Consider the following 71584-nt stretch of genomic DNA (forward strand, 5'->3'; position numbering starts at 1 on the left):
CGCGACGCGGCCTCCAGAAACATCCCTTCATCGAGGCAGCCCCAAATGTTCTCGGGCGTGTCGGCGAGGTACTTCACACGGCACGCCGCGCCATATGTCCAGGCTCGGGACTGGGAATGGAGCTTGGCTTGGGACTGGGATTGGGAGAGGGAGAGAGAGCGGATGCGACCGTGCACGGCGGCGATGTTGCCGGAGATGCCGTTGCACGAGGCTTTCATGCGGACGATGGAGTCGGCGGAGTCGATCAGGTCGCGGTACCTATTGCCGACCAGTTGCCGGAGCTCCTCCTTCTTGTCCTCGATCTGCCCCCGCATCGCCGCCTCTGTCTTCCGGATCTCAGCAATAGGCTTGGTGCGGAAGAGGGACTCGGCGTCGCGGCTGCCGAGGTTGGAGATGCGGTGGTCATCGGCATGAGGCGACGGCGCTGCCGCGGCGGGGGACGAGACTCGCATTGCTCTGGCGGTGGGTTTGGGGTTTTAGTGGCTTGGCATTGATCTCTCCGGCGGACGGAGGAGCAAGGAGAGTTGAAATTTTGGAAAACGGTCACTTGGAAACGGGAAAAGGGAGAAACTCAACGCGAGTTTCGTAAAGGAAAATTTTGTCTGAAACAAAGGTGAACGACGTCGTTTCCCTTGAAGAGGAATAGTAAGTAATAGTATTTTTGCCTGAATTGATTTTTTTAATACTAAGCTTTATATTTAGAACTTGCTAAAACAAATCACAGGTTCATTTTCAAGCTTATAATTCATTATACACTGTGTTTTCTATAAATATTAAATTTTTATACATATTTAATATAGTTGTATTATCTATATGAAAATTATAAAATAAATTAAATAATCAAATAGACTATAATGTATGCTTAATTATTATTAAATTAATTTTAAATGAATAATATCTATATTTAAATTATTTTATTTATTAAATTAAGTACACAAAGTTAATGTCATTTTTTATCGAATATAAAGTTTATTTATCTAAAATCATTTTAACTCAAAACCTACTTTAGATTCGAGTTTAATTCATCATAAAAAGTTACTTAATTTTAGATAATTTGTGCTTTAAATTCTAGGAATAAATTTTTGTGATTATGTCATTGGAAAGAGGAAATATATTTAACGTGCAATTTATAAATTTATGTAACTTTCCGACGAATTTGTTGCAAAACTAGACCATATAAAAATCAGACATTGTTTGTATCATGGTGTACAATACTATCAAAGATTGTCTCAAACACATGACTCCTTATGGTATTTGCTTAGAAAAATATTTCTTCAGGAAGAAGAAAAAAAATTATAAGAGAGATCAAATTAAAAGACATAAATGTTTTCATAAAATATAGAATTTATAAAATTTAAATCATGCAATTTTAATTAAATAAATGTTTTCCTAAAATATAAAATTTAAATTTCTTCATAAATATTATATCCAAAATAACATATTTCACTATATATATTTTTATTTATCTTAACAAACACTAGTCTCTTAAAAATTTACATTCTGATAAAAATATTAAGATAATTATTACAAAATCAACAATTTATTATGTAGTATGTGATTATATCATACTCTTAAATCAATTTTACTTAGCTCGTTGTTCTACAACAATTTATTCCTATTATTTCTAGTTTTACTCTAGAGTATTTGTAGTAGGTTAGCTTAGTGAATCTTGAAAGAAAATATTTCAAGAAGGATTAACATAATGAGAAGAGGTGTTATCCTCTCTTCCAAAACTTACTTTCTATGTAGTGAGTTTGATAAAACTGTCCACCATTTTTTTTTTTGAAACATAGAGTATTTTATTACATATTGTTCTTGTTGTGGGCGCCAAATGTTCTTACCGGTTGACTCCCTCGTCGATTGAATCTAACGACTATCACACACCCTTTTATCTTTGTCTTGGTTCGTGCTTTCCTTGGATCGAAATACTCTGTACCTGCAAAGACAAAGGGGCGCCCTAAAGGCCGTTTGCACTCCGACGCTCAAGTCAATACTAGGGCCAAGAAACAGAATGTGTGTAATAGTTCTAATCTCAGAAACTGCGTACCTTGTGGCTTTTCTTACTACCCTTTATATAGTCTAGGGTTTCTTCTATTTTCATTACCCGCACTTAGGGTTTTTGGAGGAATGTCTTCGAGCCGCTATTACCTAATCTTAGGGCAATCTAGCACGTAAGGCTCCCCCACTGGAGTGCAACCTCTAATGGAATGGCCACCCAGGTACTAACTTGTGCACCTAATCTCTGGGACAATCCGTCTTGGGGGTGCCCTAACTATTCACGTGTCATGCATGCAACCTGCCCCTGGGAAACGTAACCCTAACAGGCCGTAGCGCCTCCAGTGGTTCTTTACTTGTGTTGTGCCTGAATGCGCTATTCACACCACACACATGGACTCTTCGTGACCTAGGCTTCCCCCTACTTCTGGGCGTTTACTGATAACTGGTGTGCTTTCTGGGATCCACCTTTCGTGGTCCAATCCAGTTGTTTAAGTCGCCGATGCCCGATGTCATATCGGCCTCACTCTGTTGCCAAGGACACGTCAGCACATCCTGGTGATCGACATCCGACCACTAATCGGCACCCTGGCTCGTGCCGCTGGTGAGACACTGGCTCATGCCATTTGTGGGACCCAGCTTATGTGGCCCACCATTACTAGTAGTCAATGATGTCCGAGGACTGGTCGGTACACAAGCCCCCCAGTCTCGAGCTGTTAACTTGTTCAACGAAGAGACTAAGTCATCGCCCTTGGCGACCTACATGGCACTGTGTGAAAGGACGTGAACAATGCACCGAAGTGACGTTTCTCCATACTTGTTTTAATTTGCGCACACGTGGCTAGATCAACGAATAGGACTTATTGTCGCTTATGCTCCCTTGTTTACGTTAACTCTTTCAAAAACACGCGTTTCTTCACTGTTCCATCACTTCACTGAAAACTCTCTTCGAACGCTCTTGCTTCACCTTCCTCAATCACTACCTTCAACCCTCAACCGCTTAAAGGTATGATTTTTATCTCATGCCCTGCTCTTGTTTCGTGATTCCGCTGCTCATAACATGTTACAACTGCTCTGGGTTTGTTTAAGATTTCCGCACTTTAGGTTTTTCTGCATTTTACACTGTTGTGTTCTTCGCTTCTATTTCTCTGCTTCATTGAGCCACACTCGCTTCTTCTGAACCCTCTTCTTTCTTCCTTTTTCCTCTCCCTTTTTAGCTTTCTTCAAGATTGTCAGAACAAAAACCACCTCCAACCCTCCTCCCAACATTGACCACAACGTCCTGTACCCTTGGGCTTTTGATGACCTTCTCGCCAAGACCTCCACACTCACCTCCAACAAGGACGTGAGGAAACATCGAGATGAAGAACCTGATCCCAAGGGCCGCGTATTTAGGAGAGAAAGCGACGCTTACGTATCAGTTCGACCTTGTGCGAAGGGCGAACCGATATGTGTTGATGATCGCGCCAGCGGTGGAGAACCCTTTTTCTTCTTATACTCCACCATCTTCAAGCGGATCAAACTCCGCTTGCCGCTCACGGGGTTCGAGCGGGCGCTTTAGACTGAAATAAACATGGCCCCTGCCCAGCTGCACCCCAATAGATGGGCCTTCGTGAGGGCTTTTGCCATTTTGTGCAACCATCTATGGCACACTCCTTCGGTGGACGTCTTCCTCCACTTCTTTGAGGCCAAGAACCCAGGAAAAAAACTTTGGGTAAGCTTCAACAGGGTGGCGGGAAGAGTCCTCCTAACCCTCTTCCAGCAATCTTATAAGGGCTTCAAAGGGAAGTTCTTTAAGGTGTGCTGCAACACCCACGACCCCACCTTGTTAGATGGGTTCCCACTCTACTGGATGGGGAAGCTAAAGTTCAAGAAGCCCAGGGGTCTCAAGGAACTGACTCCCCCTGATCGCGAACTGTGTCAGGTCCTCGCAAGCTTAGGAACAGTGTTTAACACCGCCCAACTGATAAAGTACGAGTATAGCTCATCAAACCTCAATGGCTACATTGGTATTTGTTTATACTTTTCCCCCGCTTCGCTTTGCATATCTGTTGTTAGCTTACACATCACGTACTTTGTATTTTCATGCTTGTGCATCCACTGGTTTACCCTTTGCATATTGTGGCTTTTGTGCTTCTTGTTGTTGGTTGTATACTATGTAGCATTATTTTCTCATGTTTCATTGTCTTGGTGCAGGTATGGTGCTGAACGAAGAGAAGAGGAACAGGTTGGTTGAGCTGATCGCTCGCTGCCAAGCGACACTTACTGGTGCAGGCGGCTCAACCCCCGCTGGTCCTCTAGCCGTTGCACAAGATTCGCCCAGTCCCGCTGATGGCATTTCGTGAAGGTCTTCTTGAATCATGTAAGGAAAAGGGGTGCGGAAGCTATGAAGGTGTGTGAGCAAGATCCTCCTAAGAGTGGTGTTGATCTTGAAGGTGCATGATGTGTATGAAGCTAGGGAGGTTCGACCAACCCAAGGAGAGGTGAAGGAGATGAAGTTTAGAGCCTAGAATTCTAGGGAGAAGCAAAGCTTGGCACAAAATGGCAGCATAACTTTACTCACAATAAACTTGAAAATACAAGGTGTAGGATCCTCCTTTTATAGGTTAAGGAGGACCATAATGCAACCCTAATGCTAGCCAAATGAAATGTAAATGTGAAGCACATGGGTGCACATGGCACATAGGTGCACAAATGAGCACATGGGGAGGGGTATGTCTAGTTTTTATGCTCACCCCTTCCATGGGCTTTCTAGACCGGCCTTGGTAAATTTAGAGGTTTTTTTAGAAACTCTAAGTTTACCTAGGTTGGTGTTTTAAGTGCCAAAATTAATTCTAAGAAAATTACAAATAAAGTTCCTATGCTAATTTTGACAAGAAATTAAAGTCTACTCTACACTAGAGTTTATGGCATTTGAACATGTAAAAGAACGTCTTCTTGGATCCTCTTGGCCATAACTCTATGGTTGGCCCAAATCTACCCTTTGGTGGGCTTGCATGTGGGCTTGTGCTTGGGCCTCTTCCATCATCCCCTCCCTCTTGAAAAGGATTTGTCCTCAAATCCATTGCTTCTTCTTCTTCATGGCTAGGGGAATGGATGTGGCTGGATGGTGTCCATCATCTCCTTCTCCTTGAGAAGATCTATCCTCAGATCTAGAGATTTGATCTCGGATAGCAGCCTCTTGCTTCTTCAACTATGCTTGCCCTCCCGGATCAAACGTCCACCTAGGGGAATTATCAAATGAGTTAGTTGAAGCAGTTATATACAAATCAATTTTATGAAGTTGCCATTTTTGTTTTTCTTTTGTTTTTGGCAACTTTGGACAATGTTTCTCTTTTGATTGTTGTATGTGTTCTCTAATCATCTTATGCATTTTGAAATGTGCATTTGTGGTTACTTTCTCTTTAGGCATAAATCCTATAAGAGATGGTAACAACTTAAAAGGAGAAAGATGATTTAGCCCACATATAACCTCAAAAGTAGAAATACAAGTAGTTTTGTGAACTACTTTATGGTATGTATGCTCATCTCTAGACTTGTGTTTGTCCTTTATGATTATTCTAGGCATAATAGAAAGAGCTAGATTTTCAATTGTATTTTGACCATGCGTTTGAGGATGATAAGAATTTAAAGTGTGCAACTTAGTTGCAAGTTTTCCAAAGGAAATCCTCAAATCATGGTTTGCAAAATTTGAAGCTCTATTCAACACTATGCTTGAGGATAAACCATGAAGATGTATCACTTCTCTAAAGAAGAGTTTATCCATAACCATGAAAATTGAATCAAAACCTTTTGTTGTCCTAGGGAGTTTTAATATGAAATTTGTATCTTCCCAAGGATCATTTGCAAAAGGTGAAGGAGTATAGAGTTCATGAGACATTGCCTTGGGTGTAGTTTGAAAACAAGAATTGTACCTAAGGTAATGTCTTTGAACTTCTTTTCTCATGGGGGACAAAAGTTTTCCTTTTAAAAGCTCTAGAGTTTTATCAACTCTAATTTGTCCCATGATTTCTCCTTCATGAAGACTTTTTCTCTTATGTGTAAGGATAGTCTCGTTGTGACAACCATTGTTTCTAAGGATTTGTACACTTTGCAATGGTTGTCTCAATAAGACATGACAAGTTTCTTTAGGCCCTACTTCACATAAAAATTTGTTTTTGTAGATGCTTATAAAAAACTTGACATTCACTTCATGAAGACTTTTTCTCTTATGTGTAAGGATAGTCTCGTTGTGACAACCATTGTTTCTAAGGATTTGTACACTTTGCAATGGTTGTCTCAATAAGACATGACAAGTTTCTTTAGGCCCTACTTCACATAAAAATTTGTTTTTGTAGATGCTTATAAAAAACTTGACATTCACTTGGTGATATCCTAGCACATATGAGAAATAATCTATTTCATTTTTATCTATGCAAGCTTCTTTTAAAGACTCTTCTTTTTCACTTAGGCTTGCAAGTGTTCCTTTACAAAAGGTAAGGCTTTGAGGTTGTTCAACAAGACACATATTTTCAAAGGTATTTTTAAATCTTTGGTCTTGTTGAATGACCTTGTGGGAAGGAACACTCTTCTCCCACGCCTTTTGTTCTTCAAGGGTCTTCTCATGCTTTTCTTTTTCTTCTTTTTCTTTAGCTTCCCTTTCGACTTCCCCTCTCTTCTTTTGTATTTTTCTTTCCTTTCTTTCTTTATGGGAAACAAACAATTTTTCTACCCTCATTTCCCAATCTAGGCAAGCTTCTATATTTTCTTTTCCATGGAAATGGGGTTGTTCTACCCTAACCTCTCTTGGGTTTTCTTGTTCTTTTCTATCTCTTCTATGTCTTCTAGGGGGTGCTTGATAATAATCATTTACTCTAATGCTTCCCTCCCCAAAAGAATCATGATCTTTAGAGATATATGCATGAGAAGGTAATTTTTTTAGAATGTGAGACTTCTCATCCTTTGCTTTAGTCAAAACATTAAGTTTAGTCTCACTCTCCAATTGTCTATATGCAATTGATTGCACAGTTTGTGAAACTTCTTTCAAAAGAGTTTTTAAAGATTTTAATTCACTTCCAATAGACTTTGTAGAATGAGAAGAAGAAGACATGGCTAAAGCTTTGTGTATACAAGTATTTTACCTTGAGAAAACTTAGGAAAGTCAAAGAAGGTAGTTTTCTAGGTAAGGGAGGTGAGTCACAAAGGACTACTTAAGTATCAAGCCTTTGCCTTAGCCAAAAACTATCCCTCAATGTCTTCACACAAAACTTTCTCTTAGTAAACTACTTAGAACACAATTAAGTTGAGAAATCAAAAAAAATTTCAATGCAAGAAAACAATGTATGCTAACTAATTAACAAAGCTAGACGGTTTTAACAAAGCTTAACAAAACAATCACACATACAAAGCGTTACTAATTAATCAATAGAAAAGCAACTAAAAACAATTAACAATTGCTAATTAAAGAGTTCTACACTAGTCGGTCCTAGGTGAGGCTTCTTGGACACTTGAAGCCCTTGAAGACACACTCACCGTCTAATAACGTAATTAAGAGGTAATTAACACAAACTAAGTTGCAAGGAAATTAAGAAAACTCCCTTTGTTGATCCTCTTTTTGCTAATGGCACTTCCTTGTTATCTTTGCTTGTTGGCCCTCCAAGTGTTTGTGGTGTTTTCAAGAAAGCTTGATTCTGCCTTGGCTTTGTTTCCCCTTAGAATGAAGGTCTTAATTCTCCAATTCCAGCACCTATCAAAAGACTAGACCTTACCCAAGTCAAGTTTCCATTCAATTAAGCACCAAGGGAGAATAAATTCGAGCACCAAATTAGAGGTCAAAGAACAAAAGCAAGAAACAATTTAATTGAATAAAACAGTACCACCAAAAGGAGTTAGATTATGACAACTAGAAAGAGGTCCAAGAAATATTAAGCAAGCAAATAAAAGGTACCAAAATAAAGGTAGGCACACAAAAGAATCCTAAGAATGACATTAGATTTAGATGACCAAATAAAAAAAACAGCACCACTGGAAAATGTTGTGGGCCAGAAACGTGTTTTTCCCCAATTTATGCTGAGCTGTGTTTTTAAGATATGATTATGAAATTTGATATGCAAGATATTCAAGATCTTAGCTAAAATCTGGCTTTGGAATCACTCAAAACGCATGCACTAATATTTTTTAATAAATTTTACAATTTTGGTGTTCAGTTACGCCAGCTGTAGCGCCTCAGATTTGCACACTCATTTTAAAAGATTTATCATTTTTTTTCTGTTGCTTCTTTTGGACTAATTATTTTTTTGTCCTTTCTATAACACTTCAAACTTGCAAATTCCAGAGAATCAAAATTTTTCTATGAGTGGAAATATTTTTCTGGATCAAAACAGTCAGCACAGAAAATCTGAAACAGGGTTATTCTGAAAACTGGAAACAAAAACAGCAAGATACCAAAGTTTAGACACAATGGAAATTTGTGAAATAGAATTGTGTAGGATCTAAACACAATATGAACTCAAACTAAAATTAAAAAGGCACCAAAAGATCAAAGAACAGCAGATTCAAAGCAATTAAAGATACCCAAAATCAAGAAACAATCAAGCCAAATAAAGGACTACTAAGAATTGTTGACAATGTGGATGAACATGACTTGACAAAACATATAAGATTCAGAAATTAAAGACTCAAAAGCATAATATGAACCAAATAATGAAAGCAATAAAGACTCAAAAGCCTAAAAGAAAATAGCAACTCAAAGGTGTATGGAATCCTATCACAATTTGCACAAGAACTTGTTCAAGATCAATTGAACAAGAGTGCTTCGGTTGGATCTTCCACAAAGCACACCAAACAAATTAAAATGTAAAAAACAGCAAGACAATTATGGAAAATAAGATGAACAACATGAAAGTAAAGAAGAACTAAAAATGAAAGACCAAAAGCAACTCATCTTGAAGAACCATAGCTCATGATACCAAATGATGGCATTTCATGAAGGTCTTCTTGAATCATGTAAGGAAAAGGGGTGCGGAAGCTATGAAGGTGTGTGAGCAAGATCCTCCTAAGAGTGGTGTTGATCTTGAAGGTGCATGATGTGTATGAAGCTAGGGAGGTTCGGCCAACCCAAGGAGAGGTGAAGGAGATGAAGTTTAGAGCCTAGAATTCTAGGGAGAAGCAAAGCTTGGCACAAAATGGCAGCATAACTTTACTCACAATAAACTTGAAAATACAAGGTGTAGGATCCTCCTTTTATAGGCTAAGGAGGACCATAATGCAACCCTAATGCTAGCCAAATGAAATGTAAATGTGAAGCACATGGGTGCACATGGCACATGGGTGCACAAATGAGCACATGGGGAGGGGTGTGTCTAGTTTTTATGCTCACCCCCTCCATGGGCTTTCTAGACCGGCCTTGGTAAATTTAGAGGTTTTTTTAGAAACTCTAAGTTTACCTAGGTTGGTGTTTTAAGTGCCAAAATTAATTCTAAGAAAATTACAAATAAAGTTCCTATGCTAATTTTGACAAGAAATTAAAGTCTACTCTACACTAGAGTTTATGGCATTTGAACATGTAAAAGAACGTCTTCTTGGATCCTCTTGGCCATAACTCTATGGTTGGCCCAAATCTACCCTTTGGTGGGCTTGCATGTGGGCTTGTGCTTGGGCCTCTTCCATCACCCGCCCCCACTGATAAGAATAAAGGGGTGGTGGTGATTGATTCCGAGGACGAGGACACCGAAGAGGGTCTCGTCTTCAAGAGGCCAAGGGTGGACGTCGCAGCAACCTCACTCTTTGCTATCAACGACCACCCCCTTTCATTCAGGGACAATCTCTCCTCGCAAACTCCTCGTGCTTGAAGGCGGTGGGGAGAGCACTCTTAGGGTGACCAAGTGCCCCCTACCCCTGAGCTCCTCGCCATACTCCAACATGCCCTCAAATGTTTCCAAGAGAAGGAGGCGGTAGAGGCTTTGAATGGAAACTTGTTGAGGGACCGCATGGGCCAAAGCCTTGGGGAGTTCCTTGTCAATTCCCTCGCCTTCGTGAGCCAGGCCGAGGCAAGGATGAAGGGGGAACTTTCCCTCCAAGCCCAAATCTTCGCCAACCGTGAAATGGCCCTGAACCAAGAGTTGAGCAGCCTCCGTCAATCGGAGAAAGATACCAAGAAGCTGCTGTTTGACAAGGGTTGGGAGGCCCTTCAGCTGGAGGCGAAGATTCTGCCTCTGCAAAATAAAGTGATCGACCTGGAAGAGCAAGCAAAGGGGGCAAAGGAAAATATGGCCAAACTGAAGGAAAGGGCCACCTAACAACTAGAGGGTGAGCTTGCCTAACAGGCCGAGCTCTTCAAAAAGACTGAGGCAGAGCTCATCCAGGATGCCATTGATGCATATGGGCCAGGGTTCGAGGATGCCCTTGCTCAGGTTGCTTGCGTGCACCATGATATGGACATCTCACCCTTCGCAGCGTTGAAACGGGTCGTTGATGGGCAGCTTGCGCCCAGAATCTAACTTGCTCAATTTGTAGGACTTTGGCCTTCTAATGAACAATATATAATATGTACATATACCTTGTCTTATTTATAAATTTGTCTGCCTTTAATTGCTTCCTTTGTCTTGGTTGTTGTTGCCGTGTCTCGCACTAACATTGCTAACAACGCATTTGACGAACATTCATAGTCTAGGTAGCATGTTTGTCCACCACCTGCTCGACCTTACCTTCTTCGATTCTTTAGTGGCTTAAGGTAGCGGTAATGTGCACACAAACCCTTAACTAGCCTTACCTTGGTTAAACAAAGATAAGGGAATTCTTCATTGCCACTCTTCAACCCTGCCTTACAAGACAAGGGAAAGATTCACTAACTGACTTCGCTCTTACTTTACTGAGTAAGGAGATGTCTTCCCGATGCCGCTGGTGAACCATGTTGTCGTCGCCTTGGCATTTTCACTCAAGAGGGAGGCGTTCTCTACGTATCATCCTATCCCTACTTTGAGTCTTCTAACCTAAGGAGAAGTTTGTAACTAACCTCGATCTAACCACACAGGGGTAGAAGAGGGTTTAACTTTCAGACCATACCGTCTCGACCTCGACGCTCTCACTCAAGAGGGAGGCGTTCTCTACGAACCATCCTACCCAGTCTTAAGACTTCTAGCCCAAGGAGAAACTCGTAACTGACCTCACCCTTACCCTACCGGGGCAGATGAGGATTTTAACTGGCAAACCGTACTTCTCAACCCTGGCGTTCTCACTCAAGAGGGAGGCGTTCTCTGCGAACCGTCTTGCCCAATCTTGAGACTTCTAAACAATAGGAAAGGTTCGTATCTGACCTCGTCCTTGTTGTATGAAGTCAAGGGAGGGTTTAATAATTGACCTCATCCTTGCTGTATGAAGTCCTTGGAGGAATTAACTGGTGAACCCTATTATTCAACCTTGATGTTTTCACTCAAGGGGGGAGGTGTTCTCTGCGAATCTACCTTTCCTAGCCTTGAGGCTTCTAACCCAAGCGAACAACTCGTAGCTGACCTCATCCTTGCGCAAGGGTGAGAGAGGATTTTACTGGTGAACTCTATTGTTCAACCTTGGTGTTTTCACTCAATGGGGGAGGTGTTCTCTGCGAATCTACCTTTCCCAGCCTTGAGGCTTCTAATCCAAACGAACGGCTCGTAACTACATTATACAAAAATATTCGAGAATATACTTCAATCGAAACTTTATTGGGTGACATCGTTAAAAAACCCTTGGAAGGGAAAAATAGTGTCCCCTAAAAACTGCGTACAATGCTAATAGTTCAACTGAAGTAAAATTTGAGATTGGTCGCATTCCATGTTCCAGGAATCGTGCCGGCCTCTAATGTCTCAAGCCTGTATGCCCCGTTCCCAACGGCTTCTGTCACCCTGAAAGGACCAGTCCACTTGGGGGACAACTTGTTCTCTAGCTGGTACGGGTGGGCCTTTCGCATCATCAGGCCAGTGACCTGGAACTGGCGAGGTCTCAGCTTGGAGTTATACTTGTACTCCATCCTTCTCTTCAAAGCTTCAACTTTGATTCTGGCTTTCTCCTTTACCTCATCCAGTATGTCCATGTTCTCCTTTCTCTCTTTATTGGACTCTTCAGCCACGAAGTTCTGGAAGCGTGGCGAGTTCTCCTGGATCTCTACGGGAATCATCGCGTCCGATTCATACACCAAGCTGAAAGGTGTTTTTCTAGTGGTAGACTGGGGAGTGGTGTGGTAAGCCCACACAATCCTAGGGACTTCTTATGCCCAGGTCCCTTTGGCCTTCTCCAGCCTTCTTTTTAGACCTCTAACCAGGACTCGGTTGTCAGACTCAACCTACCCATTCGTCTGGCGGTGCTCGATTGACACGAACACCTGCTTTGTCCCAATTTCTGTACACAGCTTTCCCAGCTGCTGGCTTGCGAACTGGGTGCCATTATCGGACACCAACCGTTTCGGTACTCCAAAGCGGCATACTATGTTCTTCCACACGAAGTGCTGAATCTTGTGGGTCGTAATCTACGCCACTGGCTCGGCTTCTATCCACTTCGTGAAATACTCTATGGCGACCACGAGGTACTTAATTTGCCGTATCGCCAAAGGGAAAGGTCTCAGTATATCGATTCCCCAGGTATGGAACGGCCAAGGGCTGTAAATCGATATGAGCTCTTCTGGTGGCGCTTTGTGCCAATCAGTGTGTCGCTGACATTGCTTGCACTGTTGTACGTGCCTCGTGCAGTCTTCCCTTATGGTTGGCCAATAGTATCTCGCGTGAATGACCTTCGATGCTAGAGATCGACCACCGTTATGACTCCCGCATATCCCTTCATGGAGTTTTGCCATTATTCGTGTGCATTGCTCGCCACTTACACATACCAAAATAGGGTGGGTGAACCCGTGTTTGAACAACTCTTCGTCAATTAGGGTGTACTTGGTCGAATTTTTCTTTATTTTTCTGACCTCTGTGGCTTCCAGCGGGAGTATCCCATTAGCCAGGTAACGCTTGTAGGGCGTCATCCAGGTTTCTCCTCCTTCAACCAGGCAGACCTGCAATGACTCTTCCCCAAGAACTGGGTATGTGCTTATCCTGAGCGTTCTCAATGTCTCCTAAGACACTGACCGATTACTCCTCTTCCCTCCTCCCGACGTGCTAACCTGATGGACCCCCACCGAATTATCTACGGTGAAGGTTCGAGGTGTCTTCAGGGTTTCCTGGATGACAATCCTCTGTTTGCCCCCCTTGCCTGAATTGGCGAGCTTAGCTAGCAAGTCAGCTCGGGCATTCTGTTCTCTAGGGACATGTACCAACTTGAATACCACAAATGACTTCTTCAAAACTTGGACATATTCTAGATAAGCTTCCATCTGCGGGTCCTTGGCCTGATATTCTCCTGTTACTTGACCTGTAACTAGTAGGGAGTCACTCTTCGCCAGCAGACTTTGCGCACCCATCTCCTTGGCTAATAGTATGCCAACGATCAGAGCTTCATACTCTGTCTGGTTGTTGTTGGCCTTGAAGGCGAACCACAGGGCCTGCTCGATCAATAGTCCATTCGGCCCTTCCAGGATGACGCCAGCTCTGCTGCCTTGTTGGTTAGAGGATCCATCTACAGAGAACACCCATCGGAAGTCAGATTCTTCATGGTGTGCGTCTGCCGAGGAGAGATCTACCACGAAGTCAGCATAAACTTGGCCTTTGATAAGGCCTCTGGGCTCGTACTATACGTCGAACTCTGATAGTTATACTGCCCAACGTACCTTTACCTGGTCTCCAGCAAACCCATACAGGCAGCCGGTGTAAGGCCTCAACTGGTCGGGAGACAACTGTAATTTGTTGAAAGTCGACCAAAACATCACGTCTCTCGAGCTTCCCTGGTTCACCAGGACACGGTGCACCTTCTTCCCTATTGTCACTACCAAGATCACCACTAGGTCATTGTCATGGGGGATGACATCTCGGAGGTCGGCCTTGGTGAAGACGAGGTCGATGTCAAGGGCTTGGTCTGCCTCTTGCACCTCTACCGTCATCACTGCTCGCGCATACTTCTTCTGCTGAGAAGCGGTGCATCCTTCACCCGAGAAACCTCCTGAAGTGGTGTAAATTTCACCATGAACGGGCATCTCATGCCCCTGATCACCCCTTAGTGCTGCCAACATCTGGACTCCCTACGATTCCTGCAAGTAGTCATTCAGGAAGCTATTTTTCACCAGTTCGTCCAGCTGGTGTTCGAGTGACAAGCAGTTACGTATGGGATGACCATACGCTTGGTGGAACTCACACCAAGCGTTCTTGTTGGGCCCCAATCTCTTGTCAGTTTTTGCGGGCATCTTCAGTCTCTCCGCTATGTTGGAAAAGCGATCAACTCCTTCAATTCTACCAAGAAGTTGTGCATGCGGGCACATCCTCCCTTGTGCGCCCCCTGGTTTTGGACTTCTTGGACTCGTAGGGCTGCTGCTTCGTTGTGGCCTTCTTCTCTGTTGTCGCCTCATGTACTCTCATGGGTTGAGGTCGACTTTGCCCTCGCGGGCAGATGGAGACAATGCTTCCGCGCTTCTCGGTGAGTTCCCCTTCCACGACGTTATGGGCTACCGCTCGACGCCTGTTCTGGCAGAAGGTTTTAAGGCGACACCTGATGAGTGACTCACTGAAGTGTCCTGGCATGATTCCCTTCCTAAAAGCGTGCACCATCATATCCTTGTCCTTTGTGTGCAGCCTCACCAACTGTGCCTCGAATTGGTTGAGGTAGTCCTTCAAGGACTCTCCATGGTACTGCCTTACATCGAAAAGATCGTAAGAGACCGACGAGGGAGCCCGATTGGCTATGTATTGCTCCCTGAACAGCGTAGAGAATTGCACAAACGACGTTACATGTCAGTCATTAAGACTGACAAACCAATCTAGCATTGTACCTGTCAGCGTGCTCATGAACAACTTACAATGCACTGCGTCAGAACCTCCAGACAACATTATCTGGGTGTGAAAGGTCGTGAGATGAGCCTCCGGGTCCTCTGCACCTGTAAAGGTGGCCTTAGGACCTCCGAAAGTGGTCAGTATCACGACGTCCATGATCGCCTGCGAGAATGGCGTTCAAAAAGTCCTGGGTTGTGTGGGTGGTTCTCACTCATCCACCAAACGTTCCCTGCGTTCTACAAATTCATGCGCAGTTCTTCGTTCCTCGCTTGCGACGCGACCAAGTTAACCTGGATGTGTTCCTGATCCATTCTGGATGTCGCCAATTTTTCCTGAAGGGCGCACATCATCTGCATGATCTGCTGCATGGTGATGTTTTCCCCTCCGTTTGGTGTGACAAATCCTTACCTCGTGTTTCTCAAATTGATAGATCCTTACTCTACACTTGTGAAAGAGACCAAATTTTAATCGGGCCCCACGGTGGGTGCCAAATGTTCTTGTCAGTTGACTCGCTCGCCGATTAAATCTAACGACTATCACACACCCTCTTATCTCTGCCTTGGTTCGTGCTTTCCTTGGATCGAAACACTTTGTACCTGCAAAGAAAAAGGGGTGCCCTAGAGGTCGTTCGAACTCCGACGCTCAAGTTAATACTGGGGCCAAGAAACAAAATGTGTGTAATAGTTCTAATCTCAGAAACTGCATACCTTGTGGGTTTTCTTACTACCCTTTATATAGTCTAGGTTTTCTTCTGTTTCCGTTACCCGCACTTAGGATTTCTGGAGGAATGCCCTCGCGCCGCTATTACCCAACCTTAGGGCAATCTAGCGCGTAAGGCTCCCTCACTGGAGTGCAACCTCTAACGGAATGGCCACCCGGGTACCAACTTGTGCACCTAATCTCTGGGGGCATCCGTCCTGGGGTGCCTTAACTGTTCACGTGCCATGCACCCAGCCTACCCCTGGGAAATGTAACCGTAACAGGTCGTAGCGCCTCTAGTGGTTCTTTACTTGTGTTGCGCCTGAATGCGCAATTCACACCACACACATGGACTCTTCGTGACCTAGGCTTCCCCCTACTTCTAGGTGTTTACTGATAACTGGTGTACTTTCTAGGATCCACCTTTCGTGGTCCAATCCAGCTATTTGAGTTTTCGATGCCCGATGCCATATCGGCCTCACTCTGTTGCCGAGGATATGTCGGCACATCCAGGTGATCGACATCCGATCACTAATCAACACCCTGGCTTGTGCCGCCGATGAGACACTGACTCATGCCACTTGTGGGGCCCAACTTACGTGGCCCACCATTACTAGCAATCAACGATGTCCGATGACTAGTCAATACACATATGGTCAATGTGTTCTAAGTTAGGGACCTTCAACAGTTTTACTTGTTCCAATTTAATTCTAAGAAGAATCACGTGTGGAAAGGAGTCTGGGTAGCTGTTTTATGGAGTGTTTAGAATCATAAGAGTATAGTTGTGTTTAAAGAGGGGGAGGGTAGATGTCGAAGAGATCTTTCACCTAATAGAAATACGGCATGGTCTTGGATGAAGTTGGGTTCTATATCCTATGAATTGTTTAGAATCTTTGAGATAACTTAGGATTCCAGTATGATAATCTATCACATATATGTCATATATGCAATTGTCGAAACCCTATTTTAGCCGGATTAGATGACAACTTGTTATGTCTTTCTTTCATATTTCTGCTTTCTTCCTATTGGTGTGGCTTGTTTTCCCTTTCTTTACTTAGCCTTCACATTTCTAGTTAAGAAAGGTGATTTTGTTGTCTTACAGGTTCAAGGTCCCTTGAGAGAGGAATGTAAGCATAATAGAAACTTTTTGGAAAGAGTGTTGGTGGTTCTTGAATAGCAAAAGGTAGAGTCGGTGGTAATTGTAACTGATGAGCACTACTTTTGTATCTGTGGCAAGGTGGTCTATCAAGTTAAATTAGAAGAAAAATTCGATTTTCAACTTTCATTCATGGGTGTTGATGGTATAAAGTTGACATCAAATATCATGCAATCTTTTGAAGATGGAAAATGGAAAAGGGTAGAGACGATGGTGGAAGAAAATGTTATCAATCACTGCATGGTAACTTAAGTCAAGCTCACTGTAAAGTTAGTTTGATGGATACGTCTGATACATGGAAATATCTGGTGGTGGTGAAATGCATAAGACATGTGAACTACAATAGACATAAACTACTACAAGGTATGCTACATAGAAGAAATGATTCATGACTCTACTGATAATATGTAACCTAGACCATGCACAATACACGTTGGTGGTGAATGCACAAGACATAAGCTGTTGAGACTACATTTTATACCATAAATGAAAATGATTGTTTGACATCTATCATAATGCTTGCGCTTGTATACAACCTTCTTACGTGGCAAATTTGATGACATGGCAAGGGCAATTTTGTCATTTTCTTAAAAAAATAAAAATCAGTATATGCGTTTTTTCGAAAGCTTATTTTCCTCATTTATCGAGCGCTGCTGGGTTCAGAGATTCTTTTGGGTTTAGAGATTCTTACGCCTTCAATTCGGTGGTGGCTGTTGTTACCTAAGGGAGATTGCTCGATAAATGAGGAAAAGAAGCTTTCGAAAAAACGCATATACTAATTTTTATTTTTTTAAGAAAAGGACAAAATTGCCCTTGCCATGTCCTCAAATTTGCCACGTGGAGAGGTTGTATATAGGCGCAGCCAGCTGTTAGTTGTTCACATATCACTGCTCTACCATAAAAGGCCATAATGAGTGATAAGTTAGTCAAGGTATGGATAGAGGTTGTAGTTAGCAGCAGAGTTGAAAGGAACTATGCAAGTTGGGAAAATGTTTTTTTAACACTCTCTGTGCCTTACACACTATTGACACTGCGCACGTGGCTCTAAATGGTGATGTGGCAAAGGGTATTATTGTAAAGTCAGAGATGGTGATCTGGCAAGGATAATTTTGTAACATTTGTAAATTATTGGTGGAGTAATTTTTGGGAAAGGTTTTCGTGAGGATTAAAATTTGGCTTTGAGAGAGAGTGCGCGGGAGTAGGGTTTGAGAACGGAGTGAGAAGTTGGACTTTGTCATGTCGACAGTGTTGGAATCGGGCGGTTGTTGGTGCGACGAGTAAGCGACGTGTTAGAACAAAGAAACCATGTTCGTTGATATGTAGGCGGCGTTCGTCAAAGGGTTTAGGGTGTTCATGGGGGTAAGCGTCATTCGTCGAAGGGTTTAGGGTGTTCGTCGGAGAGTAAGCGGCAAAATGTTGAAATAAAACGCAAACCGAAATCGAACGTTGATGAATTGTTGATCTGTTGTTGTGTGCATTATTGGTTGTTTGTTAGTCCATGGTAGGATTGTGGGTGGGAGTGAGTTTGGGTTTGTGGCACATGTTCATACTGTGAATAGGTAACCAATTTTTTGAACCTGGGTAACCACTTTTCCCGTTCAGCGAACTCCAAAAAGAGACAAGGCAACGTCAATTAATTTCACCTACATTTGAAATGTTACAGCGACTATCACTACCAACCGCTGTAAAGCACCATTGTGGGTGGGAGTGAGTTTGGGTTTGTGGCACATGTTCATGCTGTGAATAGGTAACAAGTTTTTTGAACCTGGGTAACCACTTTTCCCGTTCAGCGAACTCCAAAAAGAGACAAGGCAATGACAATTAATTTCACCTACATTTGAAATGTTACAGCGATTATCACTACCAACCGTTGTAAAGCACCATTGTGGGTGGGATTCGGGTTTGGTTTTGTGGCACATGTTCATCCTGTGTATAGGTAACCAGTTTTTTGAACCTGGGTAACCACTTTTCCCGTTCAGCGAACTCCAAAAAGAGACAAGGCAGCGACAATTAATTTCACCTACATTTGAAATGTTACAACGATTATCACTACCAACCGCTGTAAAGCACCATTGTGGGTGGGATTGGGTTTGGTTTTGTGGCACATGTTCATCCTGTGTATAGGTAACCAGTTTTTTGAACCTGGGTAACCACTTTTCCCGTTCAGCGAACTCCAAAAAGAGACAAGGCAGCGACAATTAATTTCACCTACATTTGAAATGTTACAACGATTATCACTACCAACCGCTGTAAAGCACCATTGTGGGTGGGATTGGGTTTGGTTTTGTGGCACATGTTCATCCTGTGTATAGGTAACCAGTTTTTTGAACCTGGGTAACCACTTTTTTGAACCTGGGTAACCACTTTTTTCCTGTTCAGCGAACTCCAAAAAGAGACAAGACAATGGCAATTAATTTCACCTACATTTGAAATGTTACAACGGTTATCACTACCAACCGCTGTAAAACACCATTGTGGGTGAAATTGGGTTTGGTTTTGTGGCAAATGTTCATCCTGTGTATAGGTAACCAGTTTTTTGAACCTGGGTAACCACTTTTTTTAACCTGGGTAACCACTTTTCCCGTTCAGCGAACTCCAAAAAGAGACAAGGCAGCGACAATTAATTTCACCTACATTTGAAATGTTACAGCGGTTATCACTACCAACCGCTGTAAAGCACCATTGTGGGTGGGATTGAGTTTAGTTTAGTGGCACATGTTCATCCAGTGTATAGGTAACCAGTTTTTTGAATCTAGGTAACCACTTTTCCCGTTCAGCGAACTCCAAAAAGAGACAAGGCAGCGACAATTAATTTCACCTACATTTGAAATGTTACAGCGGTTATCACTACCAACCGCTGTAAAGCACTGCACCGAAAACTTTTGCCATGTCGACACCGAAATTATTTGTCATGTCACCACCACGACGCCACGTCTATGCCACTACATGCTCGAATGGAGTTTCTTTAAGTTGGATGTCATTTCAGATGCACTTTCAAAGGTTATATCAAAGAGTTTCATGCGACCATCTTTTCCTCTAAGTCAAAGTCAAGTGCTGGTGTTGTCCATGCATTAGCAATCTAGTGTGGCCAATAAGGATTGAATTGGAGAATACAAAGATACGCAAATTGTTTTCTGTAAACCAGTTAACTCTTAGTAAAAACAACTTTTAGGTTTTCTCTTGGAGAGTAAAGTAAATAGCTACTTTAGCTCAAGAATGAAATACAATGGCTTAATTGGTTTGTACACATGTAGTAGTTTTGAATATAGTTGTTGTCTGGCTTTGAGGCCATAAGAAAAATAAGGTGCTATCATGGAACACATTACTTCTCTGTGTTTAGTCAGACTCCTCTTTTGTTGAGCACGCTGGTGTTTGTTTTTGGACAATCAATTAGGTTTCTTTGTACTAATCAACTCTTATTAGAATGTCTATAGGTTTTTGTGTTGGTATGTTGTTGGTTTATTTTGAATATGATTTGGACATATAACTTCTCATTTGTTATACGTGTATTTAATTCAATTCATTGATGGCAAATAAAAAAATCAATTTATATGACTACTTTATAGTTTTTCTCTCTCTTTTATGTCGGTTCTTAAAATGCTTAGATATCAAAAATTTCTAACGTTTAATATTTTTTAGTTCATAAAATTGGAAAATCATTTTTTTTCTCAAATACTTTTTTATGAACTCAAAAACCGGAGCGGTTGATTTAGCCGATCGGATTTTTTTGAATAGCCATTCGGTCGGACCGGGTCCAGTGTAAACCACTGAATCCGTGATGTAAGTAGCCAATTGAACGGTGAGTTTCGTGTGGAACAAGTCACCAACTCACTCACCGTTCACCAGAGACAGCAACACCACTTCGCTGCGACACCCTTTCGCCTTACGTGAGTATGAGTACTGCCATTTTATCCTCTAACTTCTACGTTCTCTTAAACTTTCAGCATTATTTTGCATTTTCACCATGCTGATGCCCTATTTTTACAAAAATAAATTCCCATGCATTTTTTAGTTTCTTTAATTTATTTTTATCAGCCATATGTTACCCATGATTGTTGGTTTTTCTTTTCTTCTAGTGAATATTTTAATTGCCTTTTGTTTAGTTAGTATTATGTACTGGTATGGACATACCATAGTATTTCTTTTCATTTCTTAAATCTGAGATTACATTTACTGCAAACTGACCGTGCATAGAAATTAAATTACAACTGCCACTATTCTTCTTCTTCTTATTATTATTATTTTGTGTGAGTGTTTTTTTTTAGTTATTTACTTAAGTCTTAAATCAATTGTTGCAGTAAGGAATTTATCAAAGAGTACATTGCTTCCCATCCTGAGTCACCAGGCCTTAAAGCTGTGAGCATCTTTTCTTACTTTTGGAAATGCTAGGTTTGTAGTTGTTCGTCATTTTAGTAATTTTTGTTTTCTTTTGTAGGCAACAAAGGCTGTCTCAGATGCATGGAAGTCAATGAGTCTTGAAGAGAAGGAAAAGTATGGTAGACATACGTGAAGTGTGGGATGGCTACTTGAGTTCGGGTGCTGCTGCCCCTGAACCAAGCCAAGGAAACAGGTAAATTCTAAGCACATGGGTTGATTTGTTAATTCATGTCAATAGTTGATGAATCTTGATGTTAAAGATTAAATAATGCAGATTAAACTGGTAACAGGATGCTCTACTTATTAATTGTGTTACAGCGCCTCACACATGAACAGAAGGAGTCAGTAAAGAGCAGCAGTGCAATTTGTGTCTTTGGTTATTGGAGAGATTTGATGCTACTAATTGCAGCTTAGAGATCAGCAGTGTGCATGCGCCATTAACTCCAAAAGAGGTGGAGACAGTATTGGATTACCGGCCAGTGGCAAAGAAGTGGTGAACTCTGGTCCAGAAGACTTGATTTACGGAGCAGTTACAATGCCACAAATCATGGAATTTCAGTGCAACTTTTAGAGGACAGGTTGGCAACTGCAGATGCTGGACATGATTTCAAGAGGCCGTTTGTTCTCTATGTGCTGGGAACTCTTCTGTCCCCAACAGCTAGGCTGGATGTTAGCCCCTCATTCCTCCACTTTTTGACAAATATGGATCTTGTACATCAGTATAACTGGGTAAATTTGTGCTTAATAGGCTAGTTCGAGAAGTATTTCACTTCCATAAAGGGAAGCAAAGAGCTGTTGGTGGTTGTCTCTTATTTTTGCAGGTAATATTATTTTTGCATCAATTTCTATTTAACTTATTAATTATTCATATTTTTCTTAACTCTTTCTTTTTCCTCATTTTTACTATGAGAGCATACATATCACTTAAAGGGTCTTCTGCTCCAGTTTCAACAACAGTTCCATATCTGTTTTCAGGGAGAGGAGGAGATTTCTGAGAGACAAAAACGAGAAAAGGAACTTGGCGGCTATGGTTCTGAGGAGGTAGAAAATGGCATTCCAATTATTTACTATTTTACTGTCATGCTACATTTGTATTGGGGAAAATGTGTTATTTATTCTCCTATTTTTAGGTCAAAATTATTTATTTGATTGTAGAAATCAGAAAAACCCTCAAGGAGATCAAAATAACTTAAACCAGGCTACTGCCAACCATTTGTTTCATTGACATGTACTAATGGTGAAAAATATTCAATGTTAAACAGTCTCTTGAAAGTCTTTTTCAATTGAATGCAAGTCATTGCATAGTATGATATTTCTAATTTGATTGCATTTTCTCTGAAAATGATGTTTCATCTTACAATTTTATAGTGGTGGATTTATTTCAGAAAACACTCTTTGACATCTTTAAGATTGCTTTCTATTATTTTGCATAATATTTTCGTATACTTCAACACTGCATTTAAATAATAAACATTTTGTTGCAATGAGAGTAAATTGTGGATGGAAAGAGCCCACCTCCCCACAAGAAGTTATATTTTGTGGAACAATTGGAGCCATAAAGGATATCAGGTCCTACCTATAACCAATAAAAACCGTATTATCCGAGGAGAATATATCATTTAAAGTGTTAAAAATAATTCAACTGATCGTAGTGCTTTATGTGAAATTAATTTTTAATTTTTCAGAACATACCATTTTGATATTTTCTTTTAAACTAGTAGATTGGGCGTGTACTGAGGTATGTTTTTGCTTTGCAGCTGCCAAGCAAGAAGAAACAGCATTATATGGAGTTCCCACAGTATAGAGATCATTCAAATGGGCTACCAATCATCACAGAAAGCACTGGGATTGGGCATGGTCCTCTTAGATAGAATCAAATGAGGTAATGATGTCATTGGCATTCATTACTAGCCACAAAAGCATGTCAAAAGGCACTGTTTTATACCTAAATCTTTTTTAGTTATGAACCCAAAGTTTTTACTTTTCTCTAATGAAGAAAAAAGACCATTGCATAGTTGAGTTTCCTTCTGACCTTCCAGTGAAGAAACAAGCGAGTATTTAAAAGTTTGATTGAAAAGACTGAGTGACCATGAAATGTGTTTTCTTTTATAAGGGATGGCTATAGATTTTGGTGAAACGTTTTTAAGAAAATGGTGCATTACGTGAAAGAACCTATTAACATGACCCATACTCTGACACAATATCAAGCCCAAATGTCTTTAGTCTGTTTGATGATGTTGGGTTATAAAGTGATTTTGGTGTATTGTATGTCTTACAAGTTGCTGTGTAGTTAATTATTGGATCATTGGCAGGCTGTCATTAGCATTTAGCTGGTGCAACTAATTTACCTATTGTAGTCTGCACATTCAACATGCTTTATTTCATGAAACTTTTAAAATATTAAAGGATTCAATCCCGGAACCAAGAAAGAAGTGCAACAATGAATAAACAGATTATTACCTTTGCATTGGAAGCTGCTTATACTAAAACTTTTCTCTTATTGTTCCTTTCTGGACTTCCTTCAAGGGCACTGTTGCAATTTAAATTCATGATAACAGCATGCTCTTGTCTTTAAATTGGGTTCACACCAATATATAAGAGTGACAGGGTCATGATGTGACTTCAAATAAAAACGGTTTTCCCATGGCATTAATTCAGCTTGAGATATTCGTTTTGTTCTGTATTTTTCCGTGGTGGTTTTAGGTTGAGCTTTTCCTCAGATTTATGTTTAAGAATGTTATTCCTTTCAATAGCTTGTGGCTTCCTATTTTGTTTCTGTTCCTGATTATTAAATTAACTGGGCAATTCGAAAGAAGCACTCATGTTCCTAATCTGATTCCAGGGAGAAGTAATCAGTGAGAATGCATTGAGGCTTGAATTTTATAGTTTTTCTAAAATTCTCCTTTCGTAACAGTAATAACTATTTCAATTTATTCATAAATGAGCTATTTGTGGAAGCTCTATATCTATACTCTCCTCAGACGAGTGTTTGTGTTGGTACATATGCATTCAGGTGTGCATGTATCCAGGCATGGGTGCGGTTAAATGTGTGCACATGCATTTTTTGTAGTTGTTTCTACAGGAAGACATCCTCGATTTTCCCAGGAGCAGAACTATGCTGAGTGGAGATGTGGATTTTATAGTTGAATCAATTAGAGAATATGGTTGCAATGAAAATGTGGATTGCAGGACCAGTAATAACCATGAAGTGACCTGCATCTATTCTCCCTGTACCTGTCCACTTCAAGACTGTAACTATGTTGGGTCATTTGAACAGTTGCCATTGCATTTCAGCTGTAAACACTGGGATTCTGGAAGAAGATTCAAATATAATTATCCATTGGCTATCTCTTTACTGATGGATCAACAATTTCTTATTCTCCAGACAGAACAACATGGGGTTCTCTTTCTCCACAACAAGGGCACAGAAACTAATGTGGAATATAGTGATGATAACTTGTATTGGTCCAAGCTCATCAAAAGAGAGGTTTGTTTATGAGATTGTTTCATGTAGGGGAAGAAGTTCTCTCAGATTAAAGTCTGTAGCTGAGAATTTTCCAGGTCGAATGAAGGATTTTCCCCGATTAGATTTTATTTTGATTCCTTTCAGTTTTATTGCTTCTTCCGGAGAGCTTAATATAGATATTATTTGTATATGGAATTCTACCAAGAACACTGTAGATTACACGATTTATGACCTAGATTATAGATAATTTATTTTATGAGAATGATGTCAATTAACATTATCTTCTACTTCCTTTCAATAGTATGTTCTTTCTCAATATTTGTGGCTTCTATAGTACAAGAAAAGTCGCCTACCTACTCATCCCTTCTTTTTCATTGTCACATCTCCTTTACACTTGTTAAAATTTCTAGTTTATCTTATTCTTAATGAATTGTAAAACCTACATACTAATTTTTATTTAAACTCATAGCATCACCATAAATTTTGACATATCAGACTAATACCTCAAAATTCACCAATCACTTACATACTAATTTAGTAATATTATAATTTGTATAATTTGCTGCTACTGATTTAATAAATAATAACACCTTGCAGCCAAAACAATTTAATTCTGTTACATATAAATATCTTTCGTTGATTTCCTTCTAATAGCATAAGTCGTTGTACAAATTGTATAAACAAAAGTATATAATTAATGGACGCAATTGTTAAACGGTACATGATTTGAACCAAAAGGCAAATATGGTACTGAATTCAGATATGAAAAACTGTTCTTCTAATTTAGGCATTCCGAGTAGACATTGTAGATGATTGTTATTTATGTGAATTTATGGAGAAGAAAAAAGTTATTGCAACCTTATAAACCTAAAGATGAATTTTATATTCTTATTGAGACTATTGCCATGGGATTTCTCAGGATTAAGAATTCTCACTCTTTTTTGGCATGCACTAGAAGGTATTCTGTAAAATCAGAATTTAATCTATCTGAGGTGGTATATGGATTTAGATATGTGTGATGATGATAATTTGAATAATGAAAATCTTCATTTGATGCTGTCTTTAGGTACATTTGTCCCATCTGAAGAGGTTTCATGCCAAGCCAAACCTCAAAGATTCCCCTTCCACTGAGAATGCATTCGCTTTAAACAATAACATGCATATAGCTTAAAAAAGAACAATGGTCTCTACTTGATATGATAAATTTCGCTGAAAGTCTGATCTAAAACTGTGAAGACATCATCAAGTATCAACTGATGATCCCTCGGAACAACACGGTACCCTCCATCACAAGCCTCAAAAAGTTGTAATATGCAGCCTTTGAGATGCTGGAATATCTGAACTTACATTTTATTTCCAGTTTAGATTTCATGGTCATTTTATTTTTGAATAATATCAACTTTAAGCAAAATCTTTTTTTTTTAATTAATCAAGATTCATATTTGAGGGTTCTTTCCTTTATTTGTTTTCAAAGCTATTAATGAATTGTGGAATTTAAATTAAAACAAAGCCATTTTGAAAGCGAAGATCAAGAAATCATACATTTGTCACGCAGCTTAACTTTTCAGGTTAGAGAAGGGGAGGTGGGAAGCAGAAACTGTCAACTTGCTTCTGTATTCCAGATTTCCAATTTATAGTATTTATTGATAAATCTTTCCAAGGGATTTCAAGTAAATACACAAACTTCTGTTGTTTTGTTTATCTATGTTCTTTGTCATTCCATATAAAATCAGTACAAGGTATGACAAATAATGGTTGTAAAGTAATGTATGGTACTAAAACAAATTGAATGACAGCCTCGTGGAATAATTCTGAGAAAGGAGTTCCTTTATGAATTAGGAACAAAGGTGCCAACATAGCCAACCCCTACAACAAAGAAGGCAATAGACTGCAGGAAAAGATATATGAAGTAGTGGTTCTTCCCATAGGTAAGATCATAGCATCCACAGAAAAAGAGGTAGGCCCCTACTAGAAGTTCCAAGAAATGAAGCCTGTTAATCATCAAAAAACAAGTAGTGAAGGTGAATTAGTGAATGCTAGTTGTGAAAATCACATATTAAGTTGCTTGTAAAATTGTTGCCATCAAGCAAATATAGACACCAAATTCCCAACCCGAGGAAATAAACTAAACTAGTGTCCATGTTGTTCAATTCAATCTATGGGGCTAAAGATGTAAAATCATAATCTCTTGGTGATTTTTCTGCAAGAAATGTTAACAAGTTAATAGAAGTAGTGTTCTCCTTATATATAGGTGTACCTTTCACCAATCTTGATACGAGGCTTCCTTACTGCTTTGCCACCTGATTTTGTCTTAAGGGCATCTCCCAATTTCTCAGTAACTACCCATTCATTTACTCTCCCTGCTTCTAGCAAACCTGTAAGTGTTGCCTTGGTCCTATGCATCGACATAACATTTTCAAAGAGTATCCAGAACACGAGTAAGTGGATTGACCTGCACAAGATGTACATGACAAGTTACTCACAAATGAACACAAGAAAACCTTGCCTGCAAAAAATTGCTAACTTATAATGCTTACCTTGGAGTTCCAACTGCATTGAGGAGTGTGATGATAGAAGGTATATACACAGCACCCCACTTAGGGACTTCCACTTCTGGAACTAGAACAGTTGCTGGCATAACCACACAGTAGAATACAAATGTGACCACATGAGCTACGATTTTCCGGACAAAGAAGAAACTATAGATCACATAAAACTTCTTCCACGTGGAGACTTTCTGCATGGTATGGTAAAAAAGGAATTAGAAGAGAAGATGGATAATAATATAATTTGGCCTTTTCAAACAAACTATGGAAATTGAATGTTACAAGGAAACTGATACCTTGTTTCTCATAATTTCCATTGCCATTTTCTTGAAAAGATTAGCTGGGCCACATGACCACCGGTGCTGCTGATAACGAAAGGCTTTGAAGGTACTTGGCAGTTCACTTTTCACCTAAATTTATTCAGATAAATTATTTTAGAAAATAAATAATTCAGTATATGAGATAAGACACAATATAGAAAGTATGTATTACTGAAATCACTGAACAAACTCTTGAGTACAAGACATGCAATTAAATGATTCAATCATACCTTGAGATCGCTAAGATACACAAATTTCCCTCCTTTGAGACCAGCTCGGATAGCCAGATCCATATCCTCCACTGTTGTGCGATCCTTCCATCCACCAGCTTCATTTAATGCTGAAATTCTCCACACACCAGCAGTGCCTGCAACATATCATCTACATTCACGTGACTGCTTCTACTAATCAAACGAAAACATTTGTACTGTTTATTAGGGAAATGATTTACCATTGAAACCAAAGAAGGCATAGGTTGAGGACCCAACTTCCTGCTCCACAAGGAAATGATAGTCCAATGACATCTCTTGCATTCTTGTCATTAAGCATTCATCAGCATTAACTGCCATACACAAGGTATATTACTGTCACACCACACCTTCCCAAAGGAAGATATCTACATTCTACATTGTGACAAATTTCTGTCTTGTAAAGAGGAAATCCTTTGTTTTGTTAGATTTTTGTAGCTAAGACATTGGTGTCGGACCTTTATTTTTGTAACTGATTATTTGCTTTAGCCAATCGACTTTTGTTCTACGAAACACTAACACTAAAAAGGGAGTATTGTCGATATCAAAATATTTTAAATTTTAGAGTGGTATCTTAATTTTTAGTCCATTCAGCTTGGAGATGATGCTCTAAGAATTTTCTGTCAACGTTCAGGATTGAACACTCATGAGAAGCCCAGTCTTTGTCTTTAGACCGCACTTTAAGCAATGCTCTTAACCAGTGCAGAGTCAAGGAAGAGTCTCTTTTTATTTTTCAGTTTGAACTGCTCATCTACCATGTTAATTCCGAGTTATATCAACTTTTGAGGTATACTAATTTAATAAAATGAAACAACTAAATAAATTCGTTGCAACTTAAGAAAGTTTTAACTAAACAGCTCCACTTTGATACCAGATGCAAGATCCTTTGTTGGAGAACAACGTTTTGATTTTTTAAGTTTTAAAGCAAGCATGCAGAAAGGAGTTTCATGAAGGTTTAATGAGAAAAAACTTACCAAATTTCCATCGAGCTTGGACTAGTGCAACTTCTGGGTTGTGATACAGAAATGGTATTGTGCGCCTAAGAAAGTTGGGCTCAGGTTGGAAATCAGCATCAAAGATGGCCACATAATCACACAAGTTCACATAGCTATGCTTCATGCCTTCTTTAAGAGCTCCAGCTTTGTATCCATTTCTGTTCTGTCTGATCTCATACTTTATGTTTATGCCTTTACTGGCCCATCTCTGGCACTCCACCTCCACCATTTTCTGGGTATTTTTGGTTAAAAGAAGCAGAAAGGTCATGTGAGCACATACTACTGATCAGAGAGAACTAGGAGTCTAGGGTATAAATGAATGAGTTAGTTTTTACATGGATTCTAATCATGTTTTTTTACAAATTGATGATGGCCATTTTTCTTTACCGTTTAAATATTAAGAATCAGAAGCATGACTTGCACAATTGTGTTTCCAGAAGCCTTGGATTTTCTGACAGAAAGTAATTTTGTTATTAAATGTTTTGTGGAGGAAATTTATCCATGCAAGTTGACCTGAAATATGACTAATGAGTAAACATGCTTTTTAGTAGCTCTTAGAGGGTGGAAAATATCTGCTTTTGATGACTAAGGGAAAAAGATCTAGAAATATTTAACATGGTTTAGTTATTTGAAAATAAAGGAGAAAATTATCAGTTAACTTTATAGTAGGGATGAATAATGTCAACCTTAATGATTGGGTCAGTGGAATCATCAAGAACTTGAATTATAATCCTATCAGACGGCCATAATAGCCCACATGCAGCTCCAATTGATAATTGATACACCTGCAAGCAATGAAACAGTACCCACAAAAAACTTTCAGTAAAAGAAAAATTCTTTTCCAAGAAACAATGCTTTCCATAAAAAAGGGGTTCATTAAAAGTGATAAATTTTCAGTGGTACCTCTTTCTCATTGTACATAGGAATTTGTACCAAGACCATTGGGTATGCAGAGTTTCCAATCTCAAGATCATCCCTGAGTGGCTCCCATTTATACTTCTTATCTGGCTTGTACCTAAACAACTTCACAAAGATTATGACTATACCCATATAAACTCTCTCCACAAACAACATAATTGACATGGCTAGGCACAAAGCCACTAGCAATTTCAGCGCTGGAACCACAAGGGGTGCCCTGGCTTGCTGCCAAATCAAACCCATTTGGCTTCCACTGCCATCATAATGCATGCTTTCAAACGTAGCTGCTGATGAAAGCCGATCCATCTGGTGGCTTTCTTTGGTTTCCTTTGGAGAGACAGATTGCACTAATGGAATGGTGTGACTATATAAAAGAAAGTGATATCACTCACTCACTATTTGTGCTTGATCTTGGTGGCTTGCTGGCTTTGCGAAAAGAACACGAATTGTTTGTAGTTTTTTTCACTTTTGGCCACTCACTCATTCAGTGATTGTTGCTTAGGAGTTACGTTAAGGCAACAAGGAAGAGCAAGAGACCAGAGTCAGAAGGCACTATTATAACACAGTACTAACAAAGTAACAATGCATTTACACTGAACACTAGCTGGATCAGCTCCATGTGCAAGATTTTGTGACACCAACCAAACGTATGGTGCAATGTTTTTCAAACTCTCTCTCTCTCTTTTGTCCTAGAGTTTATGATGAATGGGAGAGAGATAGAGAAGGGTATTTGGATGTGTTGAGTAATGATAGAAGAAAATGTGAAGTATTATTTATATTCAAGAAATTGCAGAGTTTGTATGAAAGGGAAAAAGAGGAAAAAATTGCAAAACATTTATGATGAGATGAATGGATTATGAACACAGCTTGCTTGAGAGTTGAAACCATAAAAGAGTGTCATAATCCAGTGGCGTTTGCAGACAGGTATGTAGCTACTAACAGAAGAAGCTTGAAAATTTGAAATTTGATTTTGGCTCCTTTGATATGTGTTCAATTAGAATGATTAGAAGGTATGGTTAAATTAGACAAAGTAGAGCCAACAAAAACCAGTGTACTTGGTGGTTGCCATGTCCATATATTTTGTAGGTCTCAGGTTCTATTCACCTTAATTTTCTATACACAAATTTCATGCTAAATATTACACATCAAAATTGACATGTATAATGTTTTTGCCACTTTATACGCATAAATTATAATTAATATATACCATCCGTTTTCTCCAAATAAATTTAATTCACATTGAAAGGCCACTTTTATCATCATAAATATATTTTAATACCCTGGCTTAATTCTTTTAATTGAAATGAGAAAAACGTATAAAGTGAGAACTTAAAAATTAACTTATAATTTATTCATTCATATCAAGCTAACTATAGTTTAATCCAGATAAACAATAACTATCACTTTTTACTTTAAAAAAAAAATAAACATTTAATTATCTACTGAAAAAACCATTTAAAGTTATTATACAATAGTTTGTATTATTCATAGATTTTATTTCTCATACTAAATCTATTTTTATATTACGCAGTTGTATAAATTTATATAGGACGAATAATTTTAAAAGAGTTAGTTTTCGTTTATTTTAGTTAGTAACTTCCCTTGAAATGAAAAAAAAAAATAGAGTTATTCTAATGAAGCATTTGGTAAACATAATCTACTTTTTTTACAATTTTTGGAATATGTTTTATTAGAAAAAATATATTTTTTTGGATATTCTAAAAAAAATACAAATTTTATTCTCAAACTAAAGGGTGAGATAGTGATATTTCGTAAAAAATGAAAGATTTTTTTTCCAACTTCAGTGTAACTTTTATTTTAATTAAAAATATCTAAATTAGCAATCTTATTATTCAAATATATGTGATAAGCCGCTTAAGTAAGATAAAAAAATTTGCAGTGATGATGACGTGTTAGGTCATTGTTTATTGATTATTGTATAATGCTAAATGCTTGTTTGATTGTAATTATTGACACCATAAAAGCATAGGTAAAAGAGAATCCAAAATTTGATAATTATTGTAACGTTTTCTTTAAAACAAAATTACTTTGAGATTCTATAATCCGAAAATTTCTAAATTCTAGAATAACCGCGATAGTACAAAATAAGAGAAAAGTTCTAAGATAGAAAGAGTGGAGAGAAGAAACATAATTAGAAATGTGCAGTTTTAATTTTGTCTTCTACTCACTTCCATGGTGTGCAGGAGGAAACTAATCTCAACAAATGAGATCAGACGTTCTAAATTAGGCCCATCTATTGTGAGAGTAAACTTGACTGTTTCTTCCTGCAACTCCATATCTTCTTCTGGCACCTTCATACACAACATGAAAATACATTTTTATCCTTCTTGTGCCACTCCCATAGAATAATTTCTGGATTATGTAATCCGGAAACGCATTTGAAAAAAGACTTCCGGATTACATAATCCGGAAGTTAAAAAAGACTTCCAGATTATGTAATCCGGAAAGTAATCATGCATCTGAAAAAAGACTTCCAGATTATATAATCCGGAAGTTAATTACAAATTTGAAAAATGACTTTTGAATTATGTAATCCGGAATATTACAGAGGGGCAATTTTGGAAATACGAAAATCTATGGAGGTGAGAGAAGAAGGTATGGAGGTGCAGGAAGAATCAGTCGTAAACTTTTACAACAATGTTCAAGCTATGGAAAGGGCTGCTTCTTCTTGCACCCCATAGGTTGTTGCGGCACTCCATAGTAATTGTGCAATTACATTTTTGTTCTTTAGTTAAAAAATAAATAAATTTTAAAATCTTACCTAGGTTTTTCACTCTACCTCTTCTTTTATCCACTCGCAGCATCCAAGACACCTCCATAATGTGATTTTCATTGGTTGAAGGTTTTTTTTTTTTTTTGTATATAGAGTTTGGAAATATTTTACCGTGTGTTTGTAATTGTGTGATGAAAAGATGTTAGTTTTCAGATGTATTTTACTTTTCTCTTGCATTGATTTTGTTGTACTATTTTTTTTCTACTTCTAAGAGTATTCCTAATTATGTAATTCATAATTCTTTTTTTGAAAATCCTATTCTGGATTACACAATTCGAAAGTTTTTTTCGGATCTGGGATTAGCTTCTAAATTATGTAATCCAGAATATGTTTTTTCAAAAAAAAAAAAGTTTCAGATTATATAAACTGAAAGTCTTTTCTGGATTTGGGATTAGTTTCTAGATTATGTAATCCATAATACCTTTTTTGAAAAAATACATTGTGTAGTACATAATCTGGAAGCTAATCCTTAATCCAGAAAAAGCTTCTGGATTATGTAATTCAAAAGGTACAAAACACTCCAAAATTTTAACTTTTTTACATATGGATATTTTTGGAATTACAAAATCTATGGGGACGTCGCAAGAATCTATAAGGGTGCAGGAAGAAGCAAGCATGGAAAGAAGGAAGGAAAATAATGGATTTTTTTTATCAATTTGGTAAATTTTTACCTCTTAATTATCAAAAATAGGTAAAATTTTAAAAAATTACCGAGATGGGTAAGTCCGCTGAGGTCGACTTTATTGTGAAGAAGTCGTGTCAAGGTGACACAACTTTAGTGTATTTGGACTAAAGTCGTGTCAAAGTTGTACAACTTATCCATTTTAGTAGTTTTTAAAAAATTTATCCATCTCAATAACTAAGAGATAAAATTACACCAAATTAGAAAAAATCTTGAAAATAATGAATCCAATTATTTACTTAATTTTATATAATATAATGTTTAGTATTTTCACTGTAATAATAAATATTTGGTATTTGGATTTATAGTGAGTTAAAAGTGTAATAAAAAAAACATAGAAACTTGTGTGGTATGTTGGTTTGAGTACTTATGATTTGTATATTCTCACTTTATTCGTGTTAACAAAAAGCATACTACGCCTTTTACATAGTGCATGCTTTCTCCTTTATATATACCTCCTTTCTCTATGTACCAATATGTCAAAAATAATATCTCTCTTTTCCTTTTTGTGTGTTGTCCTTTTGTCTTTCTCATTGGCTTCTCTGTTACTCTTTCATGGTATCAAGAGCCACAAATTGTTTTCCCAACCATGTCTTCTTCTTCCTCTTCAACCTCAGCTTCCACAATTTCTTCTCCCTCCGCTTCCTTTGTTCAACTTCACACTTTTCCCATTGCTTTTTCTCTCAAACTCATAGATGATAATTTTCTTGTCTGGAGTCAACAGGTCTTGCCTAAGTTGAGGGTCTCAATCTTCTTTCTTTCTTGGAATCCTCTCTAACCCCTCCATAGTTTCTGCCCGAGTACACCACCTTTAGTTTTGTTTTTCTTCTTCATAAGCAACAATATCATCTACTTGTTGCTTGGCTCCTTGCCTCCATGTCCACCTCTATGCTAACGCAAATGGTTGGATTACGCTATGTTCATCTTATATGGGACAAATTGAAGTTCTACTATGCTTCCCACACTTGCACCAAAATCTGCAAACTAAAGCTCCAACTAAAAACTCCTAAGCGTTAACGTTGAGTCTCTGCATATCTTCTTGACATCAAGAAAGTGGTGGATTCTCTTATTACCATTGGTTCTACTGTTTCCTCTAAAGATCACATTGACGTTGTTTTGGATGGTCTTCCTAAAGAATATGATGCTTTTATCACCTCTATCACCTCTCGTCTTGATCCTTACACCATTGAGGATTTTGAAGCTTTGCTTTTAACACAACAAGAAAGATTCGAGAAACATCGGTCTCTTGAGCATTCCTTAATTCAAGCTAATATTGTTTCTACCAACTGGTCCTCTTCACCTTCTTCCACCTCTACCTTTTGTGACAATTCTTTGCACAGTGGTCGTGGGTCTTTCATGTCATCTAACAACAAACGTCATCAATCTTTTTGTAGCCCACACAATTCTTGAACTGACTAATCTTCCTCTACGTCATCTACCCGCATCCAATGTCAACTTTGTTTTAAGTATGGTCACACTGCTCTCACCTGCTAGACTCAATCTGATAATAAGTTGTTCACTCATATATTTGCTAATAATACTTTCTTGCCATCTTCATCTAATCTTGACCACTCTTAGCCTTCCAATTTGAGTACACCATCAACTACTTAAGATCCCTTGTGGTATCCTGACACTGGTGCAACTCATCACATAACTCATGATCCCTCAATTTTTTCCAACAAAACTGTCTACACTGGTAATGATTTCATCCAGCTTGGTAATGGCTCAGGTATGTTCATTCGTGATTTTGGCTCTACTTTCCTTTCTACTACTCATTCCTCTCACTCTTTTAAATTGCATAACCTTTTACATGTGCCTTCAGTTAATAAAAATATTTTAAGTGTGTTGCAGTTTGCATGAGATAATGGAGTATTTTTTGAGTTCTTCGCTGATCATTGTTTTATGAAAAATCAGGTTACGAAAGAGATAATTCTCCAAGGAAAAGTTCTTGATGGTCTTTATGTTTTTCCACACTTACACTAAACTATTCCACCACCTATTCTTGATGGTCGCTTGCATTATTTCTTAGGAGTTAAAGTTACTTGGTGTGCCAATGGTTCCATTCGTCTTTCGTAGTCTAAATATATTCATGATCTCTTATGACGCACCAATATGCTTCATGCTAAACCACAACCTACACCCATGATTTCCTCTCTTCGCCTTATTGTTGATGGTTCCATATCTGTTGAGCACCTAACCTTTTTCTGTTCTATTTTGGTGCCTTACAATATGTTACTATCACTCGTCAAAAAATATCCTTTGTTGTCAACCGGGTTTGTCAATACATGCACCAACCTCAGTTGAGTCACTAGAAAGTTGTTAAACGTATTCTTCATTACCTAGTTGGTACCTCCTCTCATTGTCTCCATCTTTGTTCTTCTCCCATGTTCTCCATCACTAGCTTCAACGATTCAGACTGGGCAACTGACTTGGATGATTGCAAATTTACCACTCTTCGTTGGTCATTATCTGATTTCGTGGGTTTCAAAGAAGCAAAAAGTTGTTTCTCGGAGTAGCACAAAAACAAAATATAAGAGTGTTGTGGCTGCCCTTGCTGACATGATTTGGATCCAATCTCTCTTGCATGAGTTTTGGATTGCTCTTCCTATGCCAAGATTGTATTGTGATAATTTGGGTGTTATTCAACTTGTTGCAAATCCCATCATGCACTCTCGTTCTAAACATTTTGAACTGGACTTGCACTTTGTCAGGAGTCTTATTCTCATTCACCTATCGTCCTAATTTCAAGTTGCAAACCTCTTAAACAAGCCTATCTATGGATCATTTTTTCATTCTTTCAAATGTAAACTTAGAATGTTTGATAAATCTTCGCACCTAAGTTTAAGGGGGGTTGTTAATAGAAAACATACTATGCATTTTACGTAGTGCATGCTTCTCCTTTATAAATATCTCCTATATATATATGTGTGTCAATATATCAAAAATAATATCTCAATTTTTTTTTTTATGTGTTGTCCTTTTCTCTTTTCCTTTTTATGTGTTGTCCTTTTCTCTTTCTCTTTGGCTTCTTTGTTACTTTCAATTTTCATCTCCTTTTGAAAACAAGTATAACAAGTATTTTTGCTTTTTTATTAAACCCTGTCCATATGTTTTGCGTAAGCATTGAGCAATTAATCAATTTTGTTGAGTTGGGATGCTTTCATTTCATATTCCTAAGCACTTGGATTTCTTGTCCTTCTCATGGAACTTGCATACAAAATTTTCCACTAAATTTTTTTAGGCAACGGTCAACAGCTTCCAATGACCACATAAGCACTTTTTTTGGTTTGTTCATCCACAACAAAAAGCACTTTGGTTCTTTGTTCCGGAGAAGCTTCCACACCTTTTATAGTTACAAGACAAATTGGAGAAGTCCCAACACCTAACAAGAGCAACGTAGGACTGTAAAATGTCAACAAACATTATGTTTTACGAGGTTATTTGTGATGGGAGAATAACAACTATGGTCTTTCATAATGTCTTTAAGGAGAAGCTTCTTGCAAGTGAACACAATTTCTCTTATTTTCTACAAAAATGTGTTAGTTGCACTTTCACTTTAAATCAAAAAGGTGCACAGCATCTACTTTAATGGGGACAGACCCTAGACAAATACAATTATGCATAAGCGGAAATATTTTATAAGTAAAAAGAAAAAAGAGATATCTAAAGAAAGTTTAAACAATTCCTGAAAATGAGAGAAATCAAATAAAGTTAGGTAGTTGAAGGGAAAAAACAATTAAAATATTTTATGCATTTACTGTGTTTGTAGCTTTTGATCCCTTAGGAAACTGAACAAAGATTAGAACAAAATGGATATTATTTTAAAATGTTATGCAAAAGTGTAAAATTAGTTGTATTTTTGGTCTAAGTTTCAGTCTGCAAGATTCAAGAAAAGCATTAAAGATAATTTTGGTGACGTGGAGAGTATCACTCTTATTTGTCATCATAAAGTCAAAGTACACACTAGAGGTGCATGCATGAGTAGACGTAGGGTTATTAACAACATTAAATACGTTTTTCTATTGTGAAAATGATGTTTTAGTCTAAACTTTTTAGATTTTGTAAACTTTAGATTTTGTAATAATTTGTAGTAAGAAAATTTGGAATCAGTCTGTAATCGTGGCTTTTTATATGATAAACGAATTTTAAATATTGTAAATATTGTACTGGTACTGGGCGAGGCTAGGACCTGCCTGGTTGTCCGATGCTCAGTCGGTTTGCCCGAGAGATTTGAAGGCTTGGCCGAGAGACCGAGTGGCCGAGACCTTTGGAGACTTGGCTGAGAGACCGAGACCTTAGAAGACCTAACTGGGACGGTCGAAGACTACATGGATTTGGCCGATGGCCGACCCTCACCATGAGAAGGTGGCCGATGGCCGAACCCCATCACAATTAATTCTCAAACCAAGATCAGTGAAGCTAATCCATCATCAAGAATTAGGTAATGCAACCCTAAGCGATATCCACCTCGATAAACGGGCCCAACAGGTAGGCCCATTAGAATAATATAAATAGCACACATTCCAAGGAGTAAGGTACGTCATTTATTACTGTTCACCTACCTGAGAGCTGACCACCCGCTTTACTGACTTGAGCGTCGGAGTGCCTTCGCAGGTACCTCCACCATCCGGTGATTCGCCCGACGACCGAGCGCCGAGTACCAAAGGTTAAGGAAGGAGACGAGAAGAATCACAGTTCATCACCCAGTCACCTGCCCGACCGAAGGAAGGAGAAGAAGACTTCAATAGTTCTCTAGGTCCCATCTCCCTAGCAGGAACAATTGGCGCCCACCGTGGGGCCGAGGGAAACTAGCTGAAGGAAAAAAGTAGATGGTTTCAACAAGAAGCATGGAAAGAATGACTGAAGCCGACCAAACAATGTTGCTGCTGTCTCTCCAGAGGGAGATGGCGAAGGAAGGCCGAGGAGGCCGCTCAGAAAAATGAGCAAGAGCTGCAAGTTCTCCGCAGGGAGAACGAAGATATGAGAAAGAAGCTGGGGGAGGGAGGACCCTCTGTCATACCGACGAACGTGGTCGGCAAGTCCTACACCTCTCCCCCCAACCCGGATGTGGCCGAGGGGACGAGAGGCTGACCCCCTCCCTGCGAGACTGAGATGGGCGACGAGTCGTGCCTAATCAGGTCCACCCGGACGACCTTGACGGCCGACCCGAACCGCCGACATCCCTTTACAAACAACATCATCGAAGTCCCACTTCCTGAGAAGTGGAAGGGTTTCAACCGAGACCGATACGACGGGTCGACCGACCCGGACGAGCATATGGACGCCTACACCACCCATATGAGTCTCTACACCTCGGACGACGCCGTCTTGTGTCGAGTGTTCCCCACATCCTTGAAGGGTGCAGCCCTTAGTTGGTTCACCAAGCTCTCACCCAACTCCATCGACAGCTTTGCCACGCTCGTCGCAAAGTTCGAAACACAGTTCGCGACCAGCCGGCCGCACCATCTGACCTCCATCGCTCTGGTAGGCATCCGCCAGGAGAAGGGAGAGTCGCTGAGAACCTTCGTGGATAGGTTCAGTAAAGTGGCGATGAGCATCCGAAATCTGAGTCCGGATGTCGCCATGCACCACATGCTGACGGCCCTACATCCGGGGCCCTTTGCCGATAATCTATGCATGCAGCCGGCCGACAGCCTGGACGAGCTGAGAAAGAGAGCTGCTAAGTACATGCAGCTGGAGGAGCTAAGAGAGTTCCGCAACCAGGCCCGTGCCGAGACCGGCGGAGAAAGGAAGGAAGAAAAGGACCGCCAAGAGCGGCCGATACAAAGAACTGACCGGCGACGGGAGAATCGAGACCGACCAATTCGATTCTCGAGATACACGCCGTTGACGACTGAGAGAGGGAGGATCTTGGACGAGGCCCTCAACGCCGAGTTGATCCCTCCCCCAAGGAAGGTGGCCAGCCCAAATAATGCCGACCGGAGGAAGCAGTGTCGGTACCACCAAAACACCGGACACTCGACCGACGAGTGTCAGGCTCTTAAGGATAAGATCGAGGAACTCATCCAAGCCGGGCATCTCCGACGTTTCGTCAGGAATGGCCGAGACCCACCCGGCTGGGAGGATCCACCCAGGCAGACGAGGTCACCTCAACGCGGCCGAAATGACCGAAATACCAGAGGCGACCGACAACCCGCAAGGGCCGACCCCCCTCGGAGAGACGATCTGCCCAGGGAGGCCGATCAGAGAGGTAACCGAGAGGTTATCAATACTATAGCCGGCGGCTTCGCCGGAGGAGGAAGCACGAACAACGCTCGGAAGAGGCACCTCCGGGCGGTACATCAGGTGAACGCGGTGGCATTCTGACCGAGGATGCCACCCATCACTTTCACGGACGAGGACTTCAAGGGCGTAGACTACCGCCAGCAGGACGACCCGATGGTGATAGCGGTCGACATAGACCGATTCACCATACGGAAGACCCTCGTGGACCAAGGAAGTTCGGTGGATATCCTTTACTGGAAAACTTTCAAGGCTATGAGGATGGCCGAGACCGAGATGATGCCATACGACGACCACGTGGTAGGATTCTCGGGCGAGAGGGTGGGTACCAAGGGTTATATCGACCTATACACCACCTTCGGAGAGGGGAAGAGCACCAGGACCATCAAAATCCGATACCTGGTCATTGACGCCAACATTTCCTACAACATCCTCCTCGGCCGACCATCCATCAACCGGCTGATGGCCATAGTATCAACCCCTCACCTCGCAATGAAGTTTCCCTCAAGAACAGGGGACATTCTCACAGTCCACGTAGACCAAAAAGAAGCACGAGAGTGCTACGCTGAGAGCCTCCGGGTGGAACCTTTAAGGGCCGACTCCTCTCCCCTCAGAGTAAGGAAGTCCTCCCGAAAAGACCGCTCCCCCAGGAAGGACCGCCCGAGGGAAATCAAGCCAACCGTGGCGTTGGTGGACCTCGACCCCCGGGCGACCGAAGACAGACTGGAGGCGAGAGAAGAGCTAAGGAGAGTCCCCCTCCTCGACGAAGAACACAGCACGGCTGTAGGAACAGCCTTGGCAGCGGCCGAGGCCGAGATCATGCATGCCGCACTAAAAAAGAATATCGACATGTTCGCTTGGACACCGGCCGACATGCCGGGTGTGAGCCCCGATGTCATCACCCATCGGTTGTCAATATTCAAGGAAGCCCGCCCGATCTCCCAAAAGAAGAGGGACTTGGGCAACGAAAAGCGACTCGCGGCAAAGGAGAAGAAGAGGATGAAGAGGAAGACTGTCCGATAGGAGAAATCGAACGGCCAGTGGGACACATTGGACGGGCGGAGGGAGAAGATGTTCGACCAGATGAAGAGGATGTAGGCCGAGACCGGCTCGACATGACTAACCTTTTTGGGAAATGAAGTATGGGCGAAAGATCACTCGGCTATCAGAGCTAAGGGCGAGAGGTCACTCGGCTATCAGTTCGCTCCAATAAAAGTTACAAGAGTGTGACGCTGTGGTGGACCCCTATATATAGGGCCCATGGGCCTCGGAACTCGAAACGTCGTATCAATCTCAACCGTTAGATCTAAGAGATCTAACGGTCCACAAATTCCCCCGCCCAAAAAACCCCTCATCAATGCACATCACATCGCGCCGTCTGAGGTCACATCACGCCGCCTAGTCAAGTCACACCTCGAGAAACGAAACGGCCGCACGATCAAAAAGGGCCGACAGACATCCATCATCACAAACTCATCAGACACATCTAACATATCTGCCCTCGAGCTTGGGGGGCAAGTGTACCGGTACTGGGCGAGGCTAGGACCTGCCTGGCTGCCCGATGCCCAGTCGGTTTGCCCGAGAGACCGAATGGCCGAGAGATTTGAAGGCTTGGCCGAGAGACCGAGTGGCCGAGACCTTTGGAGACTTGGCCGAGAGACCGAGACCTTAGAAGACCTAACTGGGACGGTCGAAGTCTACATGGATTTGGCCGATGGCCGACCCTCACCATGAGAAGGTGGCCGATGGCCGAACCCCATCACAATTAATTCTCAAACCAAGATTAGTGAAGCTAATCCATCATCAAGAATTAGGTAATGCAACCCTAAGCGATATCCACCTCGATAAACAGGCCCAACAAGGTAGGCCCATTAGAATAATATAAATAGCACACATTCCAAGGAGTAAGGTACGTCATTTATTACTGTTCACCTACCTGAGAGCTGACCACCCGCTTTACTGACTTGAGCGTCGGAGTGCCTTCGCAGGTACCCCCACCATCCGGTGATTCGCCCGACAACCGAGCGCCGAGTACCGAAGGTTAAGGAAGGAGACGAGAAGAATCACAGTTCATCACCCAATCACCTGCCCGACCGAAGGAAGGAGAAGAAGACTTCAATAGTTCTCTAGGTCCATCTCCCTAGCAGGAACAAATATAAATTATATAATATTTACGTTAGTGGTAAGTTAATATAAAATATTTTAATATATTTGTTTATCATCTCAAAAGAAATGTGGTTGAAGATTTATTATAATAATTTTTTTTACTATTATAAGTACCTTACTATAACTATTTAGAAGGTCAAAAATTTGAATTACGAAAGAAAATTAATTTTACATACAAATATATGAATAGAAAATATATTTAATTTGTTATTATTATTAAAATCCTAAATATGTTGACAAAAGTTCTTCATAGTATAACTATTAAAAATAATAAAAGAAATAAATTTTTATTAAAACATAGACTGATAGAGAAATTTTTAAAGATTATGAATTGATACATATGTGTATCCCATTTTTTTTATCATTAACATTTTGAAAGTTATAATATTATTACTATAGTCCTTCAAAATTTAGAATTGGTAATTACTTTTTAAAAAATGATAGAATATTAGTTTAAAAAAAATCCAATAAATTATAGAAATAATTAATTATTTATTAAATAATTAAAAAAATAATAAAATATTTAAAATAAAACAATAAAATAAAAAAATAAATATTAATATAAGAATAAAATTGATAGAAAAAAACAGTTAAAGAGAAAAATTCCTTTATATAAGGATACATTATTGTTTTACTTTTGACAACTACATCTTTAAAAACAGTTTACAAGATACTTATTACCATTATTATTATTATTATTATTATTATTATTATTATTTTGAAAAAGTTTAATTGGAAAGAATTTGGAATATGATATGGTTTTGCGTAGCCGACGGAGGAGGAAAATTCAAACTTCATTGGATCCTGACTTTGGCCGGTGGCTAACTTCTATGCATTAATGGTGGAGAAAATATGCTCAAATTTCTCTTCACCTTTTAACTTCAAACTAAATAAGAATGAAATAAATTTATTTTTTTATATTCTAGAACATTATACTGTTTAAAATTATTTTTAATTATCAAGTAAATGTTGCATAGAACTAATTATATAATATTTATTTTTAGATATTTATGAAAATAATAGGGCACGCATCTCACATATATATTCTTGTCCGTTTCTATATCATGACCTTGTAAGCGTTGACATATATAACACATGAAAAATGAGATTATTACACTCTCAATTATTTTTTATATGAGATATAATAATTCACTGTTATTAATTTCTCTACATTAAATATTTTAAATTTAGACTTACTCAATAAAATTTCGTTATATATATATATATATATATATATATATATATATATATATATATATATATATAGATGCAGTCTCAAATTTCACTTTTCAAAACCTTATTTTAACGACCAAGATATTCTGGATGAATGTGAGTTTCTAAATTCTAAATCTAAATCTAAAATAAAATATATCCAATTACAAATAAAGTTAATTAAATTAACCTAATTTAAAAATATTTTGTATCTGAATATTCAAAATAAAAAATAAAGACGATATTTTTATTTTTAGATATACGAATATATTATATATATACTCTTTAATTTCTCTAAAAGGCCAATGATAGTATTATATATACTCTTTAATATACCATTACTAGAATTTTCTAAATGTGAAATTTTATAAATTTTTTTACGTTTTTAATGCGACTCTTCTTAAACTATTAAAAATTTAATTAATATGTGACATTTAATTACATCATTACCATATGTACCTTTTTGTTTAAAAAAAAAGACATTTTAGAAATAAAATTTATAAAGTTTAATACAATTAACTAATTTCTTTAATATACGTGGAATTGATTTTTATTGCAAATGTAAAAGAATATAATATCTATTAGTACTGTTATCGTAGTATTAATAATAATAATAATACACTATAGTTACTCAACGTTTAGAGTAAGAGTAAAGAGAGAATAAATGTAAAAAAAAGGCACATATTAAATTAAATAATATAATATATACATATATAATATTTTTATAATTTGTACTTGGGACCAGACCATCCTATAATTCCTAGTATCGGATGTCAATCGACTAATGTGAATACATCAAGGTAAAAAGGGAATACGCTATAAATCAAGTAATACCATTTTTATAATTGTACACAATAATTACGACTCATCAATGATGGAGTCCATTACAACAGTATAAATAAGCACGTCACACAAAATAAATGTACGTTATTATTACAACATTAACAAAACTCAAATATTGAATACTCATTTGAGCGTCAGAGAACCTTTTACAGTTGCACTCCTAAGCAAGAGTCGAAGCACAAACACGAGAAGAAGGAGAGGAAGGAAAGCACGACCAAAGGAGAGGAATCAATTGTCCAGTCGATAGCAAGTGTTGTTTTAGCCCCTTACAAGTACAATTAGCAGTCACCCGTGGGGTTGAGAGAGTAGCATAAGTCACAAAATACAATAACATCAACAAGAAACATGACTAACAAGCGGATGATTGGAGCCGAGCAAATGCCCTTGCTCCTTTCCTTACAAAGGGAGATAGGTGAGATAAGGCAAAAGAATGAGGATAAGATATGCGTCCTCTGGAGGGAGAACAAAAAGATGAAGCAACAGTTGACTGCATATAGCTTAATTGGGATGCAATCGAGTGAGACTGAAGGTACCCAACAAAAGGAGAACCTAGAGGACCCGTCAACCATGACTAGCCCTGGGAACAAAAGTCAGAACAGTGAGTCGCAGCTCAATCAATTTGTCCACACATTTGACATTACGGGTGGACCCAAAAGACACCATTTTAATGATGAGATCAAGGGGGCACAACTACCCCTTGTCTGGGAGGGATTAAATGTGGATCGGTACGACGAAATCACAAATCTGGATGAACATATGGACATCTACACTACTCATATGAGCTTGTTTACATCTGACGATTCGATCTTATGTCGAGTGTTTCCTACATCACTGAAGGGAGAAACTCTTAGCTGATTCACAAGACTTTTTTCCATATTCCATTGATTGCTTTAAAACCTTAACGTCCAAGTTGGGGATGCAGTTTGCAACTAGTCGGATATATTACTTAACCTCCATCACACTCGTGAATGTATGTCAAGAAAAAGGAGAACCGCTTAGGTGTTCATGACGAGGTTTAGCAAAATATCACTGAAAACCCGAAATTTGAGTCCAAATGTGACGATGCACCATATGATAACGACACTATGACCAAGACCTTTCCCTAATAGTCTGTAAAAGAAGTTGGTGTCCGATATGGATGAATTGCGACGACAAACAACGAAGTTTATGCAACTTGAAGAACTTTGGAACTATTGGAATCAAGTATGAATCGAGTGATTAACATAATTTTATTCATATTTAATAACTTTAATCATAAATCATTGAAATGTAATTTATTATTTTAATTAATATTATTTTAATTGAGTTTAATTTGACCTTAATTATTATTTATGTTTAATTATCTATTTTTAACCTAATTTACTTCTTTTAAATAAAAAAATAAAAAATTAAATAATTAAATATACAAATATACAAATATCTTATAAAAATATAAATTGAAAGCAAATGTACTATACCGTATTATCTCAAAATCCTGCAATTAAAATACTATACAGATGTAGATATGCTGTCTCAAATTTCACTTTTCAAAATCTTATTTTTCCGACCAAGATATTCGGGATAAATGTGAGTTTCTAAATTCTAAATATAAATTTAAAATAAAATAATCCAATTATAAATAAAGTAAATTAAGTTTAACTTTATTTCAAAAGTATTTTGTGTACTGTCTAGGCCGAAAGGTCAATCGAAAGGTTGTACCGAAAGTCTCGACCAAAAGGTTAAATATAAAAAATAAATAAGTAAAATTAAATTAGTTATTGTAACGAAGTCCATAAGATGGATCCAAATATACATGTTGTGTTTTCAAAATTTTAGGTGCAAAAAGAAAGGATCCAGGTAACTTTTAAGCTCAATAAGAGAGCCTTATAAATAGAGGTTCAACCCAAGAGGTAAGGAAGATTGAATTTATCTTATAAACATAAAACTATATCTGACTTTGGCATCGCGCCTTGCAGGTACACACACTCACCCGTGAGGAGAAGAAGCCGAGAGCCCAACCCGAGGAGAAGCCGAGAGAGTTCAGCCTGAGGAGAAGCCAAGAGAGTCCAGCAAGAGGAGCATCCCAAAATCCGAACCTGGAGAGGAGTCGAAAGCTCAAAACCGGAAGATCAGTGGAAGAAGTTAATCTTGTCAACTTATTTGAGTGTTCTCTGTCCTTGTTATAAGAAGATTTTGTATTTGAATATTCAAAATAAAAAATACAGAGGATATTTTTATTTTTAGATATACAAATATATTATTATACTCTTTAATTTCTCAAAAAGGCCAACAATGGTTATTAATATCTATATCAATGTCATTACTATATTTTCTAAATATAACGAAATTTTAATTACTTTTATGTTTTTAATGCTACTCTTCTCTTAAACTATTAAAAATTTAATTAATATATGCATTTAATTACATAATTTCCATATGTACCTTTTTTTTAACCAAAAAAGACATTTTAGAAATAAGATTAAAAAAGTTTAATACAGTTAACTAATTTATTTAATATACGTGGAATTGAATTTTAGTTACTTGTAAATGTAAAAAAGAAGAAGTATTTACTAGTATTCTTATAATAATAATAATAATAATAATAATTATTATTATTATTATTATTAGCGGGAACACATGTGCTCCTGCATTTTATAATTTTTATTTTTACTATTATTAAGATATGTTATTGGACTTGAAGAAATTTGAGGAAGGAGAGATAAAATAAAAGAGAAAAAATTATAAAACTGCTCTACATTAAAAATTGTTTTAAATAGTAGAATCAATCTCTCCACCCTCCTGTCACTTAAGTGAGAACAAATAAAATAAAATTTTAAAATTAAAAAACTGCTTTATTAATTTCTAAAATTATAAAATGTCCAAATAACCAAAATAAATTAATAAAACAAAATATTAAGTAAGGATAAAATAGGAAAACAATTTAGAGTGTAGGGAATCCTTTTTATATATATAAGTATAAATTATTATTATTATTATTATTATTATTATTATTATCATAGTTAATAAACGTTTAGAATAAGAGTAAGAGAAAATAAATAGTAAAAAAATTAAAATAAATAATATCATATATACATATATAATATTTTTATAATGAGAAAATATTTTATATTAAGTAATTATATACAAAAAAAAAATTAGATAAAAAAATAATTTTAAATAACTATTTATTATTTTAAGAAAATAAGATTTTTTAGATGCTTAACTAGAGAAAAATATTATAAACATTTTCTAGTCATAGTGTTACTAGAGAAGAACGTAATTAGAACTAATGAAAGAATGATGAATAGAGATCAACTTCGAATAATTTACCATCTATCAAGGATAAACTTAAATGCACAAATTTTATCACCTAATCTTAGTTATCAAAATCAAGCCTACCTTTAAAGTTTATCCTTTTTCTAGAAAGATAAAGTTTGAATCAAGATCAAAAGGGACATTTGTATTTATTTATTGCCAAATTCAAGTCAAATTCAAATAATGCTATAAACTATTTGTTAAAAGTCAAAAATAAATAAATAAAATATTTAAATTTATTAATTAGTTTATTAAGTAGTCATAAATTATCAACTCTTTTTTTGCTGAATATAAAAAGACCTTTTTATTTTTATTCATTACAAAAAGAAATTTGTTTTCAAACTATTTTTTTTAATTTGTACCTAGATAAAATGTAACACATACGAAAAAAATAAAGGGAAAATTAATGTTACATTAATGTCATCCTGAGATAATGAATAAGACTCTAACCACTAACTAAGAAAATGTTATTCTATCCACACATTTTTGTTCAACTCTACATAATATCTTCTTTCTCTTTTTTTACAATTCTACATAATATCTTCTTTCTCCTTTTTTACAATTCTACATAATATCTTCTCTTTTTTTATAATTCTTCGTAATACCTTATCTTTTATTAGAATTCAACAAAATATCTAACTCAATTAGTCTCTGTTATTGGTTTCAAAATCTTACAAGTGAATACATGACGCGTTTTTTTCTTTTCCAAAATCCAATCCAAATTTCATTAAAATAGATTAGATTTTAATAAATTAATGATTTTTTATGTGATCCATTATAATTTGAAATAAAATTTATAGATGCTCTAGTCTATTCAGGTTTGTTTTGATGACTAGATGCAGCCTGTGCATAAAATATTATAATACCATTAAGTTTTTCTTTTGTAGTGATAACTGTATTTTAACCCGCACGAGATTTATTTTAAAATATAATATATTTATTATATAAATTTAGTTGAATAAAAATAAAAAAAATTAATATTATACGTAATTTTTTAAATTTTTAATAAAATTAAGTACACAATTCGGACGTGACCATAATAATTAAAACACACTATAAAAAATAATTGATATAAAAATATTTTAAAATAAATTTATTATTTTTCAATTCAAATATTGGAACATACATCAAGATAGTGAATATATATGAAATTTTGGTAATGTAACATCCTTATTTTATTATATCTTGATCCTGCCTATTGACCAAAACGCAAGAGCCTTGCCTCGTCAAATCTGGATCGACTTCGCACCGTGCTAGCTTCCGTCCTTCACCTTGATTCACCTCAAGAACCTGCAAAAGACAGAACGGCGCCGCTGCGGCCGATCGCGCTCTGACGTCCAAGTCAGCGACTGAACCACCAAAATACTAAGAGAAAACTAAGAACTTCAGGAACCGTGCAATGTTCTCTCTCAGCGTACTCAAGTTCTCGCAAGCGTAAAAGAAGTATTCTAAAACGCGCGTACCTCAGAAGTTCGTTAGGATTCCTTATATACCTGTGCATTTTCTCTCTCCTGACAGTTACACATCTGGACACGTGGCTCGCATCCAGCTGTACACGTGTCACCATCTGGAGCATCCTTGACTTGAGCGTCACCTCTTACTCTTCAGGCTTTTCGACTAAGTTACTTATGCAGGAAGCAACTCAGCGCATAACTGCCTTGGAGCGCGATCCCTTCTGCGTGGCGAGTACAGGTGTCTTCATACACACCTACCCTGTGGTCTCGCCGGCCGCCATTATATTCTACTTTACTTACTTCACTGTGCATGCTCGGGTAAGCTGTTCCCCGACCTCAACCTCTGGCCAGCTAGGGAATGACCATCTGACGACTTCATCCTTTGCTTCGAAAGCCTAGAACAAGCTTTCCTGATCCTTCGGCGATGTCATCCTCTCGGCAATCTCCGATCGCCTTGTCGCCTGGGTTCGCACCCGGCGACTACAACACAAACTTGGTGACCGCCGGTTTAGGTATGCCAGAGATCGGGGCACGCCAACTTAATGACTGGCGATCACACGAACCTCCCGACGTCCTTCCCTTCTAGCAGCCAGGTGTCCCGTTCAACACGCCTATACTATTGCTTGCGGCCACGTCATCAATTCCGACTACCTGGGCGGTACACAAGCCCCCCAGTCTTAAGCGAAGACTTGTCCAGCGAAAAGACTAAGAGGTCACGTCACTGCCGATCTACGTGGCGCTGGCACGGAATTCCAAACGTTCGTACCCTCTGCTTTTCTGACGCTCCACCAAACCCCTTTTTCCAATCGCTCGACACGTGGCTTCATCAACGGTCATCTTCAGCTGTCGTTTGCGCTTCCAGAAACGTTTGAAAAACCCTTAAACCCCTTCATTTCTACTGTTTCATCATCTCTCTGCATTCTCAAAACGCTTTGAGTTTTCTCTGCAAACCCACAAAGCTTCTCAGCTCCCTCAATCTCCAACTCCCTTCAACGCTCATCTGATCATCGAATGGTACCTCTTTTACTTATTCTGTTGATACTTGCTGCATTTTAACCGATTCGCATCATCCATTATCTGTCTGGTGCATACGCTGTGGGTTGTTTCCTCTTCTTCTTCCTTCTCGTAACTTAGGGCTTCGTCTTCCATTACATTCATCACAACGAACTCCCGTTCGTTCGTTCTCCATTCTTCGTCCACAATCGAGTCGATCTCTGTAACCTTTGTTCATCTTTTTTCCTTTTTCCTTTGCAGTTCCCGCGATGGCTCGTACGAAAACCACCGCGAATCCTCCTCTTCATCACGAAACCCTCCACCCCAAGCGCATAACTTACCACGAGCATTTGCTGCTCCTTCTTCCCAGGCTGAGAGGCCTGCAACCTCTCACCCCAATCTCGCTCAGGCAACTCCACCAGTCGTCGGAGGAGCCTCCGTTGCCACACAAGACTACAAGAAACTTTATCCGTGGGCCACCTCAGCTCTGTTGAAAGAAACCTCTTCCATAAACACAACGTTGGGCGTGCACCGACTAAGGAAAGGGGACCAATCTGATCTTTCATTCCATAAGGAGCATGACAGCAAAATGGCCGTGCTGCCCTGCCACCCGGATGAACCAATCTGTGCTGACGATAAAGCGAGCAACGGCGAGTTGTTCTGCTTTCTCTACACGACGTTCTTCAAGAAGGTGAAGCTCCGACTTCCCTTCACTCGCTTCGAGAGGGAATTACTAACTGAGCTCGACATCGCCCCTGCCCAGCTTCACCCCAACAGCTGGGCGTTCGTAAGGGCGTTCCAGATCATGTGCGCACACCTGGGACTGCCAGCTTCGGTTGACGTTTTCCTCTGCCTCTTTGAAGCTAAGAATCCAGGAGACCGCCTCTGGATCAGCCTGAACGGGATCGCTGGGAGGTCAATCCTCTCCATCTTCCAGCAATCTTACAAAGATTGGAAAGGAAAATTTGTGAAGGTGTGCGCCAACGACCAAGATCCTTCCCTGCTCGACGGCTTCCCCTTGTACTGGGTACACAAGGGGAACAAAGACGCCAAAGAGAGCTTTAGGAGGCCCAGAAGTCCCGACAACATGGGCGAGCTAGACAAAGATCTATGCCTTTTCTGGAAGAGAGTAGCAGCCGCCAACATCACCTTTCCCACCTCCGCCATAATCTCCTTCGAGTTCCTCGAGGACCAACTCGAAGCTCACATAGGTTAGCACTTACCTCGACATTTAGGTTTTCGTTTTGTGTTGGAACTGATTGCGCATCTCTGTTATCTATCATCGGGCGTCCTGCTTGTTGCGCACTGGACTTGGTTTTTAATTCATGCGCCATTTGTTTGTATTATTCGCACACATACTCGTATATTTTGCTTTTGCTTTTGTGCTTACTTGTATATTTTTACCCTGTGCAGACCTCATGTTGGGCAAAGGCAAATTAGCTGAACTGAGGGCGCTCGCCCGAACTCATAAGTTGGCGACGGGTTCCCAAACCGTGCCCAACTCGGTGGTGGAGATTGTCGCTGCCCAGGGCAGATCGCCTCCTCAAGGCCCAGCCCCTCCAGAGACACTGCCTGCCCCTCAACGAAAAAAGCTCATCTTAAGGAAACCAAAGAGGAAAACTCCTCAAGTGGTTCAAGAAGATGAGGATGAGGATGATGAGGCGACTGAGGACGGCCTTGTCACCAAAAGGAAAAGGGTAGCACCTTCTTCACCACCAGGTCTCCCAACACCAACACCGCCCTCTCCCCCAGCCCCAACACCGCCGGTCCAAGCAACACCTTTGGCAGTCGCGCTTCCTGCGGTTGAAGGCAACGAGCCCAACTTCATGGAGAACCCTCCTAGTGCCTCCACGCCGTTCGTATCTGCTGGAGAGGGTCCTCCTTCGACCGCCTCAATTGCTGAAGCCGCACCAGGTGGGGATGAAGGCGCTCACAACTCACCGATACTCATAACCGAGTCCCCCACTTCACCACCACGCCAGGAAGCCCCCTTGCTCAAACAATTCAAGAGGGTGGTGGTGAGAGTCAGCACCAGACTCCTTCAGCACCTCCACCAACAGCAGCTGCAAGCCTTCCCCCTTGGTCAAAGAAGTCTGGGGGCCTTTCACAGCTAAGCTAAAGATGATGGCAGAGGACCTTCCATCAATCATAACAAACGCTGTGAAGAGCTCCAACAAAAAGCTTCAGGACGAGATCTCCACACTCCAGGAGGAGAATCGCCCGATAAGGATCGAGGCGGAAAAGCTGTCTTGCAACCTGATGATGGTAGAGATCGATCACTCAAGGGTGGAGGACGCCATGAGTGCCGAGTTGAAGGTTGCGCGCAAGGAGGCCTCCGATTTGCGCCAGAAACTGCACCTCCTAGCTCAAGAGAAAATCGAGCTGGAGAGCAAGCTGGTTCCCTACAGGCTTAAGGTGGCCAACTTGGTGGCATCGATGAAAGCGGATGCAGCCAAGGTAGAGAACCTTGAAAAGAGGTCGGCTGATCGGGAGGTTCTCCTTGGAAAGGTCGAGAAGGAGAGGGACGACGCCGTGGACGAGCTCACCAAGGCTCGAGAGGAAAACGAGAAAATTGATGCAGAGCTGGCCCAGGCGCGGGACGAAGGCAAGAAGGTTGCTGACGACCTTGCTCAAGCTCGTGGGGAAACTGAAGAACTGAAGAAACGAGCTGACGAGCTGAAGTAGCAAACCGAGGGGCTCAAACAACAAAACGAAGAGCTCGAACTAAGCTCTGCCCAAGTCCTTGCCGCCGGATTCGACGCCGCCCTGGAGTAAGTCGCCTGCCAGTACCCCGAGCTTGACCTCTCCATGGTGTCGATATGTAATGAAGTGGTGGATGGGAAGATCGTGCCTTCTGAAGATTAGTCGTCTCCCTCCATCACTTACTCCCTGAGAATTAATGCTTGTTCCTTTTTGCACAAACTTTATCTGTAATAACTCTTCTTTCTTCTTATGCATTTGAACTGATACCACCTTTATTATAACTTCTCCCGCTTCTGCACATGGTCTCTCTATTTACTTTGCTTTTCCTTGTAGAAACCGCTTAAACAAATTAACTTAACGATTCTGCGGGCTCAATCGTTTACTTACTGCTTCAAACTCGAGCCAACTATCAACTCTTAAACGATGGCATTTTAATAACTTGTGAACTTAAGGCAACGAACTTCATCATGAAACTACTTACTAAACAACAAGTTTCAATCCAACTGATAGTTTAAGATATAGTTCACCTGATCTGCTCCATCGAAAAGGGGCCTTACTCTTGCCATCGCCTGGACTTCTTCTGATCGCCATAGGGTCCCGGCGATGTAAGCTTCCTTTTGCCTTCATAACTTGCTATTGTTCCCTCATCTGTGGGTAGAGGCGCCTTTCGGATCCTTCTCTACCTCCCTGAGTTTCAGAACAATAAGCCGGATAGCTAGGCGTTCTCTTTGAACCTACCTTAGCCATCCTTTAAACTTCTTCCACCCTCCACACCATACCTGAACTCGTTCGAGACGTGAAGGATTTTATCTTGCCTGAACTCGCTCGACGGCGAGAAGGTCTTTATTTGGTGCCTTTACTTTGCCCAGGGATTACATCTCCTCTTCCCTGGATGCACTGAGGACTTTTAACTTGTTCTCGCCTGCACTCGCACAAAGTCGAGGAGGACTTTAATCCCTTTCTCGCCTCAGGACGCGCGAGGGCGTTGAGGTCTTTTAAACATTGTTGGTGCCTCCGATCGCCGAAAGACGATGAGGACTTTTAACTTTAACTGATGCTGATGCCGCCAATCGCCAAAAAGCGATGGGGACTTTAAAACTTTTATAAAGCATGCAGCATAACTTCAAACTTGCCTTAAATCACATACGAGTGACAAGGTCTTTTTCTAAAACCTTCGAAACAACAATCATGCAATCTTAGAAACTTTAAACTTTGAAAACTCTTCTTTATTGGGTGGCCTCATTAAAAACCCTCTATAGGGAAAAAAGAGTGCCCCCTTCAAACTGTTTTAACAGAAAACTTGCAAATCTCTTCGTGTTTGTTTTTACTTACAAAGCTTCAACTGTAATATAACTTGAGGTGTGTGGCGTTCCAAGTGCGAGGAATCGCCCCTCCTTCCAATGTTTCTAAGCGGTAGGTGTCGTTCTCGAGTGTCTCGGTTATTCTGAACGGTCCCGTCCACTTAGGCGACAACTTGTTTTCCATCTCGTACTGATGAGCCTTCCTCATCACCAGGTCGCCTTCTTTAAACTGCCTCGGCATCACCTTCGAGTTATACCTTCGTTCAATCCTCCTTTTCACTGCCTCGGCTTTTACTCTCGCCTCCTCCCTGACCTCATCCAGCAAATCCAGATTCAACCTTCTTTCCTCATTCGAGTCTTCCGCTACAAAGTTCTGTAATCTCGGCAAGCTCTCCTGGATTTCCACTGGAATCATTGCGTCGCATCCATAGACCAGGCTAAACGGGGTCTCATGGGTTCCTGACTGCTCGGTGGTGTGGTACGCCCAAACTATGCGGGGTACCTCCTCAGCCCACGATCCCTTGGCTTTCTCCAGCCTCCTCTTCAAGCCTCTTAGCAACACCCGATTGGCGGACTCTACTTGGCCATTTGTTTGAGGGTGCTCGACGGATGCAAATACTTGTTGAATTCTCACCTCTTTGCACAGCTTCTTCAACAGGTGACTCGCAAACTGAGTCCCGTTGTCTGACACCAGGCGCTTAGGCACACCAAACCGGCACACGATGTTCTTCCACACAAAGCTCTCGATCTTGTGTGCGGTGATCTGGGCTACTGGTTCTGCTTCGATCCACTTGGTGAAATATTCAATTGCCACCACCAAGTACTTCATCTGCCTGATCGCCAATGGGAAAGGTCCCAGGATGTCGATTCCCCACGTATAAAACGGCCAAGGGCTGTAAATCGATTTTAACTCTTCTGGAGGCGCTTTGTGCCAATCGGCGTGCTGCTGACATTGCTTGCAACACTGCGCATACTTCTTGCAGTCCTCCCTCATTGTTGGCCAGTAGTAACCTGCACGGAGGGTTCTTGCGGCCAGAGCTCGACCCCCGACGTGACTTCCGCATATCCCTTCATGGAGCTCAGCCATAATTCTTGTACATTTCTCTTCGTGCACACATTCCAGGAGTGGGTGTGTCAACCCAAACCTATACAACTCGCCATCAATCATTGTGAACTTGCTGGAATTCTTCTTTATCTTCTTAGCCTCCGTCAGATCCAGCGGGAGAAGGCCATCTGCCAGGCATCGCTGGTATTGTGTTATCCATGTGTCTGGCTCATGCGTAGCGCAGACCTGCGTCATGTTCACCTTCTCCCCCCGACATGCTCTTATTCTCGGCGATCTCAAGGTTCCTGAGTCAAAGACCTGTGACTCCTCACCGCTTTCTCCGTCGACTTGTTTATTTGAAGGACCATGTGGTCTGCCACAAACGCTCTAGGCGTCTTCAGAGTTTCTTGGATCACCGTCCTCAGCCTACCCCACTTGCCCGAACTGGTGAGCTTAGCTAGCAAGTCTGCTCGGGCATTCTGCTCTCTGGGCACATGCACCACTTCAAAGGAGACAAAGGAAACCTTCAATTCCTGCACGTACGCTAAGTAAGCCGCCATTTGTGGATCCTTGGCCTGGAACTCGCCTGTTACTTGTCCCGTGAGCAACAGCGAGTCACTCTTAGCCATCAGCACTCTAGCTCCCATCTCCTTGGCCAGCAAGATTCTGGCGATCAGCGCCTCATATTCTGCTTGATTGTTGCTGGCTTTGAAGGCAAACTTCAGGGACTGTTCAATCAACACACCGTTGGGCCCTTCCAGGATGACTCCAGCACCGCTACCCTGCTGGTTTGACGATCCGTCCACCGAGAGCACCCAACAAAAACCATCCCCTTCAACTCGTGCTGCCTCTGACGAGAGCTCGACCACGAAATCGGCGAAAACTTGCCCCTTGATCGGTCCTCGAGGCTCATACTTGATGTCGAACTCCGACAGCTCCACTGCCCATTTCACCATCCTCCCAGCTACATCAGGCTTCTTCAGGACTTTCTGGATGGGCAAGTCGGTCATCACCAGTATTGTAAAACTGTGAAAATAGTGGCGCAACCTCCTCGCCGAAAACACCACAGCCAGTGCAGCTTTCTCCAAGGCCTGATACCTTACCTCCGGGCCTTGCAACACCTTGCTGACGAAATAAATAGGCTTCTGAGCCTGGTCTTGGTCTTGGGCGAGCACCGCACTCACCGCCCTCTCAGTCACAACGAAATACAACCTGAGAGGGGTTCCCATCAACGGTTTGCACAAGACCGGCGGGCTCGCCAGGTACTCTTTAAGCTTGACGAAGACCTCTTCACACTCCTTCGTCCAGGCAAACTTATTGTTTCGCCTTAAACACTGGAAGTACGGGTGGCCTTTCTCTCCGCTAGCCGACACGAAACGAGACAGGGCGGTCATCCGACCTGTAAGCTGCTGCACCTCCTTCACGGTAGCCGGGCTCCTCATCGCCAAGATGGCAGCACACTTATCAGGATTTGCCTCTATTCCTCTTTCAGTTAAGAGGAATCCCAAGAACTTCCCTGCCTCCACACCAAAAATGCACTTCTCGGGGTTCAGCTTCAACCTGAACTTGGCGATTGTGGTGAACAACTCCTCCAGGTCCGCAACGTGCTTGCTCGTTTCCGGCGAGGTCACGACCATATCATCTACATACGCTTGCACATTCCTACCCAGCATTGGTGCAAGTACCCTATCCATCAATCTTTGGTACGTGGCCCCCGCGTTCTTCAGCCCAAAGGGCATCACTTTGTAGCAGTAGCACGATCTCTCGGTCATGAAGGCGGTCTTCTCTTCGTCCATAGGATGCATTTTTATCTGGTTGTACCCCGAGAAGGCGTCCAGGAAACTCAGCAACTTACACCCTGCAGCACTGTCGACCAGGGCATCTATGCTTGGCAAAGGATACGAGTCCTTTGGGCAAGCCTTGTTCAGATCAGTGAAGTCGACGCACATGCGCCACTTCCCATTGCTTTTCTTCACCAGCACGACATTGGCCAACCACTCAGGGTACTGAACTTCCCTGATATGGCCTGCGGCGAGGAGCTTCTGCGTTTCATCCTTGATCGCCTCCCTCCTCTCCTCGTTAAACTTCCTTCTTCTCTGTCGCACTGGTCTGACCTGGTTGTCCATTGCTAGGTGATGGCACAAGAAGTCGGGGTCGATTCCCGGCATGTCTGAAGCAGACCATGCAAAAGCATCCAGATGCCGCTCTATCACCTTGGCGATCTGGTCTTGGAGTTCAGCCTCCAAAGATCTTCCCAGCTTGAAGACCTTTCCCCCGATCTCCCTTTCGAGCCACTCCTCGACGGGTTTGGATCGGGTTTCCCTGGCGATCACCGCCTTGGCGATTCCCAACTCCCTCGCTTCCTTTGGGCGGTTCCTCGCCTCTTCTTCCCGATCGGCATTCTCCTCCCTTGCTTCAGCATCTACCATGACGACATCGCTACCGACGGTCTCCTCCACCAGCGTCGACCTGGGCTTCACCCTGGGAGGCGGGGTAGTCGTGATGTAACTTACTGACCTCTTATTTTTCAGGCTATTCTCATAGCACTTCTTCGCTTCCTTCTGGTCAGATTTGATGGTGATCACCACCCCCTCCATAGACGGCAACTTCACCTTCATGTGCCTGGTCGAGGGCACCGCTCCTATTCTGTTGAGTGTTGGTCTTCCCAACAGAATGTTATATGCTGAGGGAGCATTCACGACGAGGTACTTGATTTTCTCCGTCCTCGAGCCTGCCTCATCTGTGAATGTAGTTCTTAACTCGATGTACCCCCTAACCTCCACCTGCTCACCAGCGAAACCGTATAAGCACCCCCCATAGGGCCTCAGCTGGTCAAGGGGTAGTTGCAGCTGTGTGAAAGTCGGCCAGAACATCACATCTGCCGAGCTTCCTTGGTCCACCAGTACCCTTTGGACCTTCCTTCCCGTCGTGACAAGCGAGATAACTATGGGATCGTTGTCATGAGGCACAACGTCCCTGAGATCTTCTCTTGTGAACGTGATGTCCACATCTGGCGAGTGGTCCTCGAACATGTCCACCGTCATCACAGACCTTGCGTACTTCTTCCTCTGTGATGCGGTGCATCCACCACCCGAGAAACCTCCTGCGATGGTGTGGATCTCTCCATGAGTGGGCATCTCGTGCTGCTGAGCCTCACCACCCGCCGGCTGGGAGCTCGACGCGCCCCCCGTCCTCCTGTTCAGCAGGTAATCATTCAGGAAACCGCTCTTGACCAGGTCGTCGAGCTGGTATCCCAGTGCCAAACATGAATCGACGGTGTGACCAAAACTCTGGTGGAATTCGCACCAGGCGTCTGGTTTTGGCCCTAACACCTTGTCGCCCACTTTCTCAGGTGCCTTGAGCCTGGCTGCTATATTGGGGATGGCGATCAGGTCCGCCAACCCCATGAAAAACTTATGCTTTGGCGGGCGATTGTACTCCCTGGGGCGCCCTGGGCCCCTGCCCTTGTTTTTCCTTGGATCATAAGGATGGCAAGTCCTTTGATCCCTCTTGGCCGCCGCTGTCTCCAGCACTCTCTGTGGCTGGACCCTGGTCTGGGCACGTGGCCTAGCGGGGGCCACGCTCCCTCTCTTCTCGGCGACCTCACTTTCATCGGCGATGTGGGCCACCGCAAGTCGCCTAACCTCAGCAAACGTGGCGGGGTGAGCCCTGATCAGCGCCTCACAGAAAGGTCCCGGCAGCACGCCCTTTTTAAAGGCGTATACCAGCATCTCCTCGTCTTTCGCAGGCGAGCGGACCATCTGTGCTCCAAAACGATTCAGATAGTCCCTGAGGGACTCTCCCTGGTATTGCCTTATGTCGAACAGGTCGTAAGACACCCTAGGTGGTGCCTTGTTCACAATGTACTGCTCGACGAAAAGCTTCGAAAACTGCTGGAAATTGGTTATGTGACCGGTAGGCAAGCTCACAAACCATTCCAGCGCTGTTCCCTGGAGCGTGCTCACAAACATTTTGCAATATACAGCATCTGAGCCTCCTGACAGCATCATCTGTGTGTGGAACTTGGTGAGATGTGCCTCAGGATCCTCCACGTCGGTGAAAGTAGCCTTCACGGGTACCACACTCGCAGGGATAGGCGTGTCTGTGATCGCCTGAGCAAATGGCATAGGGAAAACGCGAGGTGGCGACGACGGTGCGACCTCTTCAGCGACTGGGCGGCCTCTCTGCTCCTGAAGAGTTTGGCGCAACTCCTCAGTCACTTTGCTGAGCTCTTCATTCCTGGCCTGAGAGGCGACTAGGTCCTCATGCATCTTTGCCTGCTCTACGCGCGAGGCCTCCACATCCGCCTGCAGTGCACGCATGATCTCCATCATCTGCGCCATGGTCATGGCGCCTTCAGCAGCAACTGGCACAACTGGACTTGAACGGTTGCTTCTCATCTTTCTCATGAAAACTCAGCAAACCAAAATTCGACGAACAAAATCTCCTCAGAACCACCACTTCTTCAGCAAACCCCCGATTCCCTAACCAGAAACGCAATCAAACAGAAACACACTGAACGACCGATTGAACACCGCGCGAACGACAAGAAACTCCAAGAAAACCGATCGAAAGCTTGAACGAACGGTGGAGAACCTCACTCCGCCGATTAAAACTCGAACAATGGTAGAAACCTCGAATTCACCGAACAAGACTCAAACGAACGGTGAAAAACACGAGTTTACCGAACAACAGCTTGAACGAACGGCGGAAAATGGTTGCACCAGCCCACAACCACGCAAAAACTACTGAAACTTCAAGAACACACGCTGTGGATAGGGACAGGTTTTACACGGCCCCACGGTGGGCGCCTGATGATCCTGCCTATTGACCAAAACGCAAGAGCCTTGCCTCGTCAAATCTGGATCGACTTCGCACCGTGCTAGCTTCCGTCCTTCACCTTGATTCACCTCAAGAACCTGCAAAAGACAGAACGGCGCCGCTGCGGCCGATCGCGCTCCGACGCCCAAGTCAGCGACTGAACCACCAAAATACTAAGAGAAAACTAAGAACTTCAGGAACCGTGCAATGTTCTCTCTCAGCGTACTCAAGTTCTCGCAAGCGTAAAAGAAGTATTCTAAAACGCGCGTACCTCAGAAGTTCGTTAGGATTCCTTTTATACCTGTGCATTTTCTCTCTCCTGACAGTTACACATCTGGACACGTGGCTCGCATCCAGCTGTACACGTGTCACCATCTGAAGCATCATTGACTTGAGCGTCACCTCTTACTCTTCAGGCTTTTCGACTAAGTTACTTATGCAGGAAGCAACTCAGCGCATAACTGCCTTGGAGCGCGATCTCTTCTGCGTGGCGAGTACGGGTGTCTTCATACACACCTACCCTGTGGTCTCGCCGGCCGCCATTATATTCTACTTTACTTACTTCACTGTGCATGCTCGGGTAAGCTGTTCCCCGACCTCAACCTCTGGCCAGCTAGGGAATGACCATCTGACGACTTCATCCTTTGCTTCGAAAGCCTGGAACAAGCTTTCCTGATCCTTCGGCGATGTCATCCTCTCGGCGATCTCCGATCGCCTTGTCGCCTGGGTTCGCACCCGGCAACTACAACACAAACTTGGTGACCGCCGGTTTAGGTATGCCAGAGATCGGGGCACGCCAACTTAACGACTGGCAATCACACGAACCTCCCGACGTCCTTCCCTTCTAGCAGCCAGGTGTCCCGTTCAACACGCCTATACTATTGCTTGCGGCCACGTCATCAATTCCGACTACCTGGGCGGTACATATCTAATAACCATAATATAAAAAAAATATTTTCATCCTCAAACTGCTCAATGAAGAATTTTATCACTTATATATACTATCATCACAGATAAAGAAAACAAACAATAAGGAAAACTAGCTATAAAATAATTTTATATAATTTCAATTTCAATTTAACAAACATAAGTCATCAAGTCTCACAATTTCTCAAACCATAAAGTGTCTATCATAATTCATCACTCACATTTCTCATGTCAGATTTATATTCACCAACATACTCAAACATTTGACTCTACTTCTAAAAGATTCGTGCATTGACTTAGACTCTAGAGATCTACACTTGTCATACTATCTCACTATGAATCCACATAATTATGCGCATAAATAATCTCAATATCACATCACCTAGTATGACAAGGTTAATTCATATGACTTAAAAGATCAAATTTTATTTCACAACACAGACAAAATCATATGAACCTCCTTCGACTTTCAACACCTGATGTTCCTGCTAGGGAGGTGGGACCTAGAGAACTATTGAAGTCTTTGTCTTCCTCTTTCCTTCGGGCAGGTTGCTAGGGCTTCACTAGGATCCTTCTCGCCTTCATGCTACTCCTTCGACTCTCAGTCTCGGGTGAATGCCAAATGGGGGAGGTACCTGCAGAAGGCACTCCGACGCTCAAGTCAATAAAGGATGTTCGACACTCAGGTAGGTGTACAGTAATAATGACGTACCTTGTTCCTTGGAATGTGTGCAATTTATATTATTTTAATGGGCTTACCTCATTGGGTCTGATTAGTAGAATGAATCACACTTATGGTTGCATTACCTAATTCTTAATGGTGGTTTAGCTACACTAACCTTGGTTTGAGCGTTAATGGTTATATATGTCGGTCGGCTAGGTCGTTCGTGAGTGTCTCGGTCGGCTCGGTCAGGGAGACCGAGCCACATCAGCATGTTGGTCGGCCATGCCGGTACACTTGCCCCCCAGGCTCGAGGATGGACATATCCGATGAATCTTTAATGATGGGTGTCGGTCGGCTTCTTTTGGGTATGTGGCTGTTGGAGTTCCCGAGGTGTGATGTGACCTCAGGCGGCATGACGTGACTTGCATTAATGAGGGGTTTTTTGGGCAGGAGACATTGTGGACCGTTGGATCTGGAAGATCTAACGGTTGAGATCATTTTGACGTTTTACGTTCCGAGGTCCTTGGGCCATATAAATAGTGGTCCCAACAGTGCCGAGGTATTGTGCTTTTTCTTTGTGAGTGTGCTGATAACCGAGTGATTCCTCGTCCTTACTCTGATAACCGAGTGATCCTCGCCCTTCTGCTTTACTTCGGTCTTCTGCTTTACATAAGGTTAGTCATGTCAACTGTTTCTCGACCTACATCTTCTTCTGATCAGCCTTACCCTCCTCTCGGTCGCCCTTCATCTCCCCTTGGACATTCTTCTTTTTCCTCTTCTTCATCTACCACCAACTCCTTGTCGGTCGGGGTGGCCGAGGTGCCACCCCAGGTAGAGGTAGTCAGGGGGGATGACTCGACCAATGTTGTTGACCGGTCGGGGTCCCCCCCCCCCCCCCGATGGGCGTTCCTTTGGTGGACCTTAGTTGGGTGGACTCTAAGGTAGTTGGGATCTCGACCAACTTTCAAGACCGAGGTCTCTATGTCCAAGTTTTTGGCCAAGCACCCGGTTTTAAAGGCGAGCGGGCATTCTCGTTTCTTTAGCGTTTTGCCTTGCAACTCCACCGAGAATGTCTGCTTGGGGAGGTCCGGTACCGGTCCCCCTTTCTTCCATATGTATACCAGTCTCTTTGCCAACCTACACGTATCTCTCCCCTTTGATAGGTTCACAATGGGCGTCCACCACTCGTTCCCCTAGCTCCCTACCGACACCACCACCTCGTCGGGACACAGTCGAGGTGGACTCGCCCTCGCCCGGATGTGTGGAGCATGTGGTTGGCCCTCCCGAGATCGACCGCACGATGGGGGTCTCCACGTCACCTCTCGCCCTTCTGGGGGTGACCTTCAGTTGGCGTGAAGAGTGTGCGTGGCGCTTCCTGAGGAAAGTCGGGAGGTTATCTGAGGCGTCCCTTCCTCGAATTTGCTAAGGGCAGCCTGAAGATGATGTGCCACTCGATTGTTTTGGTCCAGTTGGGGATCCAAGAGAGGGAACGTCATGCCGAGGAGATATCTCGGTTGGAGCACCAACTGGCCGAAGCATCGGGTCATCTGAAGCAGTCTTTGGTTGTTAACACCGATCTCTCGAACAAGATGGCTCAAGAGGCGGTCGAGAGGGAGCTTGCTCAGCGGGAGGCTGCCGAGGCTGGTCATCGTTTGGCGGCGGTGAAGGCCGAGTTGGCGAGGGTGGAGGCTAAGAACACCGAACTGAATAAGATGGTTGAGGAGAGAGATGAAAAACTCTCGTCCTCGGTCACTGAGTTGGCCACCCTCCAGGCCATAAAGGACAAGACCGAAGCCGAGCTTGACCGCAACTTCGAGGAGACAGAGGAGTTGTTGAAGCAGAGCTTCCTTCGTGCTGTGCGCCAAGCCCACGTGCTCTATGGGGGGTTGCCGACCTCTGGTGCCTTTGACCTCGACCACGAGATGTACCAAGATCGATTGATGCCCAGTGCCAAGGCGAGTGCTTTGGCGGCGCAGGAGGCTGCGCCGGTCGAAGGAGAAACGGGCAAAGGTCATGAAGACAATCAAGATTAGATTTGCCTTCAGCCGGGCTGTAGCCTTTTCTGTTTTGTCATTTCTCTCTCCTCCGAGGCCAGGGTGTGCCTTCCTATTTTGTTATCTTCAATGTATTGCCCTTTTATTTCTTTATTGTGTTTTCGGTCTTTTTGGATTCTAAGAAAAATTTTCACAAGTTCAAAGTGTCGGCCTTTATTTGCATGGGCGATCGGCCTTTAATGCATGACTTAAAATTGAACAAGTTGAATGAGTTGTCAGCTATTAATGTGATTGTTTAATTGAACAAGTTGAATGGGCGGTCGACCATTAATGTGATTGTTTAATTGAACAAGTTGAATGGACGATCGACCATTAATGTGATTGTTTAATCGAACAAGTTGAATGGGCGGTCGACCATTAATGTGATTGTTTAATCGAACAAATTGAATGGGCGGTCGGCCTTTAATGTGTGCCCATAGATTGACTTTAAGCTTACTTGTGCCAATTTATAAGGTTAACTTAGGTGTGTTGATCGGTCTCGGCAAGGTATGTAGGTTAAGGCTTCGTCCAGATCGAGCCGAGTGAGAGGTGTTGGCTGGGTATGTCGGTTAAGGCTTCATCTAGACTAAACCTAGTTGGATGGTCTCGGCAGAGTATGCTGGTTAAGGTTACGTCCAGACTGAGCCGAGTTAGAGGTTTTGGCAAGGTATGTCGGTTAAGGCTTCATCCAAACCAAACCTAGTTGGTCAGTCTCGGCAGGGTATGCTGGTTAAGGCTACGTCCAGACCGAGCTGAGTTAGAGGTGTTGGCAAGGTATGCGGGTCAAGGCTTCATCCAGACCAAACCTAATTGATCGGTTTCGGCAGGGTATGCTGATTAAGGCTACATCCAGACCGAGCCGAGTTAGAGGAATTGTAGGAGAATGATGTTAGTACTTTGAGAAAAACGCAAAACCTCCTTAGTAGGGCGAGGAAAGAGTGCGTGACTTTATTTATTCAATTGTAATAAAATTTAAGGTGTGTGACATTCCACGTCCTTGGTACAATTTTGCTCGAGAGCCATTCTAAGTGATAAGTTCCCCCCTTTGCGATTTCTAGAACTCAGAAAGGCTCCTCTCAGTTGGACAAGAACTTCCCTTCGTTTTTTCTCGCATCGTTGCGCATCCTCCAGACGAGGTCTCCCTTCTAGAAGCTTCTCGATCGGACTTTTTTGTTGTACTGTCTTGACGCCCGAAGCTTGCACGCAGTCTCTCGAAAGCTCACTTACCAAATCGAGGTTGGCCGCTAGACTTTCCTCATTTAGGGTGAGGTCGAACATTTGCCTTCATATGGTGGGCTCACCCACTTCGACCGGGATCATCGCCTCGGTCCCGTCCGTCAGGCTATATGGTGTTTTCTGTGTGGTTGTCTGGGGGGTGCACCTGTACGCCCAAAGTACTTCTATCAGCTCCTCGGTCCATTGACATTTTGCCTTGCCTAGGCGTTTCTCCAGCTCGTTTAGTATGACCTTGTTTGCGGCCTCGACCTGCTCATTGGTTGGTGGGTGCTCGACCAAGGTCGTGATTGACTTGATACTGAGGTCGTCGTAGAAGGACTGAAGTCCTCAGTCAATGAATTGTCGGCCATTGTCAGTTATGATTGTATTCAGAACACCGAATCGACACACGATGCTTCTCCAGACAAAATTCTGAACGTTTTTGGCCGAGATGGATGCAAGTGGCTCGGCCTCGATCCATTTGGTAAAGTAGTCAACTCCCACTAGGAGGAACTTGGTCTGCCCTTTGCCTGGTGCGAAAGGACCGATGATGTCCATCCCCCAAATGGCGAACAACCACGGTGGGCGCCAATTATTCCTGCTAGGGAGATGAGACCTAGAGAACTATTGAAGTCTTCGTCTTCCTCCTTCCTTCGGGCAGGTTGTTAGGGCATCACTGGGATCCTTCTCGCCTTCGTGCTACTCCTTCGGGTCTCGGTCTCGGGTGAATGCCAAATGGGGGAGGTACCTGTAGAAGACACTCTGACGCTCAAGTCAGTAAAGGGTGATCGACACTCGGGTAGGTGTACAGTAATAATGACGTACCTTGTTCTTTGGAATATGTGCTATTTATATTATTTTAATGGGCTTACCTCATTGGGCCTGATTAGTGGAATGGATCATACTTATGGTTGCATTACCTAATTCTTAATGGTGGTTTAGTTTCACTGACCTTGGTTTGAGCATTAATGGTTATATGTGTCGGTCGGCCAAGCCGTCCGTGGGTGTCTCGGTCGGCTCGGTCTCCCTGACCGAGCCACATTAGCATGTCGATCGGCCATGCCGGTACACTTGATAATCTTCATCTATATGACTCCAATATATCAGGAGAGTTAGGATATCTCCTTCTAGACGAATTCCTAATCAATGTACATCCTAAACAATCTTAACATGATATTTTCTTTCCTGAAAATACTATGTCTTGATTAAAATTCATATTCCACATCTCACAATATCCAAAATCACACAATTAAGTCACACCAAAGTTTAGAATTTCAAAACACACAAAACTTCATCCAATATTCACATAAATATCTAATTAAAGGATTTTTCAATTAAATATAAATAAAACAAAATTTGACATCAGTTATAAGGAAAAACTATAAAATAGAAATAAACCAACCTTTTAAAAACAAGTACAGAATTTTAGTTTAAGTTTTTTGTTTTAAAAAAAATCTAGCTTGAGCGAAAAATTTATCGTTTGAATGAAATTAAACCCACAAGCACTCCAGAATTTTCCCATTTTCGCTTGAATGAAATTCTTTCTCGTTTGAGTGAAAATGGACCAGAAAGAACCTCAGAATTTGCCCCATTTTTGCTTGAACGAGATCCCATCTTGTTTGAAAGAAAATGGACCAGAAAGTACATCAAAATTTATTCCATTTTTTCCCTACCAGAGTTGGATAATTACTCTAAATCAAAACCAAACAACGAATACTTAGCTACATTATCCTTTAAGTGATTCATTAACATATTTAAATACATTCATTTACTTATTTAAATAAAAAAACAACATAATTCTATAACATCTACCACATCTACAATTTCACATTCTGATCTTAATCAAATTCTAATATACTAAAAAAAAGCAATCCTGCAAGAAATTTTGAGGCTGGTGACCACGTCACCCCCACATCCCGATCTTCTAGCATAGAGTTCTATTGGAAAATTTAAAACTAGTTTCCCTTATCTAAACTTGAACAGATGCTCACTAAGAGCTTCAAACCTACCAAAAGCTCAAGGGTAGCTTAACCTGCACCATAGAGTTCTGATAAAAAATTTAACTATATCAATAGGACCTTAACCTAAGAGAGATTAACCCTGAAGCTAAAAGAGTCACATGCAAAGCCTAGACAAAGACAAACTTAACAAGTTCAAAATTTGACTCGAAGAGAAGATAAAAAATGAACTTACTATATCAGAGATTTTAATTGGGCAATCTTGTAGTCTTTGCTGCCAGGAGTCTAATGGCGGACTCTGATCGTCAAATTGATGAACGACGAGATCAAAATCTTAGAGAGAAGGCAAAGAAAAGGAAAAAAAGGGAAAAAGAGTTTTTTTAGAGAGATAATGGCTCTTTTAAAATAAAACATGAATAACTGAAATTCTATTTATATATTCTTCTCACTTTAATAATAAAATATTCAGGTCTCATTTTCATTGTGACATTTATACTCTAAGACTATCTTTCCCGGTCCTTACAGGTAACTCATCAAATTATCATTGAACATTCTAGAAAACTTTTCAGTTTTTAATAAAATCAAACACAATAAAATAATTAAATACTCTAAAAGAATAATTGATACAAAATATTTAAAAATATTTTTTTAAGTAAAAATATTAGAACCAACCTTTATCATTAAGACAAAGTGAACACAATTCACCGTTTGATAACTCAACAACTTATCATTTAACACTGGTATAATCTTTTCAGTTTCCAATAAAACTAAATACACAATTCTTAAATGAGTAATAACAACAACAAAACCACCACCACCACAAACAATAATAATAATAATAATTAAAAAACACTATACAATAAAAAAACTAAAATTTATAAAAAGGTAATTGATGCAAAATGTTTTTAAAAAAATCATAGTTTTTTAAATTCAAATATTGGTACAAATCTCAATAATTGAAAGAGAGTAAACAATAGAGGTTTTCTATATAGACATTTCCTCTAGACACTCACTTGTACATGTTTGAGTTGTAGGTGTTAAAGATGTAGGGTTTGTAATTTAGATGCTAGGATATGTGTTGTACAATTGTTGGCTTGAGTGGTTGTTGTAAGAGAATGAAATGAGAAGGAGAACATATTGTTTATTATATAAAAAAAAAGTATTTAATAATATTATTAATAAAAGTAAAAAATAAAAGTTAAAAAGGATAATTTAAGATTTTAAATAACTTGGGAAATTTTTTAATTTTATATTTTTATTCAAATAACACATTAGATATTTTTTATTTATTTATTTAGGATTCAGACTAATTTAGAAATTTTAGTTATTCCAAATTTTTATTTAAGTACGACATTAAATAATTTGGAATTTGTATTTATTTGGAATTTTAAATAATTTAAATTTTTTATTTATTTCACATTTTTATTTAAGTAAATCATTAAATAATTTAAGAATTTTACTTATTTCATATTTTTTTAATAGAAATAGTACATTATATATTTTAGGATTTTTAAGTATAATGACCACTTTGGTCCCAATATATTTTAGAAAAATGTAATTTTGTCCTTAGTTATTTAGAAAGTTTAGTATGATTTCAAAGTTTTTAAAAAGTTCATGCAATATCCCTTTTGTTCGATTCTCATCATTATAACAAAATTACCTCAACGTTCGTTGTCATTGCATATTGAATTATATTTGTTGGGATCAAATTTGAATTATTTTAAAAAACTGACCAAAATATTTTTTTTAAGTGGGGAAGAAATTATGTTTTTCAACAAAATTTTGGGACAAATATAGTCATTAAACCTTGATTTTTTAGTATTTTGAATAATTTATAAATTTTATTTACTATAAATTTTTATTTAAGAATGACATTGAATAATTTAGAATATGTATTTATTTAGAATTCTAAATAATTTAAATTTTTTATTTATTTCACATTTTTATTTAAGTAGGACATTAAATAATTTATGATTTGTATTTATTTAAGATTTTGAATAATTTATGAATTTTATTTATTTTAAATTTTTATTTAAACAGGACATTAAATAATTTAGAAATTATATTTATTTAGCATTTTGAATAATTTAGGAATTTTATTTATTTTCGATTTTTTATTTAAGTAGAACATTAATTAATTTAGGATTTGTATTAATCTAAAAGTTTGAATAATTTATAAATTTTATTTATTTCAAATTTTTATTTCAGTAAGACATTAAATCATTTAGGATTTTTATTTATTTAAAACTTTGAAAAATTAAAAAAAATTATTTATTTAAATTTTTATTTAAGTAGGACATAAAGTAATTTAGGATTTATTTTTATTTAGGATTTTGAATAATTTAAAAATTTTATTTATATCAAATTTTTATTTAAGTAGGACATTAAATAATTTAGGGTTTGTATTTATTTAAGATTTTAAATAATTTATTTATTTCATATTTTTATTTAAATAAGATATTAAATAATTTATAGTTTGTATTTATTTAGGATTTTGAATAATTTAAGATTTTTATTTATTTAAAATTTTTATTCAAGTAAACATTAATTAATTTTGGATTTGTATTTATTTAAAACTTTGAATAATTTTGAAATTTTATTTATTTATATTTATTTATTAAATAATTTAATATTTATATTTATTTATTAAATAATTTAATATTTATATTTATTTATTAAATAATTTAATATTTATATTTATTTATTAAATAATTTAATATTTATACTTATTTAAGATTTTTTAATAATTTTAATTTTTATTTATTTTTACTTTTTATTTAAGTAGGACATTAAATAATTTAAGATTTGTATTTATTTAAGATTTTAAAAATTTTATTTATTTTAAATTTTTATTTGAGTATGACATAAAATAATTTAGAATTTGTCTTTGAATAGTTTAGAAATTTTATTTATTTATGATTTTGAATAGTTTAAAATTTTTAAGTGTCTCATATTTTCATTTAAGTATGACATTAAAGAATTTATAATTTGTATTTATTAAGTTTTTGAATAATTTATGAATTTTATTTATTTCATATATTTTATTTAAGTAAGACAATAAATATTTTAAGATTTTTTCTTTTTAAAATTTTGAATAATTTAAGAATTTTATTTATTTTATATTTTTATTAGTGAATTCTTCCTACGTCATTATAAAAAAAGTGAAAAGCATTTATGTCCCTATTGAAAATCCTAATTATTTCAGGGGAACCTACACTTATCTTAACCTTTATCTCTCAAAATTCGACGCACTTCCATACCTCCTTTCTTCTCCAGCGACATCACCTTCATTTATATAGCGAGCGTGAATTTGACAGAGCATTTAAGCGTAGTGAAGGATTGGGGTTGAAGAGAGAATTTGCATGAGATTGAGTAAGTTAAGTTTTAGTTTTTTGAATTCACAATTTTTGGACTTTTTGTAAAAAAAAATTGTGTTATGTTGAAGGCGAATTGTATGTTGAGGAACATACTGATTTGCACACTCCGATATACATTTTCTTTAAACTAACCAGATTGTATAATCTGACATGTATCAACGGATTAATCTGGTTTGTAAGATCTTCAGTACATTTTGGATTGGATAATTTGATTTGTGAAATTCTTAGAGGAGTGTTACAAAGGCTACAATATGGTATCAATAACAAAATAAAAAAAACCCGCTGCAAATCAACTTACCTCAGCCACCATGTTCAAACCGTTAGTAACCACGAACACCATTGACCATATAACGAACCACCACAACCAAGAAATCGCCTCCTTCAAAATGAAGAACAACATAACAATATATTCACCAAAACCACAAAACCCTAAACACATAGTGGCATCTTAGAAGTGGAATTAAAAAATGATATGGAGGTGCAATGTCGGAGTTGCAAGGAGAATCCACCTTTTTTTTAAAACATATTGACAAACAAAAAATGTAAGGATGGCAGAGAAGATCAAAGTTTGTAACTTTGATAAAAAACAGAGAACAAAAACAAACATAAATTTAAGAAAGCTTTTGCATGTTAAAAGAAAGCTTTTTTTATCAGAAAAAAAGAACCAAGGACCAAAAAATCATGAAAATAAAGCATGAGAAAACATATTGACAAACAAAAAAAATGAAAGGATGGTAGAGAAGATCAAAGTTTGCAACTTCGATAAAAAAACAGAGAACAAAAACAGTAATGAATACAACTTGAACAGTTGAGTTGCAGCGCCTGTTTGAATGCATGGAGGAACTGTTTTCCATCTTTGAACTAACAGTAATGATGAAAAAAAAACACATTGAATAAGTTGGATAAGATGAACAAAAAGCGAAAAATGAGAAATAAGATGAACAGATGAACAAATCAAAAGAACAAAATATCAGAAAGGCAAAAATAAAGAGCAATGAAATTAACACATGCTTACAACCCTAAAACACGAACTCAACCCTAGTGAAAAATACACGGTATATATAGTGAAAAATAATGATGTTTTGGGGAAAAAAAGCTTTCAAATACGGCATCTCTGAAGTTGCCGAATTGGTGAAAAGGAGTAAAGGATAGTAATTAGGTTTCAGAGATACAGAGAATGGGGAAAGCGACGCAAGAAATTCAAATTCAAATTCAAAACATTACCTGAAGGGTGCTCTGTCATTGTTTTGCACAACTGCTGGAATCGGCATTTGCTGAGCCATACACGCTTCTAGAAAAGCCATTGCTAGGCACACAGAAAACACATTCTCAGAAACCTTAATTTTTCCTCCACCTATAGATATTGAGCCTGTTCACTCATTTTGGGCCAGCAGAACCATGAGCTCGTTTTCTTCCCAAGCCTCAGAATCTGCCACGCGTAATGTTTTCTTCATCTGGTAAATTTCATTTTTTGTTTTTTTTTTCAAAAAATCGTGAGAGTGACACATGGAGAAAGTTACATGTTTGTGCTTCCTCAAATGTTATAAGTATAGATAAGTTAAGGCTTCTTTGTCCGTGTTTTCTCAACGAAAAAAAAAGTAAAACTTGTAAAAATTGAAATATAAAAATATGTCATCGTTTTTCAAAATTAAAAAAGAAACAGGAGTCTAAAAGAATATAAAAAATATATTATAAAAGTTGAGTTTGTAATAAAAAAAAGTTTATATTATTAAACCATCACATATAATCATTAATATAACCCGTAAGATAACTATGATGAATGATAGTTTGTAATTAGATAATAGTATAAATCTTATAATCATGTAATGGATTATAAAAGTGAAAAAAGAGTTAAAAATTTCGGTAGAGGATGTATTCCATGGTTTATTAACTTGGTACTTTTCAAATACATACTTAAATAAAGTAAAATCAAATTGACCTACTTTATCTCATTTTGTTCATTGGACGGAACTATCAAACTAAACAATCTTTAGATAGTAAACCACACATAAAAGGATTTAAACAAAGAAAAAAAAATTAAGAAAATGCAGTTTATAAAATGAGATAGTTATTTAAAATGTATTTTTTTTTTTTACAAAAAGTAGAATAATTTTGTAGGTTAATTAACGTAAAATTTTAAAAATTGGTAAGTAAAGTCACATTTCCAAATTTTAATTAATAATGAATTTGTATAAAGTGAATTAGTTGAAATCTAATTACCACACAACTTCTTCCTATTAAAATCGTGTTACTTTAATTCGATTTAT

The 71584-nt window shown here is 39.9% G+C and overlaps 7 protein-coding genes and 1 pseudogene across 7 annotated transcripts in view; 5 read left to right on the forward strand and 3 right to left on the reverse strand.

Moving 5' to 3' along the window:
- The window catches only part of LOC137827674 (conserved oligomeric Golgi complex subunit 1), an 11730-nt gene extending 11063 nt beyond the window's left edge, over positions 1-667 (reverse strand). The window contains exon 1 of the mRNA XM_068633918.1: positions 1-667. This exon is cut by the window's left edge and continues 235 nt beyond it. Coding sequence (XP_068490019.1) covers positions 1-452 — 452 coding nt within the window. The 5' untranslated portion in view covers positions 453-667.
- An 11082-nt stretch (positions 668-11749) lies between these two features.
- On the reverse strand, positions 11750-12127 carry LOC137829051 (uncharacterized). Its single transcript, XM_068635846.1, has one exon. The coding sequence runs from the start codon at positions 12125-12127 to the stop codon at positions 11750-11752; it is 378 nt and encodes a 125-aa protein (XP_068491947.1).
- A 9290-nt stretch (positions 12128-21417) lies between these two features.
- On the forward strand, positions 21418-22981 carry LOC137829549 (uncharacterized). The gene is made up of 4 exons (XM_068636371.1): positions 21418-21768; positions 21848-21920; positions 22075-22140; positions 22857-22981. The coding sequence occupies exons 1-4, from the start codon at positions 21692-21694 to the stop codon at positions 22968-22970; spliced, it is 330 nt and encodes a 109-aa protein (XP_068492472.1). The 5' UTR covers positions 21418-21691; the 3' UTR covers positions 22971-22981.
- LOC137829548 (E3 ubiquitin-protein ligase SINA-like 10) lies at positions 22842-24845 on the forward strand (annotated as a pseudogene).
- A 1325-nt stretch (positions 24846-26170) lies between these two features.
- LOC137828840 (glucomannan 4-beta-mannosyltransferase 9-like) lies at positions 26171-30588 on the reverse strand. The gene is made up of 9 exons (XM_068635574.1): positions 29578-30588; positions 29361-29459; positions 28654-28906; positions 27883-27993; positions 27662-27798; positions 27408-27521; positions 27103-27302; positions 26823-27017; positions 26171-26556 (listed from the first exon to the last, which is right to left on the reverse strand). Exons 1-9 carry the CDS (start codon positions 29896-29898, stop codon positions 26394-26396), a joined length of 1593 nt encoding a protein of 530 aa, XP_068491675.1. The 5' UTR covers positions 29899-30588; the 3' UTR covers positions 26171-26393.
- Positions 30589-38345: 7757 nt separating this feature from the next.
- On the forward strand, positions 38346-39395 carry LOC137829052 (uncharacterized). The gene has a single exon (XM_068635847.1). It carries the CDS (start codon positions 38346-38348, stop codon positions 39393-39395), a length of 1050 nt encoding a protein of 349 aa, XP_068491948.1.
- A 6-nt stretch (positions 39396-39401) lies between these two features.
- On the forward strand, positions 39402-40334 carry LOC137829053 (uncharacterized). Its single transcript, XM_068635848.1, has one exon. The coding sequence runs from the start codon at positions 39402-39404 to the stop codon at positions 40332-40334; it is 933 nt and encodes a 310-aa protein (XP_068491949.1).
- An 11063-nt stretch (positions 40335-51397) lies between these two features.
- Positions 51398-51958, forward strand: LOC137829054 (filament-like plant protein 1). Its single transcript, XM_068635849.1, has one exon. It carries the CDS (start codon positions 51398-51400, stop codon positions 51956-51958), a length of 561 nt encoding a protein of 186 aa, XP_068491950.1.
- Positions 51959-71584: the final 19626 nt, after the last annotated feature.

The sequence above is a fragment of the Phaseolus vulgaris genome, chromosome 7 (assembly GCF_000499845.2).
Source record: "Phaseolus vulgaris cultivar G19833 chromosome 7, P. vulgaris v2.0, whole genome shotgun sequence".
Lineage (NCBI taxonomy): Eukaryota > Viridiplantae > Streptophyta > Magnoliopsida > Fabales > Fabaceae > Phaseolus > Phaseolus vulgaris.

Coding starts and splice junctions, on each gene's coding strand:
- LOC137829051 (XM_068635846.1), bottom strand. CDS start 12,127: ATGATTCCCGTAGAGATCCAGGAGAACTCGCCACGCTTCCAGAACTTC.
- LOC137829549 (XM_068636371.1), top strand. CDS start 21,692: ATGCTGGACATGATTTCAAGAGGCCGTTTGTTCTCTATGTGCTGGGAA. Junction 21,769..21,847: donor CCCCAACAGCTAGGCTGGAT/GTTAGCCCCTCA, acceptor TGTGCTTAATAG/GCTAGTTCGAGAAGTATTTC. Junction 22,141..22,856: donor GCGGCTATGGTTCTGAGGAG/GTAGAAAATGGC, acceptor TTTGCTTTGCAG/CTGCCAAGCAAGAAGAAACA.
- LOC137828840 (XM_068635574.1), bottom strand. CDS start 29,898: ATGGATCGGCTTTCATCAGCAGCTACGTTTGAAAGCATGCATTATGAT. Junction 29,460..29,577: donor CTATGTACAATGAGAAAGAG/GTACCACTGAAA, acceptor CATTGCTTGCAG/GTGTATCAATTATCAATTGG. Junction 27,303..27,407: donor TGGAAATTATGAGAAACAAG/GTATCAGTTTCC, acceptor CATACCATGCAG/AAAGTCTCCACGTGGAAGAA.
- LOC137829052 (XM_068635847.1), top strand. CDS start 38,346: ATGGACGCCTACACCACCCATATGAGTCTCTACACCTCGGACGACGCC.
- LOC137829053 (XM_068635848.1), top strand. CDS start 39,402: ATGCCACCCATCACTTTCACGGACGAGGACTTCAAGGGCGTAGACTAC.
- LOC137829054 (XM_068635849.1), top strand. CDS start 51,398: ATGGCAGAGGACCTTCCATCAATCATAACAAACGCTGTGAAGAGCTCC.